The sequence below is a fragment of the Lissotriton vulgaris genome, chromosome 4_1 (genome assembly GCF_964263255.1).
Source record: "Lissotriton vulgaris chromosome 4_1, aLisVul1.2, whole genome shotgun sequence".
Lineage (NCBI taxonomy): Eukaryota > Metazoa > Chordata > Amphibia > Caudata > Salamandridae > Lissotriton > Lissotriton vulgaris.
The window spans coordinates 1,440,124,402-1,440,196,490 of record NC_141691.1 but is presented as its reverse complement, the minus strand read 5'-3'; the positions used below and the strand labels follow the sequence as shown (position 1 = coordinate 1,440,196,490).

Below are 72,089 nucleotides of genomic sequence, written 5' to 3'. Positions count from 1 at the left end.
ACAATCCGAGGCATTCCATACCGAGGAAAGTATTCCTTCAGTAGGATTTTCGCAGTCGACAGGGCAGTGTTGTCTTTGAGAGGGTAGGCTTCAATCCATCGGGAGAACGCGCAAACCACAACTAAAACGTATTTCAGGTTATTGCATCGCTCCATATGGATGAAGTCTAGTTGAATCACCTCAAAAGGACACGAAGGGGGAGCAAAATGGCCAGGAGGTGTTGGGGTTCCCTTACCAGGATTGTACAACATACATACCATGCAGTTTTTAACCAATCTTTCAGCACATTTCGTGATACCATCATTCTTCCACACAGGAGACAGCAACTTACAGATACCTTTCACGCTAATATGTGCTAATCCGTGTGCCATCGTCACAACAGCTAGCACATACGCATCTGGCAACATCCATCTCTTATGCTCCGACAAATCAACCCAACAACCATTCGCATCCAACTTTCCCGTACTCTCTTTCCACTTCGTCTTTTCAGTCTCAGTGGCCTCGTTCTGAATTGCTTTCACACTCTCGATAGTGTCCTCACACATACCAGTCTCTGTAGGCCACCTAACCAAACTCGTCACATACATTCTAGTGCTAAGGTTCCGGGCAGTCTCCTTAGCAGTCTCATCCGCAAATGCATTACCACGACCAACATCATCCGTCACCTTACGATGTGCACTACATTTAACAATCGCTACCTGCTTAGGCAACGTAAGTGCATCCAAAAGATCATTCACAAGCTGTCCATGCTGAATCTTCGTGCCATGTGACGTCATAAAACCTCTCTCTCTCCACAATCGTCCGAAGCTATGAGCGACGCCAAAAGCATATTGGCTGTCGGTAAACACATTCACACGTTTTCCTTTCGCCAACACACACGCTCTAGTTAGGGCAATCAGTTCTGCAGCTTGGGCAGAGTTCTGATTCAATCTTGCAGCTTCCACAACAGTATTCAAAGTTACAACAGCATACGCAGTAGTCACATCACCATTTGGCAATTTAAAACATGAACCATCCACATACAAAGTTCCATCCAAAAGGAGTGTTTTTAAGGTCCACTCGACCTTTTGTTTCCTCCTCAGTCCTTAAGTAACAGTCATGTTCTGCTACTTCATCTGACTCCGTGCTAATTGGCAACAAAGTCGCCGGTTTCAGAACATTGCAACGTTTTATCTGAATGTGACTTGCCAAAAGCATCAACTCGTACCCAGACAACCTCGCACTCGTCAAATGCTGAGTTTTCGTACGATTCAAAAGAGTGTCAACTGCATGCGGAACCATCACCGTAAGCATATTATCCATGACCAATCCTGCTGATTGTCGGATGGACACCGCAGCTGCCGCTGTTGCTCTCAAACAACTCGGCAATGCTCTAGCTACCGGGTCCAAGGTCGAGGAAAAATATGCACATGGACGTTGCTTACCACCAAAAGGTTGCGTTAAGACACTCAACGCACAACCTTCCCTCTCGTGAACGTATAATGTAAACGGCTTGCTGTAGTCAGGGGTACCTAACACAGGAGCCGAACACAATGAGTCACGCAGTTCAGAAAAACTCTTCTGACATTCTTCCGTCCATGGTAAAGGAGTTGGAACATCCTTGCACGTAAGAGCCACCAATGGTTTCGCTAGCAATGAAAAATTTGGAATCCATTGCCTGCAATATGACGTGATACCTAGAAAGGCACGCACATTTCTTTGGGTTGTTGGCACAGTCATTCGCGCAATTGCTGCAATTCTCTCTGGGGTCAACCGTCTTCCCTCCTTTGACAATAAGTGACCGAGATAGGTTACTTCTTGGCAACAATATTGAAGTTTAGAAGGTGACACCTTGTGATGTAAGTCACAAAGATGTTGCAACAATAACACCGTAGCAATTTTGCAGATGTCCTGAGTATCTGCAGCCACCAATAAGTCATCGACGTATTGGATTAAGGCCGCACCAGCCGGCAACATAAACGCATCCAGTTGACCCTTCAAGGCTTGACTGTAAATCGATGGACTCTCAGAGTAGCCCTGAGGAGCACGTTTAAACCGGAAGCTACGGTCACCAAGAGAGAAACCGAAAAGGTCTCTGCTTTCTTCGGCAATCGGAATGCTAAAGAAAGCATTCTTCAGATCGATCACCGAAAACCAAGATGCAGAAGCTGGAACCAGAGTCAGTAGCGCCGTGATGTCAGGCACAACAGGGAACTGAGGAATCACAATTTTATTTACCTCCCGTAAATCGATAACAAAACGATAAACAGGTGGTTTCGAAGGATCGGTACATTTCAGAATAGGCAGTACAGGGCTGTTGCACATGTTTCCCCGAGTCTCCTCAATAACATCTTTCTCGATCAGATCATAGATGATCGCTAACAGTGCTCGTTCACCGTCAAGAGAGATTCGATACTGGGGAATACGTGGCAATCGCACATTAGATTTCAGCTGAACAACATAAGGGGAAATGTCAAGTAGGCCCACGTCATTGGGACCTGTTGCCCACAAAGATGCAGGAAGAGAACTCAATTCCGGTGGAAGCTTATCGAGAGACAAGTACATTGGAGAGACGACTCTCTCACCCAAAGTAAGCTTTACTCCTGCAGGAGAACAGTACAAAGTCGCATACAAACGTTTGAGCAAATCCAGGCCCAAAAGATTTTCACCACAGCCAGTGGTCAAAATCAACGGAGCTTGCAGCTCACGAGGCCCAATTGTAAGTGGCAAAGGGCACAAAACTGGATTGCTAACAGGGGCGCCTGAGAATCCAACGGAAACATTTGTTAAGCCAGACAAAGGTGCGCCAGGGAGTTTCGAATGCATTATGGAACTTTTCGCTGCACCAGTGTCCAACAGAAAAGGCTCAACGACGCCCGATGTGGCAACTGCGACGTAAGGCCCTCTCTGATCAACCGGAACTGATACTACTCCCTCTCCTTGTCTATGGCTGTCCTAGTAATTACTGTCGTCAGTTCCCTGATCGACGTAATAATCATTTACATTATACTGCGCAGACCGTCCTTGCGATGATCCACGTTGATCAAAACAGTTATGGGAATTTGACGAATTATCTGAACGATCATTTTGAGCACCGCGACCCCTACCACGTGATGTCTGCTGAGAACCACCACGACCTCCTCTAGATGTGTTACCACTATTACGGTCATTTAGAACAGGACAGTTGAATTTCAAATGACCCTCCTGTCTACAATAGGCACACTGATTGTACCCTAACGAAGATCTTTGTGAAGAGGAGTCATTTCGCGATTGCGACCTATGTGATTGCGACTGCAATCTATTTCGCTGCTGCGAATCATTCTGATTCGAACGCGGAGGATAAGCCTGCTGCAGCAACACTTTAGTTTTGAGTTCTTTCGTCTTTTTATCAGCGCGGTCGTTCTCTTCTTTTTCCCTGTTCTCGTAATACTGTGCCGTAGCCAGTATTTGGGCAGAAGTAGAGACAGCCCCCGCACTCTCAGAATTTTTCAATTTATTGCTCAAGTCGGGCAATAAGTTAGAGACAAATTTATCCACGAACAACCGCTGACCACCCTCAGTGCCCATATCCTGACCACTATGGTCGATGAATGCCTCCTCAAATCTCGTAAAGAAATCAGAGACACTCTCGTCCTTCTTCTGTCTACAGGCTGACAATTTGTCCCAGTTCACCCTCATAGCTGGCATAAGTGTTTTCATTAAGGTAATGATTCTCTGAGGGAGAGCAGCAATCAACTGTTCAGGTTTAGCACCACCAACTTGCAACCCATCCGCCGCTACAAGGGCAGCCCAATCACCACCTAATTTGTTTGGATGATTTTCCTGACGAATCTTAGCCCATACCGGTTGCGGTACGACATTGCCAAACAGCATATCGATATCGGCAAGATTCATTATCGTAGCGTCTACGAGCTGCGACAATTCCTTATAGTACCCTGCAGGATTTTTGCGAGGGTCAGGCAGAGATTGCTTCACCTGCAACACTTCCGATCGTTTCCACGGGAGATGAATCCATACTCTCTGGAAATGTGCCACTACCGGAGGTTGAGCCCCTGGATTAGCTGGCATCCATACTGGAGGAACCTCGCGCATGGGATACTGACCAGACGCATCTAACTGTCTTTCAATATCCTCAACGAACAAGGCTTGAGGCATCGGAGAGGGACGGAGGGCCAATAATTGCTCGATGGCACGTCGAACATTGGTACCCACTACCATTCCGCTCGAAAACTGAAGCTGTAAGTTGGTCAAAGCAGTTAATACATCTTCCGATGCATCTGCCGATATTTGATCGCGCAAAACCTTGCACATTTCTTCAAAAACATACCTCTGTGTCGGTATATTGAATTGATTAAACGTATTCAATACCGAACGCGGAGGATTTCTATAGGGGTGCAGCATCCATGACATCGCCATATTGTACAACGCGGCACGTTCCCTATTACCAGGGAGCTGACTACGTCTTTGTGGACCGTCCGAACCAGCGAACTCAAGAATAGGTCCAAGAGAATTAGCAAAATTTGCAGCCATTGAAGGGGTACGATGTCGAGTAGTTGGAGAAGTATACGATAGAGTAGTAACAAGAGAAGGAGTAGGAACATAAGAAGCAGCAGGAGTAAGTAGAACAGGAGCAGCAGCGGGAGCAGGAGTATGAGGAAGTACAAGGGGAGGAGCAGTAGGAACAGCAGTAGGCAAAGGAGCAGGGACAGTCGGAGGAACAGGTTGAGGAGCAGGTACAAGAGCAGGTACAGGAGCAGGTACAGGAGGAATCGCAGGAGCTGCGGTATCCTGTGCGTACGGAGGTGGTGACTTCATAAGATAGGACATTAAAGGATCCTCAACTAATTCCTCCTTCTTATCCGACTCCGTAGGCAAAGCGGGATAGCATTTATCTATAGACATACGCTGAAGCCTGTCAAATACTTCCTTTTCCTTTTCCTCCTTATCACGCTGGAACTGCTCTGCTTTCTTTACAATAGTAGCAACACCATCTCTCTGATTACGTTTAGTCTGTCTGATCTCTTTCTGTCGGGCTTCTTTACGCCACAACCGAAAGGCATCAAACATGGCCGGCCTTGACTTTTTCTTAAACAATTTAACCTCAAGATTATCTAAAATCGGGGTCTCAAAACTACCGTGGGGTGGCCAACTAAGGACACCGTCTTTTTTGGTGTAGCGAATCCAATATTCATTAAAAGCAATCGGGCCTAGCCCGTGCTTACTATAGAGCTCATAAGTGGGAGTTCCAACCGGAGGTATCGGACAAGAGTCCTCCAGTCGGGAATCCGAACCACAACGTCTGAAAAAACTAAACAGAGTACTGCGACCAGGCATCTTGCACACTAGCCGAGTTCCACAAACGTCAAGGGTTACGGTATTTACCAAGTCCCTGCAAAGAGCAAAAACCCTCGGTTTTTGGCGGCTGCAGTCGTCAAATATCACAACAAAGTACCAAGAATCACGAATGCAATGGAACCATGCAACAACCAAGCAACAAAAACCAAGAACTCTGGGAGCGACCCACAAATACTTAACTCAAAGATCGATGGCGTCACCAGGAAGGCCCGCCAATCGTCTCGCTATACCAAGGTCTACGCCAGGCGCCAAAACAGGTCTACAGTCAGGGCAGCAGTCCGTCGCAGCCGTCAGGAGGCGGGAATCTTCGCAGGAAAAGTAGTCGGGCCACTTATTTCGACAACAGGATCGATGAAGCGGGGTGCACCTTCCCTCGGAGATTTCACACGAAGTTCCTCACGATCGTCGGGCTTGGACCGGTACCACTGATGCAGCCCCACGTTGGGCGCCAACTGAAGGACTGGGTTATTTAAGACCCAGCGGTGCCAGGGGACAACACCTGAAACCTTCGTGGGTAACCTGTTCCGGCGTACAAATGACAGAGACAAGGGACACTTCCTTCAGCATCAAAGATTCGAGGTTTATTTACTGCAGGGAACACGGAAGTCACGTGAAGTACATAGAATGCAAGTTCGCGGGATCTGATTCAATTTGCTACTGTGGATCGCTCCTTTTATACAGTTTTCTCTCATAGGCTAACATGGTACACAAAGGTTTACAACTTGGTTCCCATCATTATCCCCGAGAGGGGTCGCTTTGATGTATTCAAGGTCCGGAACATACGTACGGAAATATTTGGCGGTTCCCAACTGTAAAAACCCGTCTTCCCACCATTAGTACATTCCAATCGGCAGTAAACAGATCGAAGAAGAAACAAGAACAGGTGCAGAGGAAGATGGAAACAGTGGGGAGATCGGAAAGGGTGTAAAAGGGGGGTATCGGGAAACACGAGCTACAGGCATCAAAGGGACGTGCCTAATGAGATGCACGGCTGAGACAATAGACCGGCACGGCAAGATGAGCCTCGAGCGGGGGCCATCTGCCTTATAGTATCATTCCCCTCATCATAAAGACACTCTCAAAGGAAAGGTGTCTTCCGCAAGTGTCTTGGGAATCCCAGGGTCGCGAAGCGGACAGCGTCCGTTCGCTGGCTACTTGAGGGCAAGAGACAAAATGGTTGCCGCATCTAAGATGGAACCCGTGGGTACAGATAGATAAACCCACGAAACAAACGAACGGTTTAGGCTAGTACAGCGAAACTGCGTACACCCACTGAACTCGTCATTTGCGGTTCATAGATACCAGACTCGACCATATTCGGGCGAGTCGAAAACACCACTTACAATCGTCACGGAACCTCATACCATGCAATGTAAACAAAACATACCATTACTGACTGTACCTTGTAGAGAAAAAGTGACACATGCATACATGTCCACATTTTAGAAGAGGAAAGTGGGACATTAAAAAAATAATAATCTGAAAAATGTATTTCCCCCACTGATTTATATTGAAGGAGCGGCAAATTCAGATGGGAGACAGACAAATTAAAGGCATTTTTGAGTAAAAAAATCATGAGACTCCTGCCTGAATCGGACCTATTGTCATGTAAACATTTGTCTCATAAGTGGAAGGCACAATAATGGAACAGAATGCACCCATTCCCAAATTGGGAGTAAATATGCTCACAAGTTGGATTAAGCCCCATTCTTTACTGGGAGCTCGATTGCACACAGTAATATTTTCTATAGAAGACGGTACGATACACATTAATTTCTGAGCAATTTTATTAGCAGGTATAGGGAGATTCATGTTTAACTTTCAGGCCTGGGATTTAAAATAAAATGGGTTTTACAATCTGGTTTGAGACCTTTGTAGTCATGGTTCCATACATAATAAAATGTTACTCACCCCTCTCATGTATACCATAATATAAGATAAGATAACATAACATAACATCACATAACACAACATAACATACCATAACATATACAACATGCTCTGCAAAAGGTTTTAGCTATAGTAAATACCATCAATAAGATCAATACATACAAGTTAGAAAACCCCATTAAAGAAGAGAACTGACCTACAAAAACTGAAATTAATTTTTTTGTCGCATAGCCCCCGTTGATAACTAAAATCAATTTAGGCTAAATACTATCCGGTGTTGTGCTTTCAATCATGCTAATTGAATAGATGCAAATTAGTTAACAGCAAGGGTTATACATTTAATTGTAAGACTGATATTCTCATTCGTGCTCTTCCGAAAAAAGTAAAACTGCTGAATTCATTATTTTTATTCTTGTTCTTTTGAAAAATTGGATTGAAGTTTTTAACTCCTAATAAGTATAGTGATAGAGAAAGGCATAACGTTTATACTATGGTTCCATCGTTCTCTTTACATAATCAGCATAACCCATTATAGTTCCTGTAGGGGCCCAGGTTTTTACAAATCTTAAAATTGATATAAAGCATGTTCTAAATCTCAAATACCCTTTCATAACCATCACTGATACATTTGAGTCAATATAAGATTGTCTGGTGGCTGTATCAGTCATGGATAAGTATTAGTTCATTTCTATGTTTTTTTTATTTTCTTCTATTAGATCAACATATGCAAAAGAAACAATTGATGGACGAAATTCTGAACAATGCAAACATTCACCCCAAGTCACAAGGATCTGAGTTTAATCTCCTTGCCACTGGGGTCAAGCTATCCTGGCTGATGAGGGCGTAAAGCCCGAAACCGGTCCTAGGATGCTTGTTTCCATTTCAGGGATGACCGGACCTGGCAGTTCGGGCAGGACTGTTCCCATTGGGCACAGGGTCAAGACTGATTTGCATATGGCTGAGTCGAAACTGGAATGGCATTGTGAGGATTTAGGCCCATATCTCTGTACTGGGATGAATGTATGACATTGTTCTGGATTCTGTCCATCAATTGTTATTTTTGCATCTATTAGATCAACAACACAGTAAAAATATGTGGGTTGTGGTTGCAAACACATTTTAACCTGAAGGAATGAACTACTGACTAAATCATTTCATGTAATGCCTCTAATCTTCTAAGTTTGAATGAGACTTTTATAGGGATATTTTGACTACAATTGGTCTAGTGCTGTGTCATTTATATTCCCATTTTGAATTTGAATGGCCCAAACCAGTGTTGATACATTTGAAGAGATTGTGCCATAGTTGCTGATTTCCTAGAAATGAAAGTCCCCTACTTCCTTTGCCTCAGAGAAAAAAGTGACTGAATCAGCTAGCTGAATGATGAAAGTGGCCACCTGCAAAATGAGCTTACCCATAAACACAATTGCTCAAGAAAGCACCACACAACTAATGTTGGGCCATATTATCAAGGAACCTGCGGTAGTTTATCGCCGCTTTACCGGCAGGAAACTGCCGATAAAGCGTCGATAACGGGCTTGATAATATGCGAATCGAATTTCAATCGAAGCCCAGGTTAAATGTTCACACATCTAACCTGGGCTTCGATTGAAATTCGAATCGCATATTATCAAGCTCGTTATCGCCGCTTTATCGGCAGTTTCCTGTCGGTAAAGCAGTGATAAACTACCGCAGCTTCCTTGATAATATGGCCTGTTGTTTTTATATAACTCTAAGGGGCATATGTACGAGCCCCTATCGCCACCACAACATCACTTTTACCGATGTTGTGGTGGCGATAGGGGCTTAGCCTTATTTACAAGGCAGCGTTAAACCCCTATAGACAATGTTATGTCTAACTATCCTTTTAGGCTGCTTGATACAATTTGCACAGAACCTTGGGTTAGGAAAACATTTAACAATTATTTTACCCTTTCACCAAGGATATTCATTGAAAATGGCTTAAATAGCGGTGCATTCTGGCATTCATGGTATTTTACTTTTTCCTTGTTTGATTTACCACAAGCTGTAGCTGAAAAGAACAGCCATACATCAATAAAGTGTGTGCGAATAATCATTATCACATGAACAAAGATGTTTTGACTGGCATAGTTCATATAATTGTGTTAACAAACTAATAGTTAAATAGAGTAAATACCAACATCATGGATTCCTCAGGGCCAAAATAAAATGTAGATGGAGAATTAATGAGATGAACTTTTAAACGGTAAAACAATATTGCTTGGAGAATTCGTTGACAGATCAGTAAATTGGAAAGCACATATTTGGAGTTTAAAAGTCACGATTTCATAAATAATTAAAAGTTTACGCCAATTCAACATTTTCTTTGGTGGCAGAGCAAACAGAAAATTCTTAGGGGGATATGTGCAAGGAAGCGGCGGAGAGAGGCATTAGCCTTCCTGGCTTAACGTCTCTCTCCGCCACTTCTGAAATGCAAGGCTGCACCATATTTACAAGAATGTGGTGCAGGTTTGTGTTTCCCCCTGCGATTGCCCCAACACAGGCACCCTTGCACCAGAGTGCAAGGATGTCTGCGTGCAGGGGAGGATTGTTTATGTGTAGAAAGGTGTCCCTTCCTGCAGATAAACAATCCATAAATGCCATTCTGTCACTGTCATGTGTGCTGCTTCCTGCAGCACACATGAAAGTCACAAAATTGCACTTTTTAAAAGGATTGTTTAAGTACAGGAAGAGACACCTTCCTGTACATAAACAATCTATGGCATTTTGCTTTTTGCATGTGTGCTGCACGAGGTAGCACACATCAAAAAAGCAAAAACGAGGAGAAATAATGCATTTCTCCTTGTTTCGACAACTTAAGACCAGGTTTTACCTGATCTTAATTTTGGCCCTGCCTCCTATGTACGCCACCATTTTTTAAAAGTGTCTATTCCCATGTAAATCATTGTGATCTCAAGAAGCCAAACATTCTCCCCCACATGCATCAAGCATTTTTTGAGTCGCAAACGGTGCGATTCCTTAAAATCGGCCGTTTGCGATTCCAAAAATGCTTTTTGGAATGCATCAAGCATTTTTAGAAATCGCAACATTTTTGCGATTTCTAAAAATGCGATTGCTTTTAAGAAATCGCAAATTTGCGATTTCTTAAAAGCGATGCATGATTTCTTTTAAAATTGCGAAATCGCAATTAGGGGGTCAAATTTACCGAGTGGTTGAACCACTCGGTAAATTTGCAAAAAGTGTTTAAAATGCTGAAAATGCATTTTTTTTAACATTCATGTTACGGACACACATGTCCTTAGGACATGTGTGTGTGAAACATGATGCGAAAAATACATTTCAGGGGTGCAAGGGGGAGTCCTTTGGACCCCCCCCCTGCACCCATGAAATGCATTAACAAATTGCGATTTTCAAAGTGAAAATCGCAATTTGCTAATGCCTTCCCATTGCTTCCTATGGGCCTTTTGGCCCATAGGAACCAATGGGAATAGCGAATTCGCAAATTGTATTTCGGTAATTTATGCGATTCGGTAAAAATTGCGATTTTTACCGAATCGCATAAATTTACCGAAAAAATCATGCATCCCGCTTTGCGAATTCTGAATTGCGAATCGCTATTTTTCGCAATTTAGAATTCGCCAACACCCGGGATGATGCATGTAGGGGTAGGTGTATCTGGAGAGGCCATGTTTGAGTGTTACTTCCAACATTACGGTTGTCCCAGTTCACTGTCACAGCAGTGATGACCGTTTGAGACTAAATCCTAAGAGCATCTTTTTAAAAAGGATATTTGTATGTGTCAAAGGTAATATCCTCAAATCGGTGAGATTGAACGGAGGTAACCATCACTGTCATTCTCTCAATGTGAACCTCCATTTACAAATGTCTCTTTGGGTTTCCAAAGCTGATTGGTTATAGTGGGATCAGTAAAAGTTCATTTAGATTGCCCACTGGCTAGATGATGCAACTTAAAGGCACCCCCTAAGAGTATCAGTTGTGGTTTTTGGGGTTCTCCTCTGGACCCTGACTGACTGAGATCTGGTGTCTCCTGAACTTGCATACAGTTGTGAAATGAATTCAATTGTCCTTCAGGCGCACAGCTTCTAGATTCATTTGACTACTACTCAGCTTTTTTTTACAGTTCGTTAAGAAAGCGCTTGGCAGCAATTCTTGCTCTCACCAGTCACATAGCATGTATTGGTAAAAACTTTAAGTGCTTCCTTTTCATGACATGTTGATAATGTATCACATGTGTTGAAATGATAATAAAAGATATGTATTTAAATTCACAGGATAATATGAATTAATGTTCTGATTCCAAAAAGAGGTGGGTTAAAAATACCAGCTAGATCCTGTTTGTGTTTATATTTTTAGAAAGTTGCCATTTTTCAGCTCTTAGCCCTGTGTGTCCGCAGCTTGTTTTCAATGCAAGTCTGGGTTGGGTGACTGCTGGACATTGTGCATTCACTCTAAACTGGCACACACAGAGTGCTTAGTTGTGACTGAGTTGCATCCACATCTAGGGTCATCCTAGGCAAGATGAGAGGGAGGAGCTGACACTTACACATGAATAGGCTGTTTCCAAATGCACTACTCCACACTACATATGGTTAGCGTGAAAGGGGTGGGCAGTGGGTGTTGTGTTGACGTTCTTCCACAACACCCATTCATTTTGACGCTGCCCCTATGTACAAGGGTGACCACTACCCTCAACCCAAATACACTACTCTACACTACATAAACACAACCCTAAAACATAAAAGACAACCCCAAGCACGACCACTCCCCTAAACTCAAATACACTACTCTACACTACATTAACACAACCTAAAACCTAACAGCTACCCCCCTGCATGACCACTACTCTAAACCCAAATACACTACTCTACACTACATAAACACAACTTTAAAACCTAAAAGACAACCCCCTGCATGACCCCAAAAACTACACTGCCCCTCTTACCTCTCTCTACTCGTGGTCCCCCGCTTCACCGTGCTTCCTCTCTTCTCCTGCTCCAGGCATCGTCAGAGCTGCATCCCGTTGTTTGGAAACAGAAGCGCCTCCTTTTCCAAACAATGATATGAATAGTCAGCAAAGTAATTGACTTTGCTAAGTAATGGTATATGTGAAGTAAAAGCATGCAAACTTAAAGCATGCACAGTAAAAGATTCTGTTGTGCTGCTAAAAGGACTTCCATTCAGGTGTACTGCTGCTCTGGAAGGGCTGGTTTTCTGCTGTGTAACCCTGCTTCCTGCTACCCTATGCCCTGCTGAGGAAGGACTGGACCCACGCATTTGAACTGAGAGTGACTCAAAGGGCATGCTGGCTTGCCCCATGTTCTAAGTCTCAGGGACTTCAAGGACTTCTTATCAACCTGCAATCGCACCTGGATTTTGCTTGCTGCAAGTCTTGTCCTGCCCAGTAATGTCAATTTAGTCCTGGGCCTTGAGAGTGGGTATAAAGTGTTGCAACTGCCCTAATCCATGCATCAATGACATTTCGCCGATCTGAACTAGTGCATCTCTCTCAACACATTGGTGATGTTGCACGCACTGTGGACATCGCATTTCCAACTCTGCGGCGCATTGTCACCAGTTTATGACACATTAGCTCCTTGCTTCTAAGGTATTTTGCAGTGGGCCAAGACTGGTCTTTGTATTCAACCCACACTCCATTGCATTCGGCCTGAACTTTTAGGTTTACTCCGGTCTAACATGACCAGATAACCCCGGTTAGCGTTTCAAGCTTTTAAGCACTACAATTTTATTTAATCTTCAAAAATTCATAACACTGGTTATACTTATTGTATTTTTGTTGTTTTGGTCTTGTTCTGTTCGAAAATATAAAAGCACGTTTTCCAACCTGCTGTGGAGTCTTTCTGTGGTGTTTTCACTGTTTGGAGTGTTGCAAAAATACTTTACACATTGCCTCTTGTGCCTGCTCATACTAACCTACCTGAGGGTGAGCACAGGTTAATTTAGGGTATCTGACATTCTCTGACTAGGATTGTGGTTCCTACTTGGACAGAGTGCAAACCTCTGCCAACCATAAACCCGATTTCTAACACTAACCCTCATAGTAAATCAGTAACAACTAACCATGAGAGCATAGAGAAACAATAAGGACAGGTCATCATCATTGGCGATGCGGTCGCAGGGATTCTGCTGGTAAACTGAACTGTGCCTGGGATTACAGGAACATCAGAAAGTAGGGCTTGAGTCTCTCTACAACATCAGTGTCAGTTGGTCCAGTGCCTCACCTGAACTCCTAACCTTCCCAGAACAGCGGTTGGTTTTAGCAAACCTAGAACATGATCCTCTAGTCCCCAGTAGAACCATGGAAACAGATTATCACCTTTCATCTCTCACTCATGCATGTCCTTAGTAAACAAAAGAAATACATGAAGAAAGTTTACAACACATCTATTGAAACTATCATAGTTTATTAAGAGAAAAATGTGCTGCGATAATTAGACACATACAACTAAGCAAAGTTATCAGCATTGCTAGCAGGCTGTATACAATAAACAACCCCACCATGGCAAATTATCTATCCGTCTATACCGAGAGGATAAGCAGAGGGATATATTAGTGATCTCTCTGATTAGCCACAGACCCCATACCTGGTGTGCGTTCATTCCAGGATAGGTCTCTCTGCCAGAATTCTCCTCTCTGAACCCAAGGGAACAAGACACAGTTTATATGATAGACTACTATGTTGGAAAGCTGCAGCTGGCTGCCTGGTCAAGTCTAAAATATTAGGAGCTGTTGCTGACCGGGCAGAAAACAGTACAACACAGTGTTTTGTATTCTAGACCTTGTACAAAATGTGCAGCCTGAATCCTACGATGAGTCACTGAAGAACAAAACAACATGCACAGGATATTTCTAAAATAATGGCATGAAAACAAATGTATTATGTGTGATCATGCTCGGCAAAGGCAGCCTAAAACATCTAATGTGCTAAACTAAGGATGAAACTAAGTGGGTCCAGAAGGAACATCACTACAATGCGAGCAATGACCCCTGATTTAACCAAAATGTCTCTCAAGTTTTGAGTTGCCTTTTGAATGTGAGCAAACAGAAAGTTGTGTGAAGGGCTCGTGGGAGAGAGTTCCAAAGCCTTGCTATACCACAATTGAATGTCCTTCTCATGCAGTTTTCTTGCCTGAAAGCTGTAGGTTCGAGTGGAAGAAACTCAGTGTTTCCCAATCTTTGCTGAGCTTTAGAGATTTTTAATTTTCCCAGCAGGTAGGAAGGATCGGAGCTGTGAAGGACCTTATGTATGAGTAATGCATGTAGTCTTAAATTGGGCTGTTGAGTCTATCAGGAGCCATGCAAGGAGTTGAGAATAGGAGAGATGTGGTTGAGTTTCCTATGACCTGTCGCAAAGTAGGCAGCAGCATGGAGCAATGATCTAAGAAGAGCTGTATGTGTTTTAGGGAGACCAGAGAGAAGGGAGTCGCCATAATCTAGTCTGGAAAAGAACAGTAACTGTACTGCAGATTTCCAGTCCTGCTCTGAAATAATCTGCTAAATGCCATAGTGCATTCTCATCTGGTTGCATGAGATTTTGGCCATGGCTGAGACTTTTCCCCAGAGATTTAGAATGGTTGCCTGAGATATAACCCAACAACTTAGTATTCTCCACAATAATGTGAGAGTGAAGGATTCCATATATTCTTGGCTAGGCAGTTTCAATTTTTTGGCAGTGATAAGTAAAAATTCAGTTTTTGATGGACTGAGATTTAAATGGTAGCTGGACATCCATTTTTATCCCTGTGGAAGGCAGTAGAAAGAAAATATATATTTTCAGGACATTAAATCTTCAGGTGGTTCTGGGTATCATCCCCATATTGATGCTACAGGAGTCTAGATTATTTCAAAAGCCAACCACGAAGTTCAGATGAGAGGATAGAGCACTGTTGATCTCCTTGTTTTAGGTGAGTTTTGCCAAAGACACAGCTCCCTCTTATTACTATTTGTGAAAGGTTAGACAAATAGAATTCAACCACTTTAGGACCGATGCCCACCTATTCCTTCATGATGTTAATCGGAGAGTAGCGGTCAACAGTAACAAAGGCAGCTGAAAGGTCTAGAAGCACAGGAGTAGACCAGAGTACCCTGAGTCGATTCTGGGGTGCTACAATCACTTTAATCAGTGCATATGGAGACACATACAAAAATCCACCCTACGTATAGAATACACAACTAACTTATAATTTACTCAATAAATGAGCTAAAAACATTAGCATCTGTCCCTTCAACAGAAGTCACTTTTATTATCATATGCTAACTGAATTCCCCATTACCAACAGCAAGACATAAAATCAGCCCCACTAGTGGATTATTTTGAAGATACCTGGATTGGTCGCATGTGCTGATCAAATGTTAGCCCAGCATCACATTCCATGGTGGCATGTCTTTGAACGTACCATATACCAAGAATTAAAGACAAATAACAGAGTAGAATGGATACACAATTCTGTCTATGTATCCGAACAGAGTCAAGTCAATGTATGGGAGCTTCAGAGCAGGAAGGAGTGATTCATGGGAAGGTAGATAGCAAATATAGGTTGGCTTAGGTATGGGAACTGGGTGATCAAAGGGTGGCAGTAGAAAGGAGGGGGAGTTAGAGTTGAAGGATTGGAAAATGTTTAGAATAGGGAAGATCCTCTATGGAACTTGATTGGGTCATATTTTGCTGTCCACATGTTACCTTGGTTTACTTATTCATTTTGATTATATGTGAACATTGACTGCATGAATTTTTAAATACTACATTCTTATCAATTTTTTTATCAAGTTTTCTGAATAATTTGTTAAGTAATTTGAGCTAAATCTGTTAATAAAACCCTTAAGGTTTGGACATTATCATTTATGTTGTCTTCATGGAGCTATATGAGTTTCATTGTACTGGCAATGTATTTCTAATGTTAGCTTCTTTCTTGCACATTAAGTCGACAATTAAGGGTCGATACGACCAGTGGGGGATTTCGTTCAAAGACTTTCCCAAGAGATCAAGATACAAGAAACCCCACTCTGTCAAGTAGTAGTGAAGAGGATCGTTTATTGCTAATATGTAGAGATCTAAATTATTCTGCAAAAGATCCTGTGTACGTCTGAGTCTAGTCTATGTGCTTAAAAATAATGGTCCAATTTTGAAGATCAATGGTGTTTTTGGTGGCTCTGAAGGTGGCTGTGGTGACTGATAAGTGAGTATAAACAGGGTTGTGCATCTCTCTTATTAATGTCAAGCTTGTGGTATTGGGTTGGTATTGTGTGTCTTGCATTGCAGTGATGCATTTGGGCTGACTGGGTGAATTTATATGCTGTTAATGTTGAGCAATTGAAGTTGTTATCACGTAAATTGTAGTCCAAGATTGTGGGAAGGATGCGAAGTATATTGGACAATTGAGATAGGGACCTGTAATAGATTGTTATGAGTGTACTAACAGTGACTGGTGTTGGTTTATCCTGTTGCACAGAGGAGAAATCAGATTATTTAGGGTGATTTCCCCCTGGCTGAGATTTCATTTTCTTATGCACATGTATTGGAAAACATTATTCCCTGTGTAAAACACTTGTCTGAGTGATAAACTTTGAATTTCTATAGTGGGCAGACAAAGGTTATTTTATTAAATGTGCTTGTTGTGGCTTTTGAGAAAGTTTATGTGTTTGGAGAAATTGTAAAGGAGGGTAAGCCATTACATGGACCTGCAGGATGCATTAGAAGGTGCTGCATTGTTAGTGGTCGGTTGGTGAAGGTGCCGCACTAAGATTGGTTACTAGTGTCGATACCTATTAAGTTAAGATTTGGTGAAAGTTACCACTTGTTTAAAACCAATTGTTTACCTTTGCTTTGTGAAATCACTATACAAATGAATTGTTTCAAAGCTCTAGGAGGATTTGTGCAGGGAGATGTGAGCGTTCCTGTTTGAGAGTGGGAGGAAGCTACTGCTGGAATACCTGACTCTGGTATTGCACTTACGAAAGAATTCACACATAACAATTTGGAGTCCCAACCAAATTAAAGACCTTTAGGGCAAGTTGGAACGCTAATGTTTATGACCCCAGTTGACCAAGGGAATCTTGGATTTAGGAGTAATACTCTGATTGTTTGGAGAATCCCCGGATAGTGAAGTGACCTAAGTAGTTGGCAATGAACCAGATTTGATGTCCTTTCAGAGAGTTAGAGTAGCTAATTAGGGGGAATCTTGATCTCAGTCATGCTGTCCAGTTTCAGGAGAAAGAACATATTTGTGAGCAAAGACATTAAACGCTGGGTGGCTCGAGCATATGACCAATTAACAAGAGTGGCAAATGAGTATGAGTATCCTATAGACCTTTCTAGAAGTAAGCCCTTGCAAAGGAGCTACCAAGTTCAGTTACATGGCAAACTGATTTTAAACATGAGGAACTCAATGATCAACGTACTTGCTGAGGAACTAGTTGTATGTATAAGGAATTGGAGTAACCTAACAAATTATAGGACAAGTGGGCAAGGAAAAGGTGAACAAGTTGGTGGAATCCGACCCGCACCCCTGGATGGAACTACTAAAACCTACCGTTGGGGGAAGTATATGGAGGAGGATGCATGCATGTACCCTGAAGTCGAGGAGATCTTGTTACATTTACTATTCAGTTCCAAAAATTGAGGGAGATTCTCAACATGTGGTACACCCAGGTTGACTGATTTGTGAAAATCTTGAAATTATTATGGGAACATATGAATGTCTTTTTTGATTTAGTGTTTAGTCTAGTGATTTGTGGGCTGAGTGTAAGGTGTTGATAAAGTGACCAAGAGCTGAACCTCAGAGAATGGCAGGGGCAAATGCACCGTCTCCTATAGTAATGCAAAGGTATGAACAGGTGAGTAACTTCTTGAAAGGGAAAGTTCCACAAAAGGAGATTGGTTGAAAATGTACTGAAAAGCTCAAGAGGTTAAAGAATCAGTGCATGCTTACTATGAACACTCTTTGCATGTGTTTAAACAACACAGTGATGTTGAGGACCCAGAAAGAAGTGATATGAGTGTTTTGTGTCACAGTTTGTTCTCAGATTGAACCCAGAGATTAGCCTACATATTCAGCAGATTTTATTAGCAAAATAAGCTTTTGGATGATATACTTCACTATGCAAAGTATTGTAGTGAAGAGCAGGAGATGTAACAAAAAAGGCTTTAGGAAACGGTTATGTTAGCCCAAACCAAATTTGCCCTTAATTGGGTTTCCGAATGGTCTGTATGTGGGAAATGTCGGTGGAATGAAAGGTTTGAGATATCAAGGTGAAGGGGGTGGGATCAATGTAGCAACATTGAAATAGTTGAATATGTGTCCCTATTAGCATAAATTAGGTTATTGGAAGTGGGAATGTCAACTGAATCCGAGGAGATTGATTGGTGATGGTCAAATGCAAAATGTGAATCCTATGAAGATGTAGAATATGCCAGTGCAGAGACCCCCGAATCCTAACATGCTTTTTCTGCAAACACTGATGCCCCAACAGAGTGCGATGAATCCAAGCTTCAATGTGAACCATAATTCTGAGAGTGAATCTGATCCCTTTCCCAAATCAAGCCATGTATTTGGTGTAGTCTTGGAGGTAGACCAAAGTAGTTCATTTGAGAGGGGCACAAGAGAGCCTGGCAGCAAGATGACCATCGCTTAGCAAGGCTCTGACAGCCGTTGCATCAATCCATCCTATTTTCTTGGTGCAAGAGTGCATCTGCCCTCTTTATCCCCCAACTGATGTATTTTCACAGAACAGAAAATTAAGTGCTTTCTCTACATTGTGAGATGGTGAGGGGCCTGAAATCAGCATTTACCAGCCATGCTCGCTAGTAGAGGTACACGACTCAGAGGCTAAGAAGGGGGCTGTGATGGCTATGTGGAGGGACCCTGGAAGACTGGCTGGGTCCCAGCAAGGCCTGCTGGTCCTGGTCCACTGGCAGTGGAGCTCACACTGAGTGTTCCTTGTGTGGAGAGGTGTGGAGCTGTACCAGTGAAGTGAGCAGCCTGGCAAAGAGGCAGCTGCTCTGAGGCTTGGGTTAGCAGTAGAGGTGGTGAGTGAATGGTAATGGCTGAGTATGCCATTGAAGAAGATATGCGCTGGCTCTGCCCTACCACTCATTGTGCCTGTAGATGCAGCAGTGGGGTAGAAGATGGAGCTTGGCAGGGGTTGCATTTATGTGACTGCTGGATGCTGGAGGGTGTGATCACTTGGTCCTCTGATCCTGGGAGGCATTGGCCCATGAAGGGCCTGTGAACCTGCTGACTCATGCTTGTCCTGGAGGATCCTAGGGCACTGCTTCCACCTGCCCCTGCACTAAGGCCTACATGGGCCAACTAAAAAACTGCTGAGAATCTAAGACTGAGGACCCAATTGTGGAGCCCTGTAGAGGTGGAATAATCCACCACCATCCTTGGGAGCCCCTGCTCTTGACCGGCAACTGAGTCTGCTTGTTCCCCTCGACTCTTACCCTGTTGGGGCAGGGGTGAGGTGGGACTTGGTACGTGGCATGCATCTCTGGAGCTGGAGAGGTAGACTCTACGTGGGGTGGTAGTCTTGATTCATAGGCAAAGTCAATTCCATACTACCCAAACTGGCCACCAATCGTAAGAAGCAGATTCACACAACTGACTTGCATCTGGGCAACCGGGACACCCCTTCTGCAACATTGGGAGATGCAAGCCCTGAGCAAGACATTAGGGCAATGTTTCTTGATCTTAAGAACATTCTCTGTGCCATTGACTTCAAGATAGACCCCCTTACCAGTAGAATGGATCGCATCAAGGATTAAGTGGGTAAACAAGATGACTGCATTGATAACCTAGAAACTCATACTTCAGAAATGGAAGACATGCATTTCTCTGGATGGAGGAGGTGCTAGAGGTCATCAAGAATAAAAATGAAGGTCTTGAGGCAAGATGAAGGCGTAACAACCTCCTCATTCTGGGAGTACCTGAATCAACATCCATTGACAAAATGAAAACATACTTTCAAGATATGCACCGTTCTCTGGTCAGAGATGCCTATTCACCAGTTTTTATAGTGTAAAATGCACATCGTGTGATAGGTCCATGTCCCCCACCAGGGTCCTGGCACTGCCAATTGTGGCCAGGCTACTTACCATAGGTAAATAGACACCGTTCTGCTGCTGGCCAGAGATTGTCCTTCAGTACAATACTAGCGCAACTCACTCTCGCTGTACCCTGATTTCACCCTTGCAGTCCAGACAGCATGCCACAAATTATTGCGTGTGACACACGCTCTCCGAACATCTGGCATCACCTGTTCCGTGCTCTTTCTGGCTAAACTACAAATCAACTTGGACAGAAAGCAGCACTACTTCACAGACTGCAAAGTGACCATGAGGTTTTCCCTGAAATGTGGTTCCAACCAACAGCTGGTTACAGCCACCATGTAGGACAGTATAGGTGGACATCTCAGCTGTATTGATGAGTTGCTTATATGCTCCTGCTCTGGCTCTTTCCTCACCCTTGCCGGAAATTTCTGCATATATTGAAAACTCATGCTCAGAGCTGGGGCAATGGGAGATCCATGATGACAGGTGGGAACAGTAAGCCTCGCACTGACCAACCATGGGGTTTTAGAAACTCAGCTACCCATGTTGGCATGAGCTGGGGTGGAAGCTTGGGCTTTTGGCATCCCTGAGGGATGCTTCCTGGTGTGCTAAGTAAGTGTTGGGTTTTGGGTGTGAGTGGGGTTGGTGGGGGGTGAGATGGGTTTATTTAACCAGTTTGGGGGTTCAAGTGGGTGGCAGGTGGCAATCTTACTTGTTTTTCCTGTGTTTTTCCTGATAGAGCCTCATGCTTTGCACTCCCCATATCTGATATATCACACCTAAGCATTTTATACATGCTAGTGATATTCCCTTCATGTGCAGTGCATGCACCATATTACTGCCCCTAAAGCAGATGTCACTTATTAGCTGTCTAACCTGGAACAGCCAGGGCTCAATGATGGCTACAAGGTGTAACTGGTACATTCCTACCTTAAATGACACCACATAGACTTCTGATTTCTACAGAATGCCACCTAACGGAGGTGACAAACTCCTGCCGTTAGTTGGGATAGGCCACTGAAATGTATATTTCCCTATATTCCAATTTGCTCTTGGCATTGCCATCCTCATCCGTAAAGGGCTGCACTGGGGCACTCATCAAATGCGATATCACTGACATGACACTGGGCAGAATTGTTAAACCACAGGGTATGCTGCTTGTCTTCCCCGTTATACTGGCCTCGATCTATGGCCCCAATGTTGATCACCCTGATTTCTTTGCAAAGAGCTGGTGTTTAATCACCGCTATGAAACTTTGGGGGGTGATTTTAATGTGATCTTGGACCAAGAGGTTGACAGGTCAAGCAACACTGGATGGCCTAATTCTGGTGCTGCTGCTCAACTCCACACACTTACACAGGATAACAAAATATCCTTGTACCCGTCATCCTACCAGCGCCAAGCACACTTTCACTTAAAACACTTGGTCCTGGATAGAATACTAGTTAGTGTTCCATGATGTGCTGACCTGAACCATCAGTGTATGGTATTTTGGTAGAACCCTAACTGATCATGACCTGGTCCTACTGGAGCACTTCCACCCCCTGCCAGACCTAGGCCCTTCTTTTGGAGACTTGCTCCATATAGACTCCGAGACCTAGTGTTCGGACAGGAGCTCCAGGTAGCAATACTTGAATACTTCACCCAGAACGAGCGACCAGCAGGCTCACCGTCCACACTGTGGGAGGCGTTCAAGGTGGTTTTAGAGGTGTCTTCGTTGCAAAACATTCCAATATACTTAAGGCTATATGCACACACCTGACCTCATTGAGAACTGACATCTGTAAGCTTGAAATTCAATATCTTTAAACTAAAGACATACGTATACTTACTGTCCTTAGAGAGTGACTGTCCGAATACAATGAGGCAGCGAATAGGGAGACTCACTACCTGGGACAAGAAGAAATGGATAGATGCTATGGTGAGGGTGAAGCCACTTGCTGTTCTCATCCATAAGGCATGGGCTAGTGACTACATCATAGACCTTTTAGATGTCCAACAGCTCACTCATAGGCACCCTACCGAGATCCAATGAGTCATGACAGACTTTTATATTTACCTGTATCGTATGCAGAAAGCCCCTGGCACAGACAATTTGCATAAAGTATTTGACACAATTTACCTCCTCTGGCTAGAAAATGGGCACTCCCTTTATCTCAGTATGCCCTTCGTGGTAGAGGACGTCCTACAGGTTATCCAAAGCATGTCCAGGGACAGGGTGCCTGGTTTGGATAGCCTCACCTTGGCTTTCCACAATGAGTATGCATGGCTTTAGCCCCTCATTTTTTGGCAAAGTTTGAGAGTCTTTAACACTTGCCATTCTTCCACCATTATTGCGTGAAGCAGTCATCATTACCATACAGAAACCTGTAAAGCCAGCTAACAGATGTGACTTTTATAGATCGTGGTCAAGGATCAATGTCAATAATAAAATACTGGCTAAACTGATAGTAAATCGCCTTTTACCTCTTTTACGAACATAAATAGACCTGATCAGTCCGGGTGTGTACCAGGTCGCTCCACCATTCACATACTCCGTACCAGTTTTACGCAACTGCATGCAATCAACGGTTAGGCACTGCTACAATACTACTTGATGCACTAAGGCATTTGGGGGCAGATGTATCAAGATTCCATTTTGCGATTCCTAAATAGCGATTTTTAAGGAATCGCTATTTAGAATTCGCAAAATGGAATGTATGAAAAAAATCGCTATTATTTTGCGATTCCTTAATCTTCCTTATTTGCGAATTCGCATTTTGCGAATTCGCAAATAAGGAATATTTCCCATGCATTCCTATGGGCTAGGAGGCCCATAGGAATGATTGTGAAGTAATTCTCAAATTGCGAATTCGCAATTTGCTAATCGCAACTTGAGAATTATTTCAAGGGTGCAGGGGTGTCTCAAAGACACCCTGCTGCACCCCTGAAATGTACATGTGTGTGTATATGGCTCACATACATGCCCTATGGGCATGTGTGTGCGTCACATGCCACCATCAAAAATGCTAAATTGTGCATTTTTTAAAGACTTCGCAAATTACCATCAACTACAACTTGGTGGTAATTTGCGAGTTCTTAAACATAAATAACAATTCAAAAATGTTTCATACATAGCATTTAAGGAATCGCAAAATTGCGATTCCTTAAATGCTATGGCAAAATAAGGAATCTCAAATTTTTGCTATTTGTTATTTTGCGTATTTTTGATGCATGCCAAAACATGCAAAATGACCTTTTGCAAGTCGCAAAAGGCTTGATACATCTGCCCCTTGGTTCCTTAAAGTGGCCATACCTGTTTCAGCTCTTTGCACCTCTTGGAGTAAGTGTGGGCTAAGCTGCCACTTTAGAAGACACTTAGGGGCATATTCACAAGAACATGCAATAACTTTTGCCATTGTAATTTATCGGCAGAACAGTTAGCACTGCCTAACCCCGATTATTATTGCTGTGATAGCGGGGTATTCACAAGCCTGTGCTTAATGGCAATAATTACAGTGAACGGCGAAGAAAACAGGCGACAACAACATCGCAATGGCGATAGTTATTCTTGCGTTAGCAGGCGATAGCTGTGGATCAGCACATCCGTGCCAGAAAAATCACCTTTCTCAACCCAGGCAATATCGCTTTGCGAGCATGGGGGGACGCTAGAGGGCGCACTGCAGCATGGCCGCACTGCCGTGAGGCTCCTGCAGCCTGGAGCTTTCATCCGGCCAGTTATCCTACGGATCATCGCCGACCCCTGATCTGACCCGAGATTCTGCCTGGGGGGCTTATATTCTACACTCGGTTCGATTTCCGCGCCGATCGGTGGTTCCGCTCCAGAGTTCGTGGCTCCTGAAGAATCACCGCCTGTTGCTCTGGAGACCAGACGCTCCGCTGTCCGGCGTCCCGGATTACTCCAGCCCGCTGCTTGTCACGTGGGAAGGAGGCCTGTCCCCTCCCCCCTCAGGGACGTTCCTTTGCTGCCTGCATGGACGAGACCGGCGGCGGCGCTTGTGGCTGGTGATCGAAAGCAGGGGTGAAGCGGCGACATCGCGGGGGTCACGCTGGGCTGTCACTGAGGAGCTCTGACGGGAGCGTGGATATCGCCCCTGAGTGGACCACCGGCCATCACACGGAGGGGAGTGGCGGGGCATGCATGCCTGCTCGTGCCCCCTTCTATGGTCTACCCCTGGGCGCCTGCGGACGGCGTGCTGTGAACTGAGATGATCTGCTGCTGGTGAGAGGACTTTCTCTGTTTGCACTACGGGGGGCCGTTTGCTCGCTCATTTGGCACCATTGTGTTTATCATACTTGTGGTGCCTGCTAAACTCGTCTGTTGGCGGCGTACCTCTGCGGACTACATGGTCACTCCCTGCTGTGTTTCAACACTTGACTTTGGCATAAGGTCTATGGGCGATATTAACTCACGTACCACAGCGGACCTAGACTTTTGCCTTTTGGCGCCCTTTTCCACTGCAGCGGTCGCTGTGTTGCGGAGCCGGCCGTGTTAGGCTACGCGGCGAGCCCCTTCCGGTGGTTTGCGCGGCGCTTGCGCCATTCACATACCGCGGCCCATGGCTGTCCCCTGCTGTGCCTGATTTGCCCTGTGATCCTGGTCTGCACCACCCTGGACCCTGCGGAGCACTGTTGGGGCTGACTCCTACACGCAGTCTCTGGTTGCGGACTGTGGGTGGCACAGCCCTCTCTACTTCTAGGTGTGGTGGACAGGGTCATCACTGGACCCCTCTGGACTACATCCTGCTAACCTTACAGCGGCTGCTCTGTTGGCAGTATCGGCCTGGTGAGTCTGTACTGTGACTGCTGGTGGTTCTGTACGGAGGTGTGCACTCTACGACCCACTGTTGACATTGTTTGCGCGGAGTCCCCTGCTGAGTGCATCGCTGGGTTGACCGTGGACTTGCTTTCGAGATTCAACCCTCAGGCCTCCCTGCTTACGCCATTAGTGCGTGCGTTGTGTGTACCACCATGGGCAAACCTGATAATAAGCAACCTAAGCTCTCCTTTGACTCGGCGACTTCCAGAAGGGGCACCTGCCTGGTACAGGAGGCTGGAACCTCGCGATCTCCTCCTCCGCCTGCCGCTGATGCTGTCTCGCAACCGACCACCCCTGATTTCCAGCAGATGATGCAGGAGATGCGGCAAGGCTTCGCCACCATTGTGGACAAGGTGGACAAACTATCCTCCCGCATGGACGCGGTGGTACAGAAACTTGATGTCCATGAGGAGCGCCTGACCACGGCGGAACAGCGTATCTCCGACCACGACGACACTGCGGCCACTCATACCACTCAGTTGGCGCGGATGGACAATATCCTACGTGTAATAGCCGCTAAGAATGAGGAGTTGGAGGCGAGAAGTCGGCGCAACAACATTTGCGTAGTGGGTGTGCCGGAATCTACGAATGTTGGAAAGATGGAAACGTATGTGGAGAGGCTCTTGGTTGGGGCAGTTGGGGCGGAAACCTTTTCTTCCCAGTTTATTGTGGAACGGGCGCACCGCTCGCTTGGACCGCGACCGGCCCCCGGTGCGGCCCCACGCCCTATCATTGCTCGCCTCCTGAACTATCGGGATCATGATGCGGCTCTTCATGCGGCCCGCACTTCCCGCTCACTTTTCTTCGAGGGTGTCAATTTCACTATATACCCTGACTTCACTCCGGTGGTGCAGGAACAACGGCGTAAATTCTTGGCGGTTAAGAAGAAGCTTCGGGACCTCCAGGTGGACTACGCTTTGCTCTACCCTGCGAAATTAAGGATCACTCATCAGGCGAAGCAGACTTTTTTCACGAATCCGCAGCAGGCGGAAGACTTTGTGAAGCAGCTGCAGAGGGAACGTGCTGCTGCTGACCGCCAGGATGGACTGGGACAGAATGATCGTCAATCGGCGGGAGAGGAAGAAGACCCCTTATCAGGTTTTTGATGGCATGATGACTGTGTTGAACGCTTCCTATTGACATTGTTACACCTGCCGCTGCCTGCTGTTTTTCCGAAGAGTGTGATATTGTGGGCTGATGGGTGGTCCTCCGTGCCTTTCCGAGAGGCTGCATGGTGTGACTGTTGGGTTGACGTTGATTGAGGTTGTGTTTCTATTCTTGCTCCGGGCACCCACCCTACCACTGTGCCTGCCTTGTATCTTTGCCTCATCGGCTGGAAGGGCGGCATAGTGTGAGGGGGTGGTGAAGTGCACCTCTGGTGGGCACCCCCAATGGGAATTCCCCTACTATGTTCACACTTTACCTTGTTGTGCGGATGGTGTTTTGGATGAATGGATGGATGCCTGGGGTGTGGGGAGGGGGGGCGGTAGGGGGTCCTGACAGGTTGGGGTTGGTCAGGTGGGCGGTGGGAGGTAGGGACTTTTTGGTACCTTTACATTCACTTGTTGGATGCGATGCGCTCTGGATGTTCTCGTATGGCGCTGCATGCCTGTTGCATGGTTGTGCGTTGTCCGGTTTTGGGAGGGGGGGTTGGTTCTGGGGTTGGAAGACGGCGTGGCTGATTGTGCTTTTCATGTTACTAGGTGGGGTAAAGGTGTGGCGGCTACGGCCTCCTATTATGGCTCGTGTGGTGTGCCTGATGCGGATGTGCGGGGCTCTTTGACACGTATACCCTATGAGTAATGGCGGTCGAAGTGTTGGATAAGATATCGATTCTTTCTTGGAATGTGCGTGGGCTCAATGATGCCAGGAAATGCCGAAATGTGTTGCAATATCTAGACCGACATGCCATACAGGTGGCACTTTTACAGGAAACACATCTGGGCCGGTCACCGACATATGCGTTTGGTGGGAGGTGGGCCACTGTGAGGAAATTCTCATCGTACTCCTCTTATGCAAGGGGAGTTGCAATATTGATTAAAAAATCACTTGCCTTCCAGGAGTTGGGATCACAATTGGACTCTGATGGGAGATATGTACTGTTGTGGGGAAGGATTGGACAGATCACTGTGCTTTTTGTGAATTGTTATGCACCGAATGTTGATAATCCAGCTTTTTTTCTTGCACTGTGGGGTCATGTGCTTGCTGTTGATGCTTCTCATATTGTGTGGGGAGGGGATTTTAATTTGGCAATGGTGGCTCTTGAGGACAGATCGGAGGGGAGTCATCAGTATAATATACAAGCCAGAGATGTATTGCGGGGCATTGTGGAGGAGGCAGGGCTGGTAGACAGCTGGCGATATGTACACCCCACTGTTAAGGAGGGCACTCACTTCACAACGCAGGCCCGTACCTGGGCGAGGCTGGATTATATCTTCCTTTCCAGGGGGCTAGTGGCAGGATTGCATGGGGTGACACACCTCCCCAGGACCTTCTCTGATCACTGTCCGGTTCGGGTTGTGGTGTCGGTACCTGGACTACACCGACCGCGTCCGCCTTGGAGGCTATTCCCATCGGCCCTACTGGACCCCATTTTTAAGGCGGAGCTGGGCGAGGAGATAGAGGCTTTCTTTCCGAGGAATAAGGGGTCTGTGGACAGTGTGGAGGTAATATGGGAGGCATTCAAGGTTACGATTCGGGGGCTCACTATCTCCAAGAGCTGTGGGGTACTCAGGACCATTGTCCGTACACTTGCTGACTTAGAAGCCGACCTAAAGCGACTGGAGAATGGTCTACTTGCTGGCCCTGACCCTGACCTCATGCGCCAGTTTAGGAGTAAACTATCGAAATACGAGGAAGAAGCGGCCAGAGAAGCGAAGCATAGGGGAAAATACTGGGTAGCTAGACGTTATTGTGAGGGTGAGAGACCAGGGAAGGTCCTGGCGGCCCTTACGAGACACCAGAGGCACAGCTCAGATGTCTTGGAACTGGTATTGGCTGATGGCACTCGCTGCACGGACTCGGAGACTATCCGGGACACATGTCTGCAACACTATACACACTTATATACTTCCCAGCACTCCGTAGATGTGAGATATGGGGGATTTTTGGATGAGCTGTCGCTTTGCTGGCTCTCTGATGATCACAGGGCTTTTCTGGGTAGGCCCCTGGAGGTCAACGAGGTCAGGAGTGCCATCATGTCGCTTAATAATGGCAAGGCTACAGGCCTAGATGGTCTCCCCACCGAATTTTATAAGTGTTACGTAGATATTATGGCTCCGGTGTTGCGGGAGGTTTTCGAGGAATCCCTTGAAGTGGGGCGCCTGCCAGGGTCTATGAGGGAAGTTGCTATCATCTCTTTACTCAAACCCGGAAAGGATCCCCTTGATGTGGGTTCCTATAGACCTCTTTCATTGCTTAACTGCGATGTTAAAATCCTGGCCAAGGTATTGGCGGTGCGTCTCTCTGAACTCATGCCCATTATAGTGCTGCCTGACCAGTCAGGTTTTGTGCCTGGACGGGCGACCTCCCATAATCTTCGTACATTATTCTCCTTGATCCCGACCATCTCCCCGGAGCTCCCGGTGGCTGCTGTTTTTCTAGACGCGACAAAGGCGTTCGACTCGGTGGAATGGGGTTATTTAATTGACGTCCTGTGCAGAATGGGCTTCCCCAGAATATTTATCTCATGGGTTAAACTACTCTACACTGAGCCTATGGCCAGAGTGGTTGTAAATGGTGTGTTGTCCTCCCCTTTCCCGATCAAGAGAGGGACCAGGCAGGGGTGTCCACTCTCCCCCCTCTTGTTCGCCATTGCTATAGAGCCTCTTGCATGTAGGATTCGGCAATTGCATCAACAGAGCGCGTTTAATTGCCTTCAGCGGCAGATTGGCATATCCATGTACGCTGATGATGTTACCCTCTATGTGAAAGACCCACAGTCGAATCTTAATGCGTTATTACGTGAGTTTGTTGTCTTTGCTGGTATATCTGGGGTTCATATCAATTGGCAGAAATCCCAATTCTTTCCACTCACTGCGGCGGTCCACCGTTTCCCACTTGACTACCCCCTGGAGTGGTGTGACTCCGACCTGCGATATTTGGGTATTGTTGTGTCACTGCTCAAGGAGGAGACACTACGGCTTAATTACGGTGTGACTATAACTAACTTGGCAGATAGCGCCACGAGGTGGAGTTCTTTGCCATTATCTATGGCGGGCAGGGCATCTCTCATCAAAATGGTGGTGTTACCTCACTTCCTGTATTTGTTTCAAAACATTCCGTACTATCCTGGGGCTTATTTTTTCTCACGTCTCCGCTCAGAGTTGCTTCGGTTGTTCTGGGGGGGTAAACAGCCACGAGTGGCGTGGTCTACGCTGACGCTGCCTTATGTCGATGGGGGCTTTGACGTCCCTGAGTTTGAACTTTATTATGTCAGCGCTCAAGCGCACTTCGCCTACCACTGGATGCGCCCCACGCCGTTCATGCCTCAGGTGGCCGCCGAACAGTGAGTCGCTCACCCTCTACCATTGGAGGGCATGGTCCTAGGACGTGTTGAGGACATTGACACACACCAAACGACGGTCACCTGCACTGTTGATGCCTGGAAGCGCATCGCAAAGGTGCTGGATGTTGCTTTACTTTACTCACCTGCATTGCCTTTGATGTATCACCCTGCGCTGTCTCTTCTGCAGGAAGCTGGGTTCCGACGCCTGTGCAGTCGTCTTGCGATTCACACCTGGGGTGACCTGTTTCGTGAGGGCACCTTCCGTACCCTGGAGCAATTCTTCGGGGATGGGGCGTACTCCCCACTTGATATGTTTTACTATGTCCGGCTACGCCAGGGCCTGAGATCACTGTTGCCTGAGTTCCCCGGAGAGCCGGGTGTGACTCTGCCACTTCATGAGTTGTTGCTTTCTGATGGGTGTCACTTGGTGTCTCGATTGTATAGTGCCATCAGGAGACAACGTGCTGTCTCGCCGGGGCGGGCGCGGACCCAGTGGGATGCGGAGCTAGGCATTTCCATTTCTGATGACCAATGGAAGTATTGTTGTGGTGTAACCGCCAACATCTCCTCTAGTTGCCGCCTAAAGATCATACACTACAAATTCATACAGCGTTTTTACTACACCCCGGCTAGGAAGCTCAGGTTCCGACTAGCGGAGGAAGACAGGTGCACTCGTTGTCATGCGCCAGGTGCTGATTTTCTCCACTTGGCGTGGGAGTGTGGGGTGGTTTCGGAGTACTGGGTACGGGTCCATGATGCTCTTCAGGCTATGACCGAAAATGGAGTGCCACTTGACCCTCTGGTCCTGTTGTTGGGTTATACCAGGGCGGTGCCGGCAATGTATCGTAGGTTTGTGGATGTCACTCTGCTGCTGGCGAAGAGGCGTGTGGCTTGCTGCTGGGGAAGGGGCAGGATACCGCAGTTCGATGACTGGCTGAGAGATGTCATTTATTGTCAGGACCAATATAATGTGTACGCAGAATTGATGCCTGTGCGCTGCAGGCCCAGAGACTTCTGGAGTCCACTGCAGATGTACCTTCTTACCAGGGCTGTGCAGGATTCTGATTCGGACAGTGCTGATCGGGTTGGGGTGGGTTAATGTGGATTCGTTTGTTGGAATTGTACGTTTTTCTGCCGCTTGCCCAGTCCACGTGATGTGAGGGTATGCACTGCGGCCTCTCTCGATGTGAGGAGTATGTTATGATCGTTGGCGGGGGAACGGGGAATTACTACCCTCTCTCTTGGGATGCAGCTTATGATGCCTTGCCTCAGGGGCCACTGCGCTGTGCGTATGTGCCCGCGGCCCTGCCGCTGCTCTCCCCTTTGGACTGATAATTGCTTGCTGTCCGTATTATTGGTATGTTTATATGCTCTGCAATGGTGTGTCACATCCCAGGCCACTACTGTTGCCGTGACCTTATTTCTGCCCACTGGACTTCCCCCTCTGGATATGGCACCTGGACATTTGTTGTATGCCGCTGCACTCCATCACACCTGTATCATTGTATGCTTTGTATGTATGTCATTGATGATCTCATGCTTGTCTTCCACCACTTGTTACGAATAAAGGTTTAAAAAAAAATATATATCGCTTTGCGAGCATGGCCCTGCAAATATTAGGATGTGAGAGTTAGGATGTCAAGTGAGTAACAAATGCAAAAGATATTGTCTGGTACATTTAACATTTGGCATGCAGCCTGAAAGACTGCTATGTCAACAGAGACCCTTTCCCCGACCTCTGTACCCCCGCTCTCTTGAAAGACCCTGCCAACAAGCACCTACAGGTGATACATGGAAATGCATTCACAGGTGAATGCTGAGGGGGTGGCAGGTTGTTAATAAAATATGGAAGGGGACTAGGGGTGGTGGCGGTGGGTGTTGTGACCCTCATGGTTATTAGAGCTACATGATCATTGCCTCAATGGCATCTGTGGGTCTTCAGGTGTGGCTCTTGGCTGGGCTCCCTTTCATGCTGTGGGTAGTCATATTGCTTAGCACCAGAAAAAGGCAGATCTGGTAGTTTGTTGTGAATGTGGTATAGTGGCTTTCTCGTGTGTTTTTGCACAGGAACGCCTACTCTGCATCTCATTAGTGTTAGTTGGTGTTATCCACCGTGGAGATACATTTGGGGGCAGTTATCGCGGGAATACCGGTGTTGTTTGCAGTTTGCACCAGCTTGTGAATGGGGTGTTAAATCAATCTCCACTTTTGATGCGTTAAGGTGGAGAAAAATCGGAGTTAACTCCTTGTGAATATGCCCCCTAGCGTTTTTAGCATTTTTGGAAATTAAACAAGTTAGTTGATAGAACATATACACATGATAAAACGAAAGACTCAGGAAAAAAAGAAGCATACACAACATTCAAAATGAATGGAAGAATAGGCATATTGTTCTAGGGCTGTCCTCTTTTGTAAATGTATCAAATAGGTCTTCGATAATAATTTAAGATCAACCTTGACAGGAAACTTTTACTGAGGCCAGTCTCTTTCTTTGGTGCTAACCTGTGTGTTTGTTCTGTGCCCACTTCAGTCGGGGTTTCTCCGATCCTATTTATTTGGTGACCACTTTAAGTTTCACTGCTTCAACTTGATCTGGGATTATTTTGATGGGGTTTTAAATCAGTTGATAATGATTCTGCTGTATTTTATTCATTTGATTAGCAGGTTAATCTTGCTTAGGTTTCTTTACTGCTCAATTAACTTGTGGCCTCCTACTCTTTTAGAACTTTTTAATAATATTCCTTTCATTCTCACCTACATTAACCCAATGTTTAGGGTTGGACTGTCTTCTTTAGAATTTCTCTTAAGAAACTTCCAATCTTGTAGCATGACTGTCTGTAGAATGAGGTTTTCTTAGATAAGCTTAATTCCTTTTCCTTGAGTGCTCTGAAATTCTAATTATTAACTTTCTGTTGCCATTAATTATGCCTTGAATTTGCTTTGCCTTAATTATTGCTTCTCTCATGTTGCTCTATTAGTTAATACACAATATTGAAATGTAATTATTGCCCTGACAAAATAGTATCTCCAGACCCTAGACTACCACAATATCTTGAAGTTAATTAGGTATAGATAAGTTCAAATGCACTATTATTAAATTCACTTCTAGATAGCTTGATAATATCTTTTTAAGTTCACAGCGATGAAGTTAAGAATAGTAAATCTATCATTCTTTATTTAGGCTTTTACTTTGCCAAGTTTTGTTTATGATATTGTTATTGACATCATGCCAGGAGAGATTTCTTACCCAGCGTTGTCAGGCATAGCTTCTCTTTTTTTAATACAAAGTGACGCCTAGCAATGATTGTGATCAATTCGTGGGTGTTTCTGATGCTCTGCAATTGTTCAACATGAACACATGTTTCAAGGTCTTGAGATACAGTATTGACCAAAACACATATACATTTTTTGTATTATTTGTGTCATTCCCAGCAAGGTAAGGTTATATTTGCATTCATATCTTGAAACAGAAATCTAGAGAATAACTACTGCTGCTCTATTGTTTATATTTGTCACCGAGTATTGATCAAAATAATGTGTATTATCAATAACTTGTGTTAATGAGACAGGTTCTGTTTTATAATGGATGTGCAAGTAAGCTTCCATTACGTGATAACTAATGTGTGACCTCTTTCAAAGGCACAAACATTCAATAAGGGAAGTTAATCAAATACAGTTGTTTGCATTTATATCCAAAATGAACATGCTAGATTTAATGCAAGCATGTATACGATGCATAATTTTCAGAAAGGTTAATGCGTTAAAAACAACATGTGATGCATTACTTTAAAGGGATGTATGACCTTTCAATAAATTACAACTATGTAATTACGGTATATGTTAACAAAATACTCCTTCTGGCAATAATTCTAAAGATCATGGGATCTCATCGTCGGAATATGTAGAACATTTATAGCATATATGAATATTTCTATCTGCAGAGGGAAGATGAGCACAAATATATTCACTTTCTTCCATTGTGGCAACACTTTAAACATACTCGATTGTCCTAATATAAGCACAAGAGAATGTTCTCTCCTAAAAAACTGCATTCTTATGTACTAATCTGTTTTCTTGCGATTATTTTATATATTTTGCACCAGCTGTTTAAATATACTTTCAAAACGCTATATTGGCAAAACATCTTTGCAACTCCCGAAATCTAGCCTATTATTCTTGAAACACATACATTGGCACAGGCATGTTTCTGAGTTTGTTGTATACAGTTCTGGTTAGAAATCATGCTTTCCAAAGGTTTGCAATAAAAAAAAGGATGTTCCTATGTACAATACCCAATTTTGAGATTCTGGAACCTATTAACGAATCGCAAAATGGATTAGCGAGTCGGTATTAGGAAGGGGCGTGTTAAGGGCACCCCTTCCTATTAGAGACTCACAGTGCTATGTGCAAATGTTTCGCGACCAAAATACGGTTGCAAAAAATTTGCTTTTTAACACCAATTTCACTGTGGTGCTAATGCATTCGCAAACAGGAAGGGGTCCCCATTGAATCCCTTCCCCTTCGCAAATGCATAAATGAAAAGAATATTTTTTATTTTTTAGTTTTGAAACACATCCCGTTTTCATTTAAGGAAAGCAGACAGGGCCTCATTTATGAGAAGTAAAGCATTGCTGCGTGAAAGCAGCGATAGGTCACTTCTCAGTGTACACTCCTTGCGACATGATTGGTGCCTCATATTTATAATATGACGCATCATGTCGCAAGGAGTTACAGATACGTCCGTATTTCTGACGTATCTGTAGGCGCAAAAGTGACACATTGCTGGATTGTGTCACAAAAGTGACGCAACTCCAGCAATGTGTACTTTCACATGGGCAAGTCCCATGCTGTTAGTGCCTGCGTCAGTCTTACGCCTGCATGAAGCAGGCGTAAGATTTTGCCAAGAAATGACGCAGTGAAATCTTATAGATTTCACTGCGTCACTTCCATGACCCTTTCTTGCGTCAAAACGCCCTCCTTGAATACATTATAAATGGCACAGGTATAATGTGGCGCAGAGGTTTACAAAGTGACGCATCTACCTAGATGCGTCACTTTGTAAATATGGCACAACAAGGCACTTTTTTTACGCCACTGATGCGTCACAAAAAGTGACGCACCGGCGGCGTAAAAGTGACGCACAGCCTCATAAATGAGGCCCACAGTATTTAAAAAGACATGTTGTTTTATTTAAAAGCAAACACAGACATGGGTGGTCAACTGTCCCCAGCAAACCACCATCCCTGTGTTTTCAGTGATTCCCAATGGGTCGCAAATTAAGAACTGCCCCATGATTATTAATGAGGTAGGTCATTTGTGACCCACTGGGAATCTCAAACAGTGCAATACACAGCTTTACATAGCTGTTTGTGATTTTCTAATAGAGAATCGCAAAAAATTGCTATTAAGAAATCGCATAACCAAAACCCTTTTGCCTAGATGCATCATTCATAATTGCATTCGCAAACGGTGCGAATCACATAATTCGGCCGTTTGCGAATGCAATTCATGGTTTTGGGATGCATCAATTATTAATGTGTTTTCGCATTTTTAGGGATCCCAAAAATATTTGTGATTTCTTAAAAAAATTGCTAAGTTTGCGAATCGCATTTAATTTGCAATGCATGAAACATTGCATTTTGCGATTTTTTAAGAAATCGCAAATTGGAATTCTTAAAATTAGAAGAAGTTGAACCTGGTGCTAATTTAACTAACTTCTTGCACTACAGCTGTCAATCATCAGTGCTGCATATAAGGACCTCCTAGACCTTGAATTTGCCTTTCAGGATGGCAGCACTTTTCTTTTTGGCTCGCAGGCAGAGGTTGAGAGTAGCTGCAGGATGGAGGAGAAGGCTCATACAAGAGAGAATCTTCAGAGTGCGCATAACTTTACTAGGGCAGACTGAATCAGAGATATTTGCTAAGTATAGGCTGAATGCTACTTTAATATTAGATTTAATTCAAGAATTGGACCCAATTTTGCAGAGGCAAACACGCAGGACACAAGCCATACCAACCCATGTGCAGGTATTGTGTTCACTGCACCTCCTTGCTTCTGGGTCATTTCAGGGTGTAATAGCCATTGCTGGTGGTGTCTCCCAGAGTTCACTTTCCAGATTTGTTAATGCTTTTCTAAATGCCATGTTACAAAGAATAAGGTATCATATAAAATTTCCTAGCACACAACAGGAGTTAATGAAGACCAAGCTGGATTTCTACAACATGGCTCAATTTCCACATGTCATTGGCTGTGTAGATGGCACACATGTTCCAATTTGCCCACCCTCTGAAAATGAGTATATTTTTTGCAACTGAAAATGCTTCCATTCCCTTAACATTCGAGCAATTTGTAATTCCAAAACCATTATCACAGACATAGTTGCAAGTTACCCTGGAAGTGCCCATGACTCCTACATTTTTAGACACAGTGCCATTCATGCTAGACTGCTTGCAGGTCAATTTGATGATGGATACCTGCTTGGTAAATTTCTTTTTCTTCTAAACACACTTTTCATTCATCTTCGCACATGTCTTCTGTGCAATTTTCAAATTACATTGTTTTCTATAACAGGAGATAGTGCCTATGCAGTAAGGTCTTATATCTTAAATCCATACAAAAATCCAACTTCCAGGAAAGAGCAGCACTACAACCAGGCTCACATAACAACCAGGAATGTGAAAGAGAGGACCTTTGGTGTGATGAAATCACGCTTTAGAATACTTCATAAAACTGGTGGAGCATTGCAATATCAACCAGACATTTGCTGCAAAATAGTAGCAGCATGTGCAATGCTGCACAATCTAGCAACTAAGAGAGGCATAGAACTTGATGAAGAAGATGTTTTACCTCAAAATGACAATCAGCCTCCTCAACCACAAGCAAGAGCACATGGACCAGAGGCAGCAGAGGGGAGAAGGAGAAGGGCAGAGATCACACAGCACTACTTCTAAAAGAGGTAAGAAACATACTCTGATATTTTTGGTTTTGTAATCAATGTAAATTTTAATTCAAAGTGAAACAGAAATGCATTCACTTCATGGACTTTGACTGTATCACAAACTTAATACTGTACTTTAAATCAGAAATGTTCAAATGATAATTATTGAACCATTGACAACTTTGACATTATTAATACCAATCAAGAGGCATCACAGACATAATGTCATTTCTTATGGCCACGCACTCCTAATGCCTTCCCTGCATTTTTTCCACTGTGCATGGCCATATTACTTGCATCATTCAGCTTTCTGTTACTACGCCGTGTGCCACTTAAGCAATGCTCAAGTGTGCCACTCACAGCACTGCCGGCACCACTCTCCCCCATTGGTAGTTGCTTTTCTGGGGTTGCATTAGACTGTGAAATTCCTGATGGTTCAAAGGTAGTCCCCATTCCCTTTTGAATATGTTCAAATGTTTTCATCAAGAGTACCTGGGTTGAAAGGCTCAGTTTGCAGAGGCCACGTGTACAATTGGAAAGGCGAGTCATTTGCCTGTTATGAGCCTGCATGTTGGTCAGTAGTCGTACCTGCCTTTTGCCACTTATATTTTGCTGTTTTTGCATCAATGTGCACATGGTCTCCAAAGAATTGGCAATGCGGTCAAGCTTCAATGAAGATGTTTCATGGCCTGTCTTCATTACATTTATCATTTTATTCATGCAGGTAGATAAAGAACCCATTTGTTTACTGATATGTCCCAGTTTTCCCTTAATTATTCTAATGTCTTGGCCTTGCAGGCGCAGTACCTTTAGGATTTTGTCTTCCACAACATTGCCAGTGATGGGACCCTCTCCAAAATGACCACTTTCTCTCACATTACCTCGGCGCAAAGAAAACTGCTGAAGTCTCCTTTGCCTACTTAGCCTTCTATTTGTGACTGTTGGAGTGCTTTGAGGTTGCCTATCAGCTACATCGTCATTCTGCTCTGTTTCAGAATCAGTTTGCAGCAGTTGTCGCACTCTCTGTCTTTCCCCTGTTTGTGAATTGGATGCTGATGTGCTAGGGGCATTTCTCAATTGTGTTTCTTGAACTTCTTGGTTGTTGAAATCCCTCAAATCCCGCTCAATTATTTCTTGCAGTGCTTCTATGGTTTAAAAATGCAAACATGATGTTACTTAAAGTTTGCACGTTCATTAAAATAAATAATAAAAAGTGAAATTCTACACAATCACATGATCCCAGTCTCATTCATTATGGTTCTTCATAGTAAGAAAGTTTCAATTACAAAATATTGTTTGTGTGCATGATGGACTCTTCAAAACTACAACTCCCATAATGCACTGCTTTCATTTTCCTAACATTAAATAACTGTTGCTGGTAACACACAGATAACATATCATACACAACAGAATTACAGTGATGTTAATCATTGAAGTGGGGATGACGCAGCGTCTTGAGCCGGAGGGATGACTGCAGAGTTCTACGCCTCTGCTTAGTCTCCCGTGACTCGTGACCCATTACCCCGCCTCCGTAATGGCGATTGCGATCTGGAGACGCTGAGACGCTGGAGGACTGCAGCTACAGGAAAAACCGGGAGCCTCAAGCTGTAAAGAAAACACAGACTCACTTGTGCAACGCGGCGCGATAGGGAAATCGGGAGGTGATGCGCCGAGAGAGATGATGCCTTGCTGTCACTGATTTCGTCTGCCTGCCAGACGGGAGTTTGGTCCCTGCTGGGACATGCCAGGCATATAAACAACGCCAGTTTACTGTTTCCGAAACTACAAAATGCAGGATTTTTTCAGATATGACAGCAACTGCAGCTAAAAGAAGGAAAGAGTTTGTAAAATTGCTACAGTTATTTAAAGCTAATGGTGCCCAGGACTCGATTGCGCAGCAATCAAAGCTGAAGGTTCTCGTTAAGGAAACATTCTTTCTATTTACTGATTTAGAAGAGGCTCAGACCCTTCTTAATGAGATATCTACAAGGGCCTAGGCTCAATGGCTTGGCTTAACTGAATGTTAAATATGAGGAATCTAATGTTATAATCTAGTAAAAAATAAAATAAAAAAAAAGAAAGAGTGTGGAAAAATTCAGGCGGGTGTTCCTGGGTCAAGGGTCACACCAGGGTGTAACAAGAAGACACCCGAAGAAGAAGAAGGGGTGGGATGTGGGCAGTGTGGACGGGGAGGGATTTCCCACATTCCTGGGGGGTCCTGGGTGGGGGGGGGTGAAAGCAGTAAAAAAATACAAGTTCAGTAGGTTTTCTATTCTTAACATTGGTTGGTACAGAAGAGGTCTAGAACTTCATAGCATCATCAATGAGATTTGACTTATGCAAAATCCTGTCCATTATTGCGAATGGGCTGCTAAATAAACAGAAATACGGAGCCCTTTTGAAATGGGCAATTGCCTTTAAACCCCATGTGGTCTTCCTCCAGGAGACACACTTGAAATCAAACTCTACAAAGTTGTTTCTACCTAGATATTTTTCCTATGGGTTTTTTTCCTCAGCTGGGGTCGCCCAGAGGGGTGTCGCTATTTATTTCTCAAGGAATCTACCCTGGGAAATTTTGCGAATGCAAAGAGACTCTAAAGGTAGATGGCTTTGGGTTGCAGTAAAATTGTAAAAGGTATTCAATTTTGTAAATTATTACGGCCCAATTTTTGATGACACCTCGGCCCTGACTGAAATTAGGGAAATACTAAGGGGCACTGCTGGGCAAATAATAGTAGGAAGTGATTTCAATTATATCCCGGATTTAAAGAGGGACACCTCTAACAAGAATAAGAAACAAATAAAACCAAAGACTAAAGGGGTGTTAGAGGCTTTTATGTCAGAATATCAATTGCGAGACTCCTGGCGTTCCCTAAACCCCAATCTAGAGTCTTTCACGTATTATTCTAATAGGTTCCATATAGCCTCTAGAATAGATTTCTTTCTATCCTCTAGATCACTCCAAATTTCCAACGCATTGATAGGCTGTAATCCCTTTTCAGATCATGGGAGGGTTGAGCTTGAACTAATATTAGAGGGTACGACAGGGGAGCGATCTAGGTGGCAGTTGGATCGTACCCTTTTACAGAACATGACATGGGTTGAGGGTTTCAAAGATTGGATAAGGGAATTTTTTCTAGTAAATAAGGACTCAGCAGAGCCTTTTGCATTAGGGGGGGCATTCAAAGCAGCAGCCCGGGGACAGATTATAGCATTTTCTTGTAATAAAGCAAATGACCGAAAAAGAAAAATAACTGCCCTTCAGCGTGCTGCTGAGAATGAGTACGCATTGAAACTGAATCAAAAACCTAATAACTGGGAACCAGCTAAAGTATTACTTAGGGACTTTTTCATCCTGGAAGAGATAAATAGCTCAAAAGCCTTTCAACAAAAGCTATATGAAGAAAGTCAACTCATGGGTAAGCTGTTGGCAAATTCGATCAGGAAAAAACAAGAGTCTTCCATCATTTTAAAAATCCAAGATCCATCAAGTGGAATAGATACTCGAAGTGAGGGAATTGAGAAAATATTCCTTGACCATTACGAGAGAATATACTCTACTGATATTCAAGTGTAGGAAATATTGATCAGGGAATATTTTGATAATTTGAATATCCCCAAAATTTCCAATTTTAGATCTAATCAAATAGGCTGCGATATAAGCCATCTGGAAATTCAGAATAGTATAAAAGCCACAGCGGGAGCAAAGGCTTCAGGGATGGATGGATTCCCATTCGAATTTCATAAGGTTTTTTTGAAGGAATTGGAAGATCCCTTGAAACATTTATTTAATTATATTAGACTAGGTGGTAGGGTTCCCTCAGAGTTTAAAGAGTCCACAATTATTAGTTTTGTTAAGAAAGGCATGAATCCAGAGGACGTAAATTCCTATAGACCAATTAGTCTATTAAACTCTAACTATAGGGTTTTCATGAAAATTTGGGCTCAAAGATTCGTGTTGGCAGCCCAGGAGGTAATACATCAAGACCAAACAGGTTTTATAGCCGGTCGTAGTATGGCTGCCAACACAGAATATTTAATACAGGCACTAGATTATTTTAATATTAATTCAATTTCTGCATGCATTCTTATGATTGATGCAGAAAAAGCATTTGATTTAGTCAACTGGTCAGCGTTATTTTTTTCCTTGGGTTATTTTGGATTCCCCGCCCCTATTATTAGCATGCTACAAAATATTTATGAAGGGGCATCAGCCCAGGTGATAATAAATGCCAAACAAGCAGGGAAGATTAAAACAAAACGGGGCACAAGGCAAGGTTGCCCCTTATCACCCCTGCTTTTCACCTTTTTTATCGAACCCCTGGTAATAAAAATCAGAAATAATGATGCAATATCTTCCCCAATTGCTGGAATGTTGAAGTTAAAATTATTTGCTGACGACATCATCCTTTATATGTTTCCTGATAAAGAAAATATCTTACATCTTATGAAAGAGCTTCAGGAATATGAGAAGATAGGGGGCTATAAAATCAACGAGAAAAAAACGGAAGTTCTTATTTTAAACTCAAATTTAGATTTCCTTCCGCCAGATCTTCAGTTTCAAGCAGAAAAAAGGGACCCAATAAGATATTTAGGGATTTATGTGACCAGAGACTATCAAGAACTTTTTCAACTGAATTACATAAAAACAAAGAATAAAATCAAGAGCCTTTTAGAACAATGGGATATACTGCCCCTATCATTGATTGGCAGAGTGGCATTGATAAAGATGAACATATTACCTCTGCTTTTATTTTTGTTTAGCAATATTCCAATCAAAGTCAATATGGCCTTTTTTAACGAACTAGAATCCATGATGAGAAGATTTATTTGGAACAAAAAGGCCAATAGAGTCAAACTCGCGGTAATACAACTTCCTGTTAACCAAGGCGGGCTTACTCTTCCTCATTTTAATACATATTACGAAGCAGCTTTTTTCGATATAATGGCAGGATTATTAAAGGCTAGACAGACAAGAGACAACTTTTTTTTAAATAGAATGCTTGAGGAATCAGGCTCTCAAATTTTTATCTTCTTAAAAACTGCAAAGCTTCCAAAGAGAACACGATATAAGACACTGATGGGGTATTCATCAAGATTACGGCTGTTATTTGAAAAACATGGCTCAGATGGATCTATTTATATGAAACTGTCAGAATGTGCTAAAATGGGTCTTAGGATTTCTTCAAGTCATCTGACAGAATGGGAATCGGCCGGATTCTGTGAAATAAGGCACCTTCGAACTCAAAATACGATAATTAGCTGGCAAATGGTTAGAGATAGAACACATCCGAGGCGGCTCATGTTTTTTCAATATTTGCAATTGATTTATTTGATAAGAAAAGAAGTAGGAAGTCTAGATACAACACCCAATGCTTTGTTAACAGCGTTATATGGGGAGAAACATAAGGGTATTGGATTCTGGTATAAACAGTTACCCCCCTTCTGGATCATCTACTATAATAATTAACCACTTGGAGAAAATAAGTCTCACATTACAGTGTGTATTGTCAGATAAAGACTGGGAGACAATATGTTATTTAGGAAACAGAGCACTTCGAGCAGCTAACTATAAGAGAATGTCCTTTCTTTCTCGCTGGCTGGCATATTATACCCCGGAGGCCCTACAGAGAATGTTCCCTGAATGCGAGAATAAATGTTTTAAATGCAAAACCAGGGGACAGGGTGGTTGGTATCATATTTTTTTCTCATGTCCAAAGTTAGAACCCTTCTGGAAGGAGATTTTCGCAGATTTGGAGATAGCAACTGGGAAAATTCTTCTTCCAGAAGTGGAAGTGGCCCTTTTTGGCATTGGTAAAGACAGGAATAGGTTCAATGAATCACAAGAAGTGTTTATTTTTATTTCCACTGCCTTGGCACGGTCCCTGATCTTGCAAAATTGGAAATCTACTGTGAGTCCATGTCATGTTAAGTGGGTTAATAAAATGAGAAGAACATATAATTTTGAGAGAGCCTATGCAGGTAGAGTGGGTGCGATTGCAAAACTTGAAACAAATTGGGAACATTTTAAGAAGCTTGAACTGTTAAAAGGAAGGTGATTGTTATATTTTAGTTAAATGTAAGATGGTATTACATTTACAAGTATCCATCTGCCGTGCTATATCAAATTGCTAAACACTTTTATCGTATATATTAGTCAAAAAAAAAAATTGTACGTTATTATGTTTGCACTTCATGAAATGTATTACTATTTGTGTTACTATACATCAGCACTTTATTGCATTAGTCACTTAATATAGGCCAAATTTTGCACGTAATAACAATAGCACTTTCAAGCGTCGGTCTTTCCACTTTTGCATTAGCACTTTATGAACGGCATAATAATAATAATCTTGATGCTGCCTATCACCAGTTGTTTATATATTGGGTGATCTAATATGTTTTGGAACTAATATTTTAAGTACGGCAATAATATTTTTTAATATTATTATTGTATTATATCGATAGGTTTGAATTTTTAAGCATAATATTAGTTGTCTTCAACTAATATTTCTATATCGATATGACCAGTTGTACATTACTGCAGTTTTTGTATTATCACTGTAGCATTTTATTGTCTAGGGTTGTCTCTTGGATATTGTAAATTGTTGTCTAATGTATGTTTAATTATGAAGAAATTAATGTACCAATGTATTTTTTCTACCTATGGCTTGTAATTAAAAAAAATAAAAAAAATAAAAATGCTGTTAATCCAACTACTTTCACAACACTCTTGAAATTTCTAGGCTCCATTCAGACAATCAAAAGCATATACAATTCAATTACCTTCAGAAGGAGTTGGAATCTCAGAAGTATCAATGTCTATCACTCCAATTACAGCCTCAGTCAACAGTGTGCCTTCCACCATGTCTTCCAGGGGGGTGTTGGGTCTATCCCTGGGTGTTCCACCTCCAGTTTTCTTTGCTGATTTATTCCTGTTTGCTAGCTTCTCTTTTGCACGACTGCGCAGGTCATACCATCTTTTTTGTAAATTGTTTATGTCACAATGTGCCACTCCTACTGCGTTCCCCTTTGCTTGTATGGCAATCCATAGGTTTCTTTTAACAGCCTCAGGAACCTTCAGAGACAGCTTACCAAAAACCTGTCTTGCAGTCACCTCCTCAATAAGAATTTCCAACTCTTGATCAGAAAACGTAATTTTCTTTTTCCTGGCTGGCCCCTCTTCAACAGGATTCTCATTTTCCATTTTTCAAAAGATTTGTCAGGCAGACACTGCAGTAGCAACCTGCTGGGAAAGCGCACTAAGCAAACTGCCAAACCTCACCTTCAAAAAATGGAGCAGCTGTGCCTAATTGCTGTACTGGCTTTCAGGCAGTTGAATCAATGAGATTCATCATGTGTGTAATTTCGCAATTTGCGATATCGCAAAATGCAAAATCGCAATTAAGAATTCGCAATTTTACAGCAATTTGGTAAAATTTGCGATTTTTACTGAATCGCAATAAAATTGCGAAAAAAATTATGCATTGACATTTGCGATTCCTTATTTGCGATTCCTTATTTTTCGCAAATAAGGAATCGCAAAAAAAAACGTTGATGCATCTACCCTTAGGTTTCTTAAAACATAATAGCTGCAGCCTAGGAGGAGAACAGTAAATATTTTCATACCCAGAAATGGCAGCAGGAAGTCATTTATCTCTGGGCGTGTGAGAAAACAAGTCACATAGATCATTCTCTAATCCTTCATTTTTTTTTTTATTATGTTCCATGCTTCACTGCAGACCTTAATGATAATTGGTTTCTTTGTTCAAATGGTCAGGTTTGTTCACAAGGTGTGTACTTACTTTGGTAATAGACCCCGTGGCTACCTCTTTAAGGGTTGAAGTGGTCTACCTAGTCCTACAAACACACTTTCAGGTCTCAGGGAGTCATACAGGAGTGCCACACATATCATTCAAAAGCTGACCAGCTAAATGGAAGTCTATATTTGGCAGTGTGTACACTTTTATCCATAGTCTCACAATACCACATACATATTTGAGGTCAGATGGAACATACTTCACTTGAGTAGAGCCCAGTCCATGAAAATTATACCAGCCGTGCTAGACTGTACGTGTGGTGGTTCTGGACAGTGTGATCTACTAAAGACATTTTGACCCCTACATTGCCATTTGAACATATGGTTAATGAAATGGTAATGTGACGTGATATCACAAGCAGCACATTCATAGGAATTATTGCTGTGTAGCTCACCATTACTAAACCACATTTTATTTTTTTAAATTTTGCATCACCATAGTAGCATCCTTTTTTGAGTCCATAGGCATTCCATTATTCAAAAACACAACTGATGTTTTGCATCGCAATAAAAAGTCACACACACTTTTCTGTTTCTACTCACCATTTTGTAAGTATACAGTATATGTGGGCACGTGCAATAACATCAGATACATTATTGGCGATGTTGTCCCTGATTACGAGGTGCAGGTAAATTGTGATCCATTTGATAAGATGAATATGGAAGGGATGGAATTTCAAGTAATGCAATATTTACCGAAGCTCGTAGTCCTCTGCTAAATTACAACAGATCACATCTGCCAAAATGTACTGGTAAAAAAAAACAATAAAATCGTATACAGTTGAATGTTGGTGTGGAAAACAGTGAGTCTGCCTGTAATTGGTGCTCCTTGATCTGTCTGCGGCTTTTGATACCGTCTCCCACTCCATACTGCTGGATAGACTCCATAATATAGGGGTTTGTGACACCCCCCTTGTCTGGATAAAATCATTCCTAACGGACAGAACAAAGCAGGTGTGGTGTCGACCCTTCATGTCCAAAGATTTAAAAAAACCTTAGTTGTGGAGTCCCTCGAGGGTCGGCTCTCAGTCCCTTTTTTTTCAATGTCTACTTATCACCCCTGGCAAAGTTTATAGAGGCTTATGGAGTCAGAGTGGTCTCATATGCTGATGATGCACAGCTAATTTTCTCCTTTAGACACCACTCTGACCAGGGACTTGAGAACTTTAAAACCTGTCTCTCCAACATTGTATCTTGGATGACTAATAACACCTTGAAGCTCAACACCGACAAAACGTAGGTGCTATTTTTTAACTAAGCAGCCATCCAAATGGTGGCGGTCAGAGCTGAACCCGCCCCCATCCCCTGTTAAAGTTGCGTGCAATCTGGGCTTTCAAATTGATAACAAATTATCCTATAAGACCCAAATTCGTAAAGTGATTTCTGCCCGCTTTGGCAAACTGCGCATGATAAAAAATATCTCCCCCTACCTGCCAATGGAATCTATGAAGACTATAGTCCAGGCCTTCATTACCTCACACTTGGACTATACTAACAGCCTTAATGTGGGAGTTCCAGCCTATCTCCTACAACGGTTGCAGATCGTTCAGAATGCTGCGGCCAGGCTGATCTGCAAGGTCCCTTACCGCCATTCCATCTCCCCTCACCTGAAGAACCTTCACTGGTTGCCAATATCCTCCCGAATCAAGTTTAAAGTCCTGGTACTTACCTGTAGGGCTCTGTATGGGAAAGGCCTGGGGTATCTCAGACAAAGGTTTAAGCTAGTCCAATCATCACGTGCTCATAGATCTCACCACCTCTGTCTCCTGCTCCCCCCCGATTCCATCGCCCTAGAAAAGGTGGTAGAGCTTTGGCGGTGGTTACTTCCTGACTCTGGAATTCCCTGCCAGTAAATCTTCGCCTGACTGAATCAGAATCGCAGTTCAGATGTAAACTGAAGACATTACTATTTCCAGCTGCAAACCTTAGGGTCCACGTCGTTGCTGTCCTCAGCGCTGGGACACCCCCATTGGGGGTAGCCGCGCGCTCACCAAATGTCATAATTGAAAAAAAAATGATATGTTCTGTGCTGTTGCTAGGGATCTCTGAGGACCAGTATGTGGAATGCTCTGGGTGGAATGTTAGTGCTAGCAAGTTTTGGGATACCAGGAAAATACAAGAGGTGAAGGAAATTGCTGTTGCAGTTTGTGTAGTGATTGCTCCTGTTTACAGGAAATAAACTAACAGTCAAACCGCTCTCGGGTGACTCAGTCTTTCCATATTGTCAATGACTGGGGAGAGGAGATGCCACGACATCCTTGATGTCCAGCAGTTCATGGGAACAGGACATGGCTAAGTTTTGCAGCACAGCGCCATTCTCTGTTGCTTATGTGAATTGGCAACCTGCTGGGCATAAAAACCTGCGGGTGTGTGATTTCTATGAAAAATCCAAGTGAATATTTATGGTGCGACTGCCTCTAGTGTCAGAGTGGGCTGTCATGGTCTGCTGTGACTTGTGCCATTGAAGTGTGGCCTTGCGCATAGTTGTCTCCAGCTTCCAGTGCCATATCACACGCTGCATCAGGCACACTGCGGCAAAAGATGTGCGACGGCCATCCTTAATTGGGCTCAAATGGCTGTAAGCACAAGACGATACATTCACCATTAAACAAAGCAGCGTACACTTTTTGAGTATGTGAGTACCTCCACAGTGACATGCTCCCCATTTTACAGCAAATCCATGGTGATAAGATTACCAGCAACTAATTTACCAAACAAAGCAGCGTACACTTTGTGAGTGACTCCACAGTGCACAGTGATATGCGCACCACTGTAGAGCATATCCACAGTGATACGCTTAGCAGTAACTAATTTAACACAATGTATTATTAGGGTGAAATGCTCACCATACCATTTGGCGCATGGTGGTGATGGAGCAATGATTTGCAAATAATGCAATTTGCTTGTAATCAGTCCTCTCGACATAACGTTAATACATTAATCAAGATGTTTGTCATAATAATATTGCCTTTCACAGAACATTGGGTATCTAGAAGAAACTTGCATATGTGTTTCTACTAATGTTAATCCGTTTGCAAATAAAATGGCTGCTGCAAAGCGGGATTTATTACTGTGCATGCATCTGTCATACTCACGTGACATGACGTACTCTTTGCTTTGGAGGGAAACTTTCGCTTCTGCGCACTAGAACTAAAATGGCTGCTCTGTGTTACCGCATGCATGAAGCTTGCTCAGCTGTTTTTGCTAATCTGTTTGTTCTGCCTAATTCCTAATGCAATAGTTAAAATAAAGTAATGGGAGTAGAGATAAGTGGTATACAGAATATTATTTTATCCTTTGTTCTAAAACTGTTCATTTTCTATTTTTACATGTAACTCATTTGGGCTTGACGAGATCCCACTGCATCCATTTTTAACATGCGCACAAGAAACCAAGGGACATTTCAGAAATGGCATTGAATTGTTGCCAGGAACTGTCTCATCCAAGATGCGCCTGGGTAGCTGACCCTTTACCTCTGTCAGAGGAAGCTCAACTGTACAATGTTTATACAATGTATTTACTAATAGAACATTCATTGTCGGGTGAAATAAAGATGTCATGAGAAAATAAACTGATGTGCGGGAACGTAAATTTAAATATGATATGCAGAAAGTTTCATTTTGGTATAGTGTGATGACCTCTCCTCATCCTTTTGCCCAATCAAAATTGGGAATTCTTACACTTGCAACATTGGGGGGTGGTACACTGACCTGCAAAATAGTATAACTAGGGTAGGCTTAGCTAGTTAATTTGTCCGACTTGTCCGAATAGCTGACCTGTCACTGACCCAACGCATTTAAAAGGTGACCAAGAGCAGAGGACTACGGAGCACTCTGTCGAAAGATTTGATAACCCAATCGGGGTTCTGGGAGCTGAAGTGCTGGGGAAGCACTTTGTCGGGGAAATCGATAACCCAATCCGGGTTCTGGCTGTTAGCTGCAGAGAGGGAGTAGCGCAGGCGTTGCAACTTAACTGCGGGTGCCAGTCTTAACCTTTGGTGGTCCTGTACTGATCCAATTTGGCTTTACCTGTCCTGATTATGATCTGCACCTACTAGCCTACTGGCGACTGCAACTTTCGGGGTTCTGTCCTTTAAACTAACCTGTGGCCAGGGTTGGTTTTCACACCATTCTAGGTAAATATAAATTTGTGTGGGTTTGTCATTGTAATGTTTCTCTCTCTTTACCCTTCCTACTGTTAAAGCTTCGATTACTTATTTTCCCTTCTCTTTCCCTTCCTTTGTAAAATGCTCAAAATCATTTTGATTGCATATCATGTTCCTTTTCTTACCCTCCCTATTGCTAAATGTTTGAAAACTGTTTAAGACTCCTTTTACATAGTTACATTCTGATACTGATTTTCATTATTGAGAGTCTTTTGGTGTTTAATCTTTGGATCATGACCTTTTAAGAAATTGAGATAAAGAGTTATAAACTTTTCCGAGTCTGTGGTTATTATAGATAGAGTGCAAATGTTATTTTTCTCTATCTATCTTCAATCTAACACCCTGATCCGATAGGTTTACAGGTAGCAGCGACAAAGATTGGTAAGTTAATGGTATAGAACCTAGTAAGTGAAAATAACTGGTATTAGAGCAAAGGTTACCTGATTAAGTTATGAATTATTGAATTTGGGCCCAGGTGAGTATGGTAAAATTATAGTTGGGTGACGCTCTATCAGTGATATGCTTACTGTGGACTGTTGTATGGCTGCACATTTATAGGTGAGCAAATATAATTTCAATTTCAGCTCTTATCCACAACACTGTTACTCGGGAGTATGTTTACATTGATATGCTCACCATTGTACTGTTGACAACTGTGCATTCGTTTTTGTTTTGAGGAGGACACGTTTATGTACTGAAGTTAGTTGGTTTATTTTGCTGATTGCAGAGTGGGTGGTATATCCCATTTAAAACACTGATAGAGTTCTAGTTTCCTGCTAAGAGTGGTCTTTCACGTTGCTAAATAATGTCCAAAATTGCTATGCCACCTTTGTATTACAATGTAAGGTGGATCCTCCGATGAAGTGGGAATTATGGTTCCTATATTTTTAGCTTATGTCAATGTTTTGGAGGGGGAGGTATGCACTCCTCAAAGGAAAATGGCTTTATTACACAGACATTAGGGGGAGTGGGTCTTAAAGAATTTAAAACATTATCTCCTGTAGAAAAAGCCAGTTGATTTGGATGTGTTTGTTTATGCGCTAAAACAATTGTTCAGTAGAGATGGAAAAAAAGATTAACACTGTAAGGGAAAGGTTTAAGTTTTATTCAAGAGCGCAAAAAGAAGAAAGTATTGAGGAGTAGGTATCTACCCATAGAGCTTTAGCAGCATCATGTGCATTTGAGAACATGACGTATGACCAGGTTTTAAGGGATGAGGTCATGATTAAAACTAAAGGTAAAAAAGTGCAAGAAAGACTGATATGACATTGTGCGCCACTGTTAGTATTGCTTAGAGCATGAGTAGACTGAGAAATTTGTGAAAGAAATTACTAAATGTAATGTCAATAGTAATGGGGATGGGAGGAAACCAGAGTCCAGTACAAGTGTCAATGCCATGAAAGGAGACAAGGGAAAAAAAAGTGTTTCCATTAAAAAAAGTCTACAAGCTGTTACAGATGTGGCAGTAATTTTCATCTTGGAAATCCTGGAGGTTGCTCTGCAGTTGACAAATCTCGTAGCTGCTGTATGAAAAATGGGTATTTTGGAAGGGGTTGTAAGAGCAAGCCTGAAACAGCTGTCAATTGCGTGACAAATGATGACAGTGAAGAAGAGCTAAATCCCAATGCCTTATTGTGTGTTCGGATGGTGGGGTAAATAGCTTTCTGAAGTGTGTAGTTCACACTAATGGGAAAATTGTAGCGTCATGGTGGACTCTTGTGCGTGGTATAGCATCATCAATAAAGCTCTATGGGGATCGAATATGTAAAGTATGAAATTAAATGAAATGTGTTATTTATAAAGCGCAAATTGTCACTTCGAAAGAGCCTCCTGGCACTGTACAGATAACCAAATTAGCAATGGAGAATGGAGACCTAGATGAGGGCTTGACAGAGTTTGTCTGATACTCCATAAATCCAGGTCTTTAGGGCCTTTCTAAACTGTATTTCAGATTCTATCGATCTCAGTTTAATTGACATAAGATTCCAAACCTTTGCACCTAACACGGTTGCAGATTTCCCTTCCCGCGTTTTAAGTTTAAAACCAGGCAGTTTGAGTAGGTTTGCAAATGAAGATCTAAGGGGTTGATTAGGATGGCAGTGAATACGCATCCTCCGGGCCGGTGGACCGCCGGCCTGGAGGATGTGGATTCACTGCTGCGGACATCTGAAACACCCACCGCCACATTAGGATGGCGGTGGGATCAGCAGCGGATGGCAAGTCCGTCCGCCGCTGATCCGCGGTGTTTGCAAGCAAATATGGTGGCGTGTCTGCAAGACACCGGCAGCCATATAAGGATGCAGGCTGGAACATGCTTTTCCACAGCTGCTTTTCCGCCGTGAAAAAGCATGTGGTCTTTTGTGTTTGGGGGCCCGTTGTGGGCTGTCGTGTTCTAATCTAGGACCCCGATCAATATTGTGACCTTATGCCCCTATACGGCTATAATCCATCCATACCCCTATAATGGCATAAACGATCAAGAGCCATATTTCAGAAACTCGTCTCTGGCCTAAACGATCAGAGCCATATTTCAGAATCTCGCCTCTGCAGCTCATTACAGTAGATGACACAGCAGAAGCCACTATCTTAGATTCCTAGATTACACTTCGGAGTTCTTCAACAAGATAAAACCCCCAACAACCTGGGAAAGCCCCGCTTGCTTTGTTTTTATTAGTAATAGAACTCTAATGAGCACTGTAAGAACGACCAGTTCCGGTTACATCTTTATTGAAGTCTTATGTCCAAAAACGTACGTCAAACAGGGCACCTTTCAGGTATAAATATTACCAACGTTGCCTTAAGCAAATGCGATGGTGTGGTGAATACAGGAGCAGAACACCTGTCTCTTGCAGAGCCCAGCAGATGCGAGCAGCCCACGGACGCTGGCCCTCCTCCTCGTTGACGCGCTGAGAAAGACGCTGTCTTTTCTCCTGCCGAGAAAATCCAGCTCCGGCGTTTCCAGCCTACCCTTGCAGGTGACTGGAATATCAAGGCCTGAAAGGAGATACCAGCCCTTCAACATTCTATTCCAGAGGTATGGTGTTGACTAAACCCTTAGAGAGAATTCTTGAAGCAAAACCTTGGCAAAACCAACTTAACTAAACTGCTACTTACTTACTCCCTCCCAAGTATTAGGCTTAGGTCAGGTACACTGGGGTAGGCGTAGTTAGAAGCACCAGTTGAGTACGTTAGTCAAATGTATATATGAATGTATATATTTTATTCATTTTAACCATTGTATGGCTAAGAACCCATATCAATGCTTTTACAGTATTATTTCGCAATCCTCCTTTTACTGTACGCACTTTTTATAATAACAAGTCTTGTAATTGTGGCAATTCATTTCTCTTGTACGAGAAGAAAGACTGTTCAATAAATAATACCTTTTATTGAAAACGCCCGTCTCTCTATTCTCTGCATCTTGGTGAAAGTAATCTGCACAACTGACTGAGTGAAATAGCTGTCTATTGTTTCACACGACTCTAGAGATTGACTCTTATTCTAAGGAGCAAAGTTGTCATGTTTATGCGGTTGTTGGAAAACGAAATCCCTTCTTGTCTGTACCAGGGAAGCTGATCACTTCCTATTCAGTCAAGAAAGTTTCCAGTGACCTCTGAGCTAGTTGGTACAAACCCAATTAAGTTTAGCATAGTCAGTAGAGACCTGGAAGACCGCACTTCTACTTCTTTACTGCTGTTTATGTTATTCCAATGCGCAGGGCCTATAGGGAAAATAGGAACTACACTACAGGGCCCGAGGGTGTCTGGGGTGGGGGGTGCACATGGGGTTACCTATGGTACCCCCCTGCATTTACATGCACAAAGCGGCAGGCACCGTGCGGTGCCTGCCGCTTTTTGCATGTCAATGGAAAAGATGCATTTTTAACCTTGCGGCGGGTGCTGCTTTAAACCAGGGTGGCAGTCACATCCTAATTGGCATGGAGGGACCGCCGCTGCCCCTGCGGACGGTCCCTCCACCTTGGAGGTGGCAGACGGACGCAGGTCTGTCCGCCATCCTAATAGCGCCTTAGTGTCCTCGTTGTAGTGTATGGTGTGAATCTTGTGGAAAGACATACTGGCCTCAGTCGGCAGATAGCTCTGAAGGTGGTGACCAGAACTTTGAATAAAATTCTCTTGTGTAGCGGGAGCCAGTGAAGAGATTTCAACTCTGCTGAGGATGAAGCCCTACAGGGAACTTTTATAACCAATCTGGCTGCTGCGTGCTGCACTATGTGTAGCCTCTTCAGGGTTGATTTATTCACCCCTGCCAGGAGGCTATTACAGTAGTCTAGGCACCCCAACTGTTTTCCTAGCTGAAAGCAGAATCAGATCAAATATGTTTTTCAGAGTTTTGATTAGGCCAAAGCAGGTCCCCACCACCTTTAGTGCATCGGGTTTAAAGGAAAGGGAGGAGTCAAACAGCACCCCCAGATTTTTGGCCTCCCCCACAGTGGATGGGGGGGCTGCTTCATCCTCCGGCCACCAGGCCTTGGGTTGAAAGGGATTGTCTTTTCCTATTACCATGATTTCGGTCTTGTTCTTATTACATCGGAGGTGATTGTTTTTCATCCATTTGATGACCTCCATAAGACAAGATTTAAAATGTTCTTCTGCTTCTGTGGAGTTTTTATCAAGGGACAGGATCAGCTGCGAATCGTCAGCATAAGATGTTCTCTCAATCCCATAAAATGAAATGAGGGAGATAAGCGGAGCCATGTATATATTGAATAAAAGTGGGCTAAGTGAGGAGCCCTGTGGGACTTCTGCAGTAATACTGCGCTCTGAAGAAAGAAAGGAACCAAGAGAGACCGCTTGCCTCCGGTTGTTCAGGAAGGACTTGATCAAGGCCATTGCAGTGTCGGAAAGGGCACAAGGTTTTAGTTTGGCCAAAAGTATGTCGTGAGAAATGGTATCAAATTATGAAATTGTAGTAAAGTGTGAAATTGTTGGAGCCACATGTGCTACCTGGATGCTATACCAGTTACATAAATTATCAACTCAGTTATTTCCAGGCTAACATTTTTTTCAAGGAAAGGAAGATTCGAGAGAAAGTCTATGTGGCTGCAAAAGGTGATCCCATTTTAGGATGTCCTCATCAGCAAGAGTTGAATATGAAATTGGACGAAATGCTGTTCCACCTGTTTATGTAGTGGGAGATGTAAAACATGATTTATGTTTGAATGATGTAAAATCAGATTTTCCTGTGGTAATTTGTGATATATTGAGGACATTTATCTGGTTCCAACACAAATTTATTTTACTGGATCATGCAGTGCCAGTCACTCATAGGGTTATATCTAACCTCTTACGTACAGCGTGAAATTGAAAGAAAATGTTACAGAAACTGTGTAGCAAAGAAGTAATTCAACCAATTGATCCTTCACCATGGGTGCCTCCAGTGGTCATTGCTTTGAAGCATTTGGGAGATCTCAGACAATGTGCGGATCTTAGTAGTCTTATCTATGAAATATGGATTGACACACATCATTTACCAAATCTATATGAGTTTGTTTCTACACAGGCTGGGGCAACAGTTTTCTCCACAATTGACCATGCCAGCACATACCATCAGATAGTGTTAGAAGAAGAGTCACACCATTTGACTGCTTTTGTTATGCCAGTAGGAATGCTTCATTTCTGCAGAATGCCATTTGGTTTAGTCAGTGCAGCGTCCATATTCCAGCGATTAATGAAGGAATGATTGAAAGGTATCCAAAGGGCCATAGCATTCCAAGATGACATATTGTCTATGATAGGAATGAGGAAGATCATTTATCAAATCTAAGGAGTGTTCTTCAAGGTTTGCATCAAAAATACCAGATTCTAAAGGAATCTAAATATAAACAAAAATGTGATGAGGTGGAATATTTGGATCATTGTATCTCTAAAAATTGTATGAACCCCAAACAAGATCAAGTTAAGACAGTCCAAGATGCCCCTGTTCTAAAAACAATGGAGCAATTGCTAACATTTTTTAGTCTTATAGAGTTTTACTCTAAATTTATCGATAACTATTTGCCAAATCAGAGTGTGTATGTAATTTGTTAAGAAAGAACAATGAATTTTTTGTGTGGAATAGAGCAGCATAATTCTTTCATTGATCTCTAAAAAGAGCTGGTCAACACTCCTTTTCTTAAGTGTTTTGATATGGGAAGGGAGTGCATTGTTTCTGTGAATGCCAACTATTATGGATTGAGGGCCACCCTGCTACTGAAGTCTAAGGAGTATGTGGTGTTGTATGCTTACTGAGCTTTGAGGGAGTCCAAAAGGGACTACTCCACGATAGTACATGCTGATTTTCCGTCACAATGACCATTAAATATTATGCCAGATGTTCGTGATACAGGAAATGACTGTGATGTAGCATATACTGTGGAGGGCCTCATTGGTTGGGGCACTCAAATGATGAAGTGGAAATGATTTCCAAATAGATCTGAGTGGATCAATTTAGAAAGGATGTTGAATTAGCTTTGGTATGCGTAATAATGAATAAGAGTTGGCCTGATGAGAGGGAGTTGAGTTGAGAAAGAGTTGTATTTTATAAGGTGCAGAATGAATTTATGTATGATGAGTTTTGTTTGGTTTGTGATGATAAACTTGTCCAACCATTAGGGTTAAGGAAGAAGACTTTTCAGATGGGGCATTAAGGACATAGAGGTATGTCTGCTACTAAGAGACACCATCCAGATTAATATTGGTGGCCTGGAGTGGAAGCATGATGAAGGAGTCGGTGGAAGAATGTGGTTTGTGTGCACATTTTTTATGGTAAAACTTTGTGGTGCTCAATCCTCTCTGGTTGAGTTTGCTCCTGGACAATGGAAGAAGGTTCGGTGTGGGTTCATTTTCCATCAATTGCTATTGCCCTTGTTGATTATTTTTTAAAATGGCCTGAAGGTGAAATGATTAGAAGGTAGTTTCAGAAGTTATCATTGAGTTTTTTGGAGGATTTTTTTTCCAGGGAAGGGTTAGCGGAAGAAGTGGTTTCTGAAAATGGACCCCAATTTGTCAGGAAGGCTTTCCAAAACTACTTGTCAAGGTGTTGGGTGAAACATAAACAAACTGCCAACTATTATCCCCAGTCCAGTGGGCAGACTCTGAGGTTTAACCACGTGGTTAGAGAACCCCTTAGTTGTCATGGAAGGGAGTTTTGCCTTGGAGGAAGGCCTTGCAGGCAACTTAATTGTCATATCGCATTATGGCACATTTTGTCACAGGATGTTCACCATTTTAACTACTGCGCCATAGAAAGCTGGGATATAAGCTAGTTCCTTGGTGGTCAAATGAGTGTTGTGGCGAGTCAGAGGTGTATATTGACTAAAAGTAGATCAGGGAGTGTGTGGAAACTTACATGAGAAAATGAAGAAGGCTTTGAATAAGAGCAGAGGAAAGACATCTAGTGTTAAATTTTGTATGGGTGACTTGATTTGCATCAGGAAGCCAGAAGCAAGCAGGAAAGAGTTACCAAATGGTTAGCCCCCATTAAGGTGGAGCAAGTGCATGACAGAGCTGTAAAACTTCAAGAAGGTAACATTTTGAGTATGACTCGGGTTTCTCTTTGCAGAAGTTCAGTGTGTGGTGGGACAAAGGATGTGGAACACTTTCCTAGAATTGCGGATGAAAGCAATGTTTTCATGGATGTTCAAGTCAGTGAAGAAGGTTTGGTGCCAAGGGAAATGAAAATTGCTCCTAGAAATGAATTGCATGCTAAGGGCGTTGATGACATTTTAAGAAGAAGTTCAAGTACCAAATATTAATTATAGTGTGCTGATTGTGAGGGATTCATTTCATTAGTTAAAGAGAATATATATCTTTTTTTTTTTTTTAGAAAACTGGAGTCCCGTACCGTTAGTGTACCAAGCTCCATCAGCATGCAAATCCTATCTGCCATATTGCTTAACTCGTAAATGATGCAAATTTTGTATCCAATGGGTTTGTGGCAACACGTCCCATGTAACATCATATGCGTATGAGGTAGCGCCAGCTGCTACTTTGGTATGTGATGGGTACGCAGTACCAAGCCGCGTGTTACGTCATGTATGTATGGGGTCACACCCGCTGCGCGTTGCGTAAGCGACGAGTGCATGCTGCCAGGCCCAGTGTTACATCTAGACATATGGTGTCACGCCGGGTTTGCCATTCTCTCTTTTTTTTATGTCTCAAAACTATATCTAAATAAGTTTAAAGTGGATATGAGAGTAAGTGCTAATCTAAAATATTTTAAACATTTATATATTTCTAACTGTAATAAATGTATATTATGGTAATATATTTTCTCTAAATCATGTCGCGTGCGGCCTCCTTGCTCGCTCAGTGCGCGATTGCCATGTGATCTTAAAAAAAAGCATTTGATTGGTTCATAACATTTCCGATTGTACCAGTTGGAGGACCCCACCCATTTTAGTCATTCTCTCTACAGCGTTTGATGAGACACCTCTTCTGCTTAGAGAGCTGTTTTGAAAAGTTTTTTGCTGTGTACACATATCTTATACTACGCACAACATGCAATGATCATCTTGATCAATATTCATGGTCTGTACAGTAGCCTTCCACATGTAATGGCCATGCATCTGAAACGTTACATCAAAAAACAAATGTGTGTTACACGATGACCCTGGTGTGTGTGTGCACATTATTGTGGTGCCTTTCGGCCTGGGTATTAGTGGCTCGAAGGGGTATTATCAGCCATGGGCAGATTGCACATCCTAGATCACATGTGACAAACAGTAAAGAGTAATGTGTATATTTGTGTTTCAGTATGCTCTGTTGTCAGGCTTTACCAGTATAGTAGTGTGTCATGTGTGAGACTTTTAGATTCAAGTTTGACATGCATTGCTTGACTGTAATGAGTGTTCTCACTGTGTATTACGTAGCCTCACTGCTGATCCTTGCTCCATCCGAGCACATTCACATGTGTGCGCTTCACGATAGCAACACTTTCAATAATACCGCACACCATTGACATGTGTGTCTGTGCATATCCACAAGCTTGACAACGACATGTGATGTTGGCATTTCAATGTTTTCGGACAGCATCTCTTTAGCGATAGTTGCCGCCCTCCCGGTACATGCTACATTAATGTAAATTGCAGATGGTGTGAAGTCAAAACTGCAACAGGGACACACACATAAATACACTTCCTGGTCAGGCAGGAACTGAACAACGCCTAGGTCCCCAGAATAATTATTCACACACCTGCGCTGGCTTGGCGTACGCAAGCCCAGCCCACTTAGCGTATGTATAAATAGGATTACAATGACGCCACATGTCCCAGTTCTTCCACACTGCCTCAGGATGTTTGGCCGCATCCACCTCGCATATCACAATGCGCAAAAAAAAAGAAATGGATCCATGAGGTGTACACCATCCTCGCAATCGAAACTCGATTTGCGTTGTGAACCCTGCTGGCCATTGTTTTTGGACACACTACAATGACAGCAGGTGAGCAGTGCGGCCTGGGTGCATAGTGGCTGCAATTGAGAGTGTTGTGGTGGGAGGGGTGGGGTATATCAGCCTGGGTGCACAGGTGCGAACAAGCGATGTTGCTGTGCATAATGATGTGATCTCTGACTTCATTCAGTCACATCTCTGTCTCATTTTAAGGACCTGCTGGACCGTACTGTAGACCTGAGCCAGCGCGCAGCGATGCCCTACAGACATGTGGCGTTGGCTTTTGGAGCACTGTATTGAGCTCATTACTAAGTGCACATGCACACAGGCTTGCACGACTGCATTACACACGCACATTATGCTTCTAGCATGCGCTCTTATCCTTTGTATGTGAACGTGGCATAACATATTTTTATTTAACCTTGTGTATTCCTGTGCGCTCCAACTCCTCTTTGAACTACGATTACCACTAACAGTTGGTAGATCGTACTTCAAAAAGGAAGGATGCACTCAATTGGTGTTCTCTATTAAGCTTGAAATAAACCTTCATTTACCTTAAGACATTTCCAGCATTATAGTATTCCTCCCTTTTCAGACACTGAGTTGGTTAAGCTAAAATGGGCGGAGTGGGTGCTCAGCCCGTGATGATGCCCTGGGCATTTTGACGCCTTCCATCGTGGTATCAAGACACCGTCCCTGATCGGAGACCTGCAGTGCCACCCTGAGAGAGGCACCCCAGAGTCAGAGCTCGCACTGGCATGTTGTTGGACACGCCAGTGGTGGCAGGTGAGCAGTGAAGCCTCGGTGCGCAGGAGCTGCAATTGAGCACAGTGCGGGGGAAGGGGCTTGGGTGCAAAAGCCTGTGTGCACAGGTGCAGGCAAGCAATGTTACCGTACATACTAATGTAATCTCTGTCCTCATTCATATCGCAATTTCATTTTAAGGACTTGCTGGTCCGCACTCTTTCTCGCAGACCTCAGCATCCCAGACACTCTGGTGATGGGAGGTGAACAGTGAGGGCTGGGTGCAGTAGGCTAATGCTCTGTCTCCTCCTCCCTCTGTTCATTTGACTCTCACTCCCCTTCTCCCTTCCAGCCACTTGCTCTCTGTCCCATTCCCACTTTCCTCCTTTCATTCTGACTACCTTTCATTTTCCCTTGGATATGGCACACATACTTATTTTTCTTTTTTTGTCTTGCAGATTTTGTACGCTGCTTCCGGGGGAGTCCCACCCACTTATTTCATGTTATACTGTTGTTTATTCGAATAAAGTTGTGTTTCCATTTATTTGTGTTCTTTTAATAAAGGTTCTTTTTTTACCAATAAATAAGTGAGTGTATGGGTCTTCTTTTTCTGACAACACTTGTCTGCAGTTTATTGTGAAAATTGGCGGTTGATAGGAGGTTATGAGGGAAAACATTTGTAATTTTGCGATGCATCTACCAAATATATACCAACAGACTATTACATAAATGAAGCCTGGTTAATTCTACAACTGCAAGGTGTCTATGAGTGTATCACTTTATAACACCATGAGTACTGCCTGTGTGATTACAGAACCAATAAGGCACTGCCTAGGGCCACAGAGGCTTCCGGGACTGGCGAGGCCCTCCCTACATATTTAAATAAAGCCCCGGAGCGTGGCGATACCCGGACTTGAGTTGGCCTCGAAGCCCCCGAACAATTAGTAAACAATACTTGGGGATGTGGAGTTCCCCTAGGCTGGGAAACGTCTCTGTGCCCTCCCGCATCTAATTTACATGTGAGATTAAGGTCCCGAGTGATGGAAAGACCCCTCAACATAATAATAGGATTGGCCCCGGAACATTACCCATCAAGGGGCTCATTTAAATGAATGGGTGAGACCCTGCTTCATTATTTTTTCCATTTTTACCATCATGATCCGCTTTATTGAAGCGATACAAGGTTTTCCTCCTCTCGCTTCAACGAGGCAAACAAGGATTTGCTATCACAGGGTGGAAGCCATGCTCCTGCCCTGTAATAGAAAACATAAATGTCTGCCGAATGCACACCCCGGGACATTGTATGAGCTGTGCTTGGGAGGTGGCACTCATAGGGCCATGATTCATTGGTTACTACATAACTACAGAATTAGTATAAATGCATACTAACACTACTTGAACACGTGTGGTACAGTGACCAGAGTGTAGTGAAGAGGCAGAGGAATCTCAAAATCTAAAACTTTAAATCCTACCAGAGGTCGAATGACATATTTCGGGGAGCGGACGACCCTGGGATGAGTAGAACCAGCTTGGTGAAGAAAACGAGTATTCAGCAGAATGCAAGGAAGCTCGAAATATTGGTGAGTGCTGCCTTCTTTTTCCCTTCTCCCGCTCGTCGCCATATTTATGTAATGAAGAGGCAGACAGCAGTGGATCCGATAAGTAGATTTATTGTAGGAAAACAAGACAGCTTAAACAGCCACCAACAGGAGCAGACAGCAAGTCAACCGACTTCTCCAGCACCATGTACAAACTCCCCAAGATTCCTCTCATGACAGCCCTACATTCTAACATTACATACTTACATTCTAGTAGTATTACATACTAACATTCTACTATGACTTACATTGGAATACTACACAGAGCACATGACTTTACAGCAATGAGCTCATGGTTTAATCCTCGAGTCTTCAGACCCGGAGGGGTGAGTAGTTAGCTTCCCACTCCCTCTATAGTATAACAGCATACTAACACTACTTACAGTTATACTACAGCGGCCACTATACTACAGCACCCAGAGCCCATCACTTTACAGCAATCTGTTCGGTTTGATCCCCAAGTCTTCACACGGGTAGGCATGAGTACTTCGCTTCCCACTTCAGGTATAGTATAAACGCACTGTAGGGGTCAGTCATTTGCTTCCCACTCCCTGTGTGGTATAAACGACTACTAACACTACTTGCACACATATGCTACAAAGACCAGAGCACATCACTTTACAGCAATGAGCTCACGGTTTAGGCTCTCGGTTTCATACCCGAGTGTAGCAGCATCTTATCTCAGCACCATGTCACTCTGAGCAACACCACACTTTCAGACCGGTAGGAGTGACTACTTCGCTTCGCACTCCCCCACAGATGTTACAGTGCTCCTCCTATCCTCCTGTTTCATACTCTTTTCACCCTTTTGTACCCTTACTCGTTTCAACGGAATCACAAAATGGCTGCCAACACTTCCTAGTTGCAACGGCTTGCAGCCAATAAGCAGCAAGCTTGTGCTTGTAATGCCTCAGCAAATCAGATGGCAGAATTCCCAAATATTGATATCTGTAAATTTCGATATCTCTCCAAAACTACTGAACAGATTTACACCAAATAAACAAAAACATGCTTTCTAGACCAAGACCCTTCTCCCTGCCAAATTTGGGGTAATTCCTTTCACCCGTTCAACCTGTAGCCTTGTCTAGAGTTTCCTATGGAATTCAACATGGAGAAAATACGTTTTGGGATCCCCCTTTTTTCTCTGCTCCCCCTTGAGGAATAACCCCCAAATTATCGACATAGGAGCTGATATGATTAAGATTCATCAAACGACGCCAAAGTTATAAGCAAAACAAAAAATTCTCGTCCTATGGAAACTTGGTCCTAACTATAAATACCTACTGGAGACCGCCTTTATTATTTGCTATAGGGGGAAGGTGTGTTGTGTTCTGTGGCTAGGATGTAGGAGGGCTAGTATGTGAGTGGAATGCTGTGGGTCGAATGTTGGTGCTAGAAGGTCGTGGGAATCTAGGAAAAGACAGGAGGTGAAAGCAATTGTTGATGCTGTTTGTGTTGTAGCTGCTCCTGTTTACAAGGTAATAAACTTACTTTCGAACTGCTTTGGAGGGACTCTACTTCACAGTAGATACAGCATTCTGGAGTATCAGGAATTATCAGGTCCAGGACAAATTGAGTTTGACATGGAGTTACACTACTAGCCACAACTATGGCCTTTTATTCTTTGTACATTGTCATGTGTTTCTAGGAAACTAGAATGTTTCCATGTATTGACATTTTTACAGTCAAATAATCTTCAAATTATCCTTCAAAATATTGGTCATAAGTCATACCAACATAGAAATCAAAATCTTAAGAGTTAAGAACATTCACAACTGTTTTATTGAACACGTTTTAATAAAAAATAACATTTATGATCTTGGCTTTATTTTCAGTAGCAAGAAACAAGTTCATGTCTTTTGCTAAAATATTTCACCTGAAAGTTTGATATCCTCATACTTACACATCACTTTTCATTATTTATTCTGTAGCTTTAGTGGTAGTGAAAGAAGCTGCATAACTCACTGTGATGCATATGTACAAGGAAATGTCGAAGGGTGGAGCTGTGCCAAATTTGACAGTGCCAAACACAGACACTTCCAAAATGCAGGGATGTGTAGCATTTACAACAATATGGTGCGCCTCTGTGTTTTCCCTAGCACTGGAGCAAACAATAGCTGGAATAGCGCCAAGACAGGCATCCTTGCAGCAGAGTGCAAGGATGCCTGTGTGGCAGGAACTTATTGTTTATATACAGGAAGGTGTCCCTTCCTGCACATAAACAATCAATAATGGTGATTTGTTACTTCTATTCTGCAGCACATATAGAAGTATCAAATCACCATCATTAATGGCATTTTGCTCTTTTTATGTGTACTGCAAAATGCAGCACACATAGAAAAAGCAAAAACAAGGAGAAATAAGAGTATTTCTCCTGATTTCACCATTCTAACACCTGCTTTTGCATGCCATTAGTTTTTGGCACTGCCTCAGATTTACACATCCTTCTAAATCTACGACAGGGTAAAAAAGCACTGGGTTTTTCTGTGGAAACAACAACAGCCATTGCACGCCCCTTTTAAGCAAAGAGATGCATGTAAAGGGACCGTATTCACAGGGTGTCGATAGGCCACAAGAAGTGGCTTAACACCGCTTTGTGAATATGGAGAAGGGCATAGTGCCACAAGAACTTCGCTAAAAGTAACGTTCTGGTGGGGCTACCCCTTTGAAATATACCCATGTGTTTACTTCTATACTCAGTAGATCCATTTTATGTTACCATTCAATGGAATATTACTGGGGACGTAAAATGAGGTAAATGGGAAGGGAATGTGGCTTAATGGCTAGAGCGGCCAACTTTGAAGCTGGGCAACCAAGGTTTGCTCTGACGGGAGGCTCAAATATCCTGGAATTCTGGGCAAATCACTTAATCTCCCCTTCTAGAAATTAATGTGTCTCTGTGAAATACAACTGGTGCTCATGTAAAGTACCCTGACACCTTCAGGGCGAGTTTGCGCTATTTAAAAACTGCAAAACAAAAACTGGGTATATGTGATGGGAAATGGAGAAGAATGTGCTCCAATTCGCATAATGCAATGAGTTTACGCCCATATCAAAAATTGGGGAAATATACAGTGAAACTACAAGAAAATGTCTTTGTTGCACCTATTACTTTCATATTTAAAGTGCTCACGTATAATAGTTTTTGTAGTGAATAGTTTGTGTAGTGAACACAGAAGTGTCCCGGCCTTCGCATCAATTTTTGAGGTCAGAGACTGTTTCAGATTGTACCACAGCCATTTCACCAGCATGTCATCGAGAGAAACTTGTTAAAAAGGCACAACAATTCAAGTTGCTAGCAATAACCCCAGAATGCGCTGTGAGATAGGCACTGTGGGCTTGATTCAGAAAGGGAAAAGTACCCTTTGGGGAATATTATTAACCTCCCTGCTTATATTTTAGGAAATGAGGAATACTAAAAGTAAATAGTTCATGTCAGAAAAGATGGAAATGGAAAAATATGTAATTGTTCTATATATTGTTACATTAACACAGCAAAATTAAGTTTACTCCTTTTTTTATTGTCGACCAAAATTTACTTTGGAGTCAATCCTGTTTTCTCTATTAACTCAATGTGCATGCACGGAATCTGCCTAAAAAGTATCTCAAATGATTTAGCTGAGTCACTGTGCACTACTGCAATGCATCGTTTCATATATAAATCTAAAAAAAAAATCAATGTTCGTCTACAAAGGTATAAGCTTGGTGCCATCCAATTTAAAGACCGACGTAAAGACAGTTTTTGAGTTTCAAAACTGTAACAATGCACAGACTGCGAAAATAGAGAAAACACCCCGATATACTAGTCCTGTTGTAATGGTGATCTGACAGCTTAAATTAACCATGCACACAGTTTGCTGTCATATAAGGTACCGCGGACTATTTAGCTGCTCACTCGCATGAAGTCTGACATCTTTCTCATTATATTAGGCGGCATCAAGATAAAGGAATGATGGACATAAGTAAAGGCATCTGCATTGCCTGATATGAAGCCATTGAATGTTAAACAGCACGTATTTGACAGCTATCAATCAAAACTTGTTTCACTCATGTCATGACGTGAAAAACTCACTTGATAAAAATCACTGATAATCAAACTTCTAAAAGTGCGTCAAATAAATTACCAACATGCTGTCTGATGGAAAATATGATTATCTATCTATCAGTTTAAATATCTATCTATCTATCTATCTATCTCCCTATCTCCCTATCTATCTATCTATCCATCTATCTGTCTATATACCAATTTATTTATTTATAATATAACAATATTTTGTGACCTGGACATAATGCAGAACAATGTTAGAACAGCGGTCGCTGAATAGATATATCTGATACAGTAAAAGAATTAGTCCAGAAAATGTAATAGTGAATGTTACAATGATAAGATTTCAAATTACAGTGCTTCATAACAAGGAAAGAGTACATTTTAGCTGATGGTGATGAAAGGAAATAAACTTAGGGCTCAATTAGGATGACGGGCGGACTTTGCCCGCCCGTCATCCCATTGTAAATCGGAACCGCCCGCCATAAGGGCGGGGGTCCCTGGGTTGCCATTAGGATGTGCCCGCCACAGTGGTGGGCACATCCTGTTTTTTCAGCATTGTGGCAGGCGGTGCTCTCTGTATCGCCCGCCACAATGCTGAAAATGCACTTTAACTTTGTCATGTGCAAAGCGGCAGGCACCACGCGGTGCCTGCCGCTTTGCAAATGACAATGAAGGGGGGTACCACAGGTACTCCCCCACGTGCACCCCCACCTGTACTTCACTCTGGGGGCCTGCAGGGGGGCCCCAGAGCGAAGACCCCATGCCTTTCCGTGACGGCATCACTGCCGCGGAAAGGCACCGCCCACCAACCATCATAATATGTCTGGCGGTGTCTATTAGACACCGCCACCATATTATTCCTTTTCCGCCCCGGCTGCAAGGCGACCAGGGCGGAAAAGTGGCGGGCAGTGTTTCCCTCCGTTGCGTTCCCCCGCCATTGTAATGTAGCGGGGGGAAAAGGGGGGCGGGCAGGCATTTCTGTTGGCGGATCGCCACCGCCCTCATGGCGGTGGCGATCCGCCCGACATCCTAATGGAGCCCTTAGTCTCATGTGTAATTCAGGAGATTAGAGATCCTTGCAACTTGCCTTGTAATTAGTTTACAGCACGGCTGCAAGTATAAAGAAGGTATATTGGGTAGTTGTGTTCGATACCATAGATGGTAATGGGTGCACAGTTATAATATCGAGAAAAAAAATATCGACTGGACAGAATATCAAGTTTTAATATAGAATGGACAGAATATCGAATTGCAAAAATATAGTGGTGCAGAATATCGAAATTCAGGAAAGAAATATCGATTTCCATATCAAAGTTAGTAATATCGATAGTCATAATATAGTTGTTAAAAATATCAATTTTTTTTACAGTGTTTTAAGTGTTAGTATATGTGTTAAAATAATGTATTATTATTGTAATGTATGTTTGAATTTTTTTAAGTAATGGATTTTATGTTAATTCATTTTTGCGTAATTTAATTCCGTAGCGGGTTGTGGGTTTATAGGGGAATAGGGTGGGAAGTAGTTTAATTATAGTAAATTAACTATTAGTTTTTAGGAATTATTAGGTATTTTTTAATTAATTTTGTGTTTTAGTTTTGTAGCGGGTTGTGGGTTTATAGGGGAATAGGGCGGGAAGTAATTTAATTGTAAATAAGTAATTATTTATTTTTATTTATTGGTATGGATAATTAATTTATTGTTAATTAATTATTAATTGGTAATTATTTCTTGTTAATTGGTAATTCATTTTTAATAATTGATTAATTGAGAATCCTATTAATTGTATTAATGTATTATTCGGAGCAGGTTGTAATTAGGTAATTAGTAAAAATGTTTGTGTATATTGACAATTAATTCACTACTATTTATTATTTGTTTTTTATCACTTATGAATTTTTGGTATTGAAAATTAAGGTATTAATTATTAATTATTAGGTAATTAATTGTTACTTAATAATATTTATTGGTATTTATAAAAAATGGTTATTGAATATTTTGTGATTCGTAATTAATTTTACTTAATCTATAATTGGTATTGATAATTAATATATTTTTATTTAAATATTAAATCATTAATTTCCCTACTGTTGCACTCTCTGGAGTGGGAAGGGTAATTTTTACCCATATGCTATCCAACACCTCCCTACTGTTGCACTCTCTGGAGTAGGAATAGTAATTTTTAACCCTACGCTATCCATTATTTTCCCTACTGTTGCACCCACTTGAATGGGATTAGTAATATTTACCCCTACGCTATCCAACGGTTTCCCTACTGTTGCATTCACTGGAGTGGTAATAGTCATTTTTACCCCTACGCTATCCAACGCTTTCCCTACTGTTGCACTCATTGGAGTGGGAATAGTAATTTTTACCCCTACCCTATCCAACACTTTCCCTATTGTTGCACTCTCTGGAGTGGGAATAGTAATTTTTACCCCTACGCTATCCAGCGCTTTCCCTACTGTTGCACTGTCTGGAGTGGGAATCGTAATTTTCACCGCTGCGCTATCCAACACTTTCCCAGCTGTTGCCCTCACTGGAGTGGGAATAGTCATTTTTACCCCTACCCTATCCAACGCTTTCCCTATTGTTGCACTCTCTGGAGTGGGAATAGTCATTTTTATCCCTACGCTATCCAGCGCTTTCCCTACTGTTGCGCTCACTGGAGTGGGGATAGTACTTTTTACCCTCCCACTATCCAACGCTTTCTCTATTGTTACACTCTCTGGAGTGGGAATAGTCATTTTTACCCTCCTGCTATCCAACGTTTTCCCTACTGTTTCACTCACTGGAGTGGGAATAGTAATTTTTACCCCTATTCTATCCCACGCTTTCCCGACTGTTGCACTCACTGGATTGGGAATAGTCATTTTTACCCCTACGCTAGCCAACGCTTTTCCTACTGTTGCACTCACTGGAGTGGGAATAGTAATTTTTACCCTCCTGCTATCCAACGCGTTCCCTATGTTGCACCCACTGGAGTGAGAAAAGTAAATGTTACCCTCTTGCTAACCTACAATAAAAATATTGAATATTTTATAATAATATTAAGTTAATATATATGTATTACAAAGTAAAAATGCATGTTTAGTTTTTTAACTTACATTAATTATTTAATAACGTTAAGGTAAGTTAAGTATTTTTCAGTATGTTTTACTTAATTATATTTATTATTTCATTAGTTTTACATTACTTTCAAGACATTTTAAAAATTCGATATTTTAACATTCTATATTATTTACAACGATATTTTGGATGCAATATTTTTGTACTTACCTGTTTGTAGATAGGAATTCGTTATTGCGGTAGTCAATATTTTGTCACTGATATTCTTGCAGGTCGACATTTTGCTCCTCGATATTGTGTCAGTGATTCAGTGTAAAGAAGTCCAATTTTAGGTAGTTTGTGAAAGATCTGAGGTAGTCTTCTAACAGGGATTTTGTTCTAAAACATTGGAGCAAACCCCGAAAAGGAGCATGTTGAAGGTGAGCTTACGATGCACGTCTGTCTGTTACCAGTTTAAGACTGAATTTGTTTTTTCCTGTTTTTTATATAACGTTAGTGTTGTTTCAAAGCATCAAACTGACTTAGTACCTGTGATCATTCCTGCAGCTGTGTGAAGTTCAACTTTTAAAGAGAATGCAACACTAGCAGGGAAGCCAGAGAGGATGGAGAATCCAATATTCCAGCCCTGAGATTGCTGGTGGTAGTACAACCAGTTTACGACCTTCCTTGGGGTGTGTCATGTTATGAATTAATACCTTTTAATGGGTACTGAACCCCTTTTACCAATCATTATATATGACCATCTAAGTCAATCTGCTATCTAATATGAAGATTAGAGATTTGACATGCAGTGCTGTGTCAGAGCAAGCACTTGCTTCTTTGAGGGGTGTGAGCCAGCTTTTTACCTTCAATGAAATGTGGTGGTTGTTCTACAAACTCTCCAGCCAACAAAGCAGTTGTGGCAATGCTAGCTGTTCTGTAGGCTTTAGCCATATCCACTTAGAAGGCAAGGATTTTTAACTATTTCCAAGGTCACCCTCTCCTTTAGCTTTTACTGACTGCATGGCTAGCAGGATGCCTGTCAAAGACAAATCGGTCCCTCAGTTTTGGTTTGATTCCTTTTTAATTTCTTTCAGGCTACCCAGCTTTGGAGTTTGGAAAGGCATTCCTGTAAGCAGTTAATAAGGGTCCTGTTAGTCCTAATATAAATATGCCTGTTTATACCTGTCAGCTGTATAGTTTGGGGCATTATATCCTCAGAGCCTCCAAGTATAATCTTAGAGTTTTGAGATATATGATAAATATTTTCATGTCAGATCTTTTCATTCAATAACAATACACTGGGGCAGATTTACTAAAACTCGGTCAATGCCTTGCAGCAAGACAACCTGATGTGCTCTGGTACGTCAAATGGAAAGGACCGAAATTTACCACACTTATTAAGCTATGGTGCATTCCAACTCTCCCTCTGTGCTGGTGCACTTGTGGCTGTGAAGTGGAAATACAGGCACCTTTGCACCCTGGTGCAAAGGTGTCTGCATTACAGTCAGAAATGTTTTTTAGAAAAACAATGATCTGACTCTTTTTACTCTTTCTACGTGTCCTGCAGAATGCAGCACACATAGAAAAAGGAGAAATCAAGAGGAAATAAACATATTTCTTCTTGTTACACCTCCCCTGGGAAGGTGTACCATTTTGAAGCATTCCCAATGTTTACTAGTGTGAGTAAATCTGAAAATGCACCAAAATTCATGGGTGGATGTGTGGAAACACTGGCGCTTCACCCGTGGAATGCCTTTCCATGGGCAGATTAACGCAAAGCAGTGACTTGCACTGCCTTGCATTACTCAAGATTGACTGTGCCATGCAGGGGAACATAAGGTGGCTCTGTGTGGCAAGTGAATCTCACCAAAAGGCTTGCATTGCTCTTGCATCACCTTGTGTGACACAAGGGCAACACAAACCCTGAGTTGACCGTGTGGATTCGGTAAAGTACCATAAAGTAGCATAGCAACTGTAATTTTCTTTATTTCTAATAGCACATTGAATCCACTTGAATGTATTTAACGTGTATCCTTTATTAGCGATTCTGCCCTGTTTTCCCTCCACTTCAGGAACAGCCACATGCATCATTGTATGGTTTTGCGATTCCTTATTTGCGATTTTTAGGGAATCGCAAATAAGGAATCGCAAAATGGGATGCATGATTTTAATCGCATAATATTTGCGATTTGGTAAAAATCGCAATTTTTACCGATTCGCAAATATTATGCGAATTCTAATTTGCGATTTCGCAATTCCTATTGATTCCTATGGGCCAAAAGGCCCATAGGAATCAATGGGAAGGCATTGACATTTTGCGAATTTCAATTAGCGATTCGCAAAATGTTAATGCATTCCATTGGTACAGGGGGGTCCAAAGGACCCCCCCCCCCTGCACCCCTGAAATGTATTTTAAAGTGCATGTTTCACACACACATGTCCTAAGGACATGTGTGTCTGAAACATGACAGTGTTTAAAATGCAATTTTGAGCATTTTAATACTTTTTCGCAAATTACCACGAGGTTCACCCTCATGGTAATTTGCACCCCCTAATTGCGAATTTGCAATTTGAAAAACAATCATGCATTGCTTTTAAGGAATCGCAAATTTGCGATTCCTTAAAAGCAATCGCATTTTTGGAAATCGCTAAAAATAGCAAATTTCAGAAAAATGCATGATGCATCCCAAAAACGTATTTAGGAATCGCGAACGGCCGAATTTACCGATTCGCACCGTTTGCACTTCCTAAATAGGTTGATGCATGTAGCCGATTTCTTTACTACGTCCACTTTTGCGCTTTTTGTCCCGAACCCCTCCTAATCCGTAAAATTTTATAATTTCTTTACATATTTGAAGTAGTAAGATCAACATCAATAAGTAATGCATACTTCGATACTATATAGTTTGCTACTGCAGCCGTTAGCACTACTGTTACAAATAATATTCTAGCAACAAGTAGAAGAAATATTATTAATAATAATTTTAATATGAAATAGTGAGTAGTCTTCCAGAAAACATCTTGCAGTTTCTTACATTTGTTCTTTACGCTGAAGTATGTCTCGGATTGCCGTCTTCTTTAGCAGACAAGGACTGATCTTTCTAATTACAGAGCTGTCTACCTGAAACCAATGACGGGCAACATCTTTGAGGCAATAATTAAGTAAAGAATAACATGACGCTTGGAATTGTCAAATGCCATTTCTAGCAAGCATCATGGGCTCAGGGCTAACAGATCTTTCCAAGCCTATTTAATTATGTTGTTCAGCACAGGTCCGTCCAAGCCCTGCAAAGGGCGGCAATGCGGAAATCGTTTGTCTTGATTTTGCGTGTTGTCTTGTTTCTTGGCGCCCAGTTAAGTAGCAGGGTAGCAACAATGGCTAGACAATGCACCAAAAGTATAAACACTTATGTGGCTATATCTGACATAGAGCAGTAGGGATAGGAACAAACGCAGAAAACTGTCGTTTAACTGACCATATTAATATTTAACTGTATTATTAATCTTGTCGCACTTTTATAAAGTTTGTACGAAAACGACTTCTACATTAAACAAGAAGTTGAGGATGTAACTAAATTATCTACACCATTCTCATTAAATAAACCTAGTCAATCAATGTGAATCAAATTTAATTACACCCATTCTTAAGGAAGCAGATTAGGAGAAAATAAAATAGGGACGACTTTTAGCATAAATAGCTTAAAGGGCACACATTTATTTGCAAAACATCCCAAACTTTATTTTTCAGGTTCGAGTGAGGAAGTTAAACTATGATAACCTGGCTCTACCCCAAACTCACCAAGTATTTTTAAATGTTGACAAAAAAAATGCTGTCAGGCCCATTTTGGGGGCGATTATGAGACAAATAGAGGCTACTGGATCTCAACCATGGGTTCTGAGTTTGTTTGCCTTTAATGTCCTGCAAACTGGACCAAGTTCAACCCTTTCATCATTCTACTCAGCCCTCGAGCTTAGAGCTTAACAGTCATACAGCAGTGAAATAAATGAATGTCCAACTCAGTTCTTGAATTCTAAGAAAGAAAAGTACTTTAATGCACACTGCAATGGAATACCACAATACAACAATTAGTGTTGTGGGAAAGGTTAGCAAAGGCTGCACCTCTATTTGCTATCTCCCCCTCATCCTCCTTCGGGTCTGAAATGTTACTCTTCCCTGCAAAATAGGGTATTAGTATCATTATGATGCAAGAGTAGATGTCTTCGCTAACATGTATGCGCTCTATCTCTCACAGTTCAGATTTTATGGCTTCATACCACCCATTATGAATCACTCTTGTGGCAGCCTGGCTTCCTTCTCAGTGCACTCACCCTTTGCCTGGTTCAGGCATGCGGCATGCTACTGGCATCTGTGTCTGGAATTTCAGTACTGACTGCTGGGGCACACGTCTGCCAGACATAAATCCAGCAGGTGTGGTTCGGTGACGTCCCTGATGATCTCCTGCAGTAGTTGAGGGGCTGGGAGCAAAGTTCATAGATAAAGGCTTGATGACTGTGCGAATAGTTGTACCATGAACAGGCTGATTGTCCATGGTCGGTACTTTCCTACCAGGGCCAATTGTTTGGGCTTGGAGCAGCCCTGAACAGGCTGATCTCCTGCTTATCTTGCAGCCATGCATGGTCGAAATTCCTGTTGGTGAAACGGCCACAGACAAACCACTATTCGGATGGTGATATGGTCACTCATAGACTAATCTTCTCTGA

General features: G+C 42.7%; 1 protein-coding gene across 1 annotated transcript; it reads right to left on the bottom strand.

Moving 5' to 3' along the window:
- Positions 1–36,782: 36,782 nt before the first annotated feature.
- LOC147724084 (uncharacterized) lies at positions 36,783–44,531 on the bottom strand. The gene is made up of 3 exons (XM_086966946.1): positions 44,520–44,531; positions 40,850–40,862; positions 36,783–37,702 (listed from the first exon to the last, which is right to left on the bottom strand). The coding sequence occupies exons 1-3, from the start codon at positions 44,529–44,531 to the stop codon at positions 36,783–36,785; spliced, it is 945 nt and encodes a 314-aa protein (XP_086823072.1).
- Positions 44,532–72,089: the final 27,558 nt, after the last annotated feature.